The 72,089-nt window shown below is 37.3% G+C and overlaps 3 protein-coding genes and 1 long non-coding RNA gene across 4 annotated transcripts in view; 3 read left to right on the top strand and 1 right to left on the bottom strand.

Annotated features, from left to right (window-relative positions):
* Positions 1–26,034: 26,034 nt before the first annotated feature.
* Positions 26,035–36,384, top strand: LOC104228469 (uncharacterized). Its single transcript, XR_011402338.1, has 4 exons — positions 26,035–26,106; positions 29,764–29,857; positions 36,161–36,204; positions 36,353–36,384. It is a non-coding gene; the product is annotated as an uncharacterized lncRNA (long non-coding RNA).
* A 12,683-nt stretch (positions 36,385–49,067) lies between these two features.
* LOC138878260 (uncharacterized) lies at positions 49,068–50,996 on the top strand. The gene is made up of 2 exons (XM_070157928.1): positions 49,068–49,424; positions 50,751–50,996. The coding sequence occupies exons 1-2, from the start codon at positions 49,068–49,070 to the stop codon at positions 50,994–50,996; spliced, it is 603 nt and encodes a 200-aa protein (XP_070014029.1).
* A 6,166-nt stretch (positions 50,997–57,162) lies between these two features.
* LOC138878261 (uncharacterized) lies at positions 57,163–58,178 on the bottom strand. Its single transcript, XM_070157929.1, has 2 exons — positions 57,733–58,178; positions 57,163–57,559 (listed from the first exon to the last, which is right to left on the bottom strand). The coding sequence occupies exons 1-2, from the start codon at positions 58,176–58,178 to the stop codon at positions 57,163–57,165; spliced, it is 843 nt and encodes a 280-aa protein (XP_070014030.1).
* A 13,319-nt stretch (positions 58,179–71,497) lies between these two features.
* LOC138878262 (uncharacterized) overlaps positions 71,498–72,089 on the top strand; it is a 618-nt gene continuing 26 nt past the window's right edge. The window contains exon 1 of the mRNA XM_070157930.1: positions 71,498–72,089. This exon is cut by the window's right edge and continues 26 nt beyond it. Coding sequence (XP_070014031.1) covers positions 71,498–72,089 — 592 coding nt within the window.

The raw sequence follows: 72,089 nt of genomic DNA on the forward strand, positions 1-72,089 counted from the left end.
AATTGCCCCTGCCTACAACAAAAAAGTGTGGCCTAGGAACTTTGAGGTGGGGCAACTCATTTTGAGATACATTCTCCCTCACCACCAAGAAGCAAAAGGAAAGTTTGCTCCTAACGGGAAGGGCCCATACATTATCAGAAAATTGTTGCCAAAAGGGGCGTTATACCTGGGAGACATCGAAGGAAATGACCCCGAAACAGCTGTAAATGCAGACGCAGTCAAAAGGTATTATGTCTAATCTTTCTATAGCAACAACATTATCCGATTGGGATGACGAAAGATTTCATTCTCACTACCCCAAACACTCTACTCCTTTGATAACCCTTTGAGTCGATTACCTTTCTTTCATTACCCTCTTTGGAACTTGAAAAAAAAAAAGGGAAAACAACAAAACAAAATGTTTCCCTGAACTACGTTCGACTTGATTCCAAAAGGATACGTAGGCAGCCTCTCTCTGGGGTTCAGTCACACCAAAACAAAAATCCAATTTCCCCCAAAAGTGAAACTGGGGCAGATGTTATAATGGTTCGGCGATAATCCCGCCTGAATGATTCCAAAGTTGTAATTCGATCCAAATTCTTTTTACCTAAACCTTGTTCAAGTCCTTCCGATCAATCGGTGAAAGATATTCAAAATCGGAGAACGCAGTTGTTTGGATCCGATGCAATCAAGATGAAACAAATAAAATGAGAGAGTCTTATGGGTGAAAACCCACACGGGCACCATAAGGCAATGGTGAGTAGAGAAACTAAAAAATGAGAGAGTCTTATTAGTGAAAACTCACAAAGAGCACTATAAGGTGACGGTGAGAAGAGAAATGAGAGAGGTCAATTGGCGAAAACCCGCAAAGGGCGTTGTTGATCGAATAGAAGGACTCCCTTACAACCATTGGCACTGAAAAGAATCCTGGCAAGGTTTCCTGGTTTTAAAACACGGGTCATAATGGGTTTATGAGAAGTTGGATAGTGGCATAGATCGGGTATCCAGTCCAAGAAGCATGTCATGTCTATTGAAGTGTGTATGAACTCCAGATAAGTCCTTCTTTCCTTCCCCGAAAGGGACACTTCTCTTTAAATTCATTATCCTATCCTTTCTTTACTTTTCTTTGAATCCCTTTTGGTTTAATCCTCTTCCGAAACTAATCGAAAGAAAAGTTGGCAAGATTGATTTTACAGGTTTCTGTTCAACAAAAGATAAAATTCAAGGAAAAGCACCCAGCCTCAGCAGGTGCTTCAAGTCGATCTCAACTGGCCTTGAAGGTCGATGCTCCAGAGTCGAAAACTCTTGAAAAGGAAATAAACCCAAAGTCAGGTTACCATAAAGGCAAAATAAGAAAGGCCGAGGCCCCACACGGGTTAACCATCATGTGAAATCTTGTTAAAAGTCAAGATACCCAGTTCTGGAAGAGAAATCAGTCTCCAGAAAACCAGCAAGCGGTAAAGGATTTCAGCGAAAGAGTTAGACCGAGATCAAGTGATCAAAACAATCAAGGCCACAAGACCAACCACTGTTTCAAACTGATAAATTATTCTCTGATTTGAAACAGGTACAATCTAAGAAAACCTCGCAAGAAGCAGGTGCAATAAAAGCAAAGAGCGCAAAGACCAGAATGGTCCCGCATGCAAAAGTTAACCTGAAAAGGGAAGTCCCTTCCAAACTCTTCATGCATTATCTTGAATAAAGTATTAAAAGTGAAATGAAAATAAGAAGAAGAGAAATTCCAAAATCATGGTAGCCTAGGGTCTCCAATCTCTAGCTACGTCTTTCCCAACATAGGATCTCATTCCCTAATCGATACCAGCATAACCTGTTGATCTTTCCAACATAGGGCCCCACTCCTTAGTTGATTCCCGGCATAACCCGATGACCTTTTTCCTTTTCCGGAATAACCCGATGACTTTCCTGGCATAACCCATGGACCTCCCCGGCATAACCCGAGGACCTTTTCCTTTTCCAGCATAACCCGATGACCTTTCTCGGCATAACCCGTGGACCTCCCCGGCATAACCCGAGGACCTTTTCCTTTTCCGGCATAACCCGATGACTTTTCCGGCATAACCTGAGGACCTTTTCTTTTCCGGCATAACCCGGTCATCTTTCTAGTGTAACCTGGCGATCTTTCCAATTTAGGGCCCCAATCCCTAGTTGAAGTCATTATAGATATAGGGCTCCACTCTCTAATCTCTTTTCCTAAGGATACACAATCCTGATTTAACTGCTTTCAATAAATAAATAGTTTTAGATTTTGTTACAATAACTCACGAAATTTTCCTAGTAAAACTGGGGCAGAAAAATTTTGTTTGTTTGTTTGTTTTAGTGCCTGGACAGGTTTTTCACCGTGAGGTGCAAGGTTTGAAATGACCAAAAGAAGAAGTCTCAACCCAAATATAATAAAAGAAAAAGAAGTGAGCTCTAAGTGTAGAAGCGGAGAAAAGATGCGGACTGCTCAAGATATGATTGAAGTCACAAGCTTTGTATGTCCCGCCTTGATCCGAAAAGCTGAAGAAGAGTGAACCAGCGGTTACAGCTAATGAGCATCAAGATTCAGATCAGAGCCTGTAGGAAGAACCAGGGTTATAGATAGGAATCTTGTAACTCGTAGTTGATAGGCTTAGCTAGGTTAGCTTTTCATCTTCCATTTTGGTGTAATAAGGAGCTCGACAAGCAGAAACAGCAACAACAGCAGTGAAATCACAGTTTCCCGGTAGTCACAGCTACCAAAAAGCTTCCAGAACTACACTGACCTGATTCCTTTATAGCCAAGGATATGCAGGCAATCTCTGAAGCAAGGTTCGGCCAGGCCCTTTTCAAAAATGCTTCTCATGGACTTTCAAACGGGCAAACATCCCTTATAATTGCTCATTTTATCTTTGCCCGAAAATCCATCGTGTTTCCGAGCAAAGAGGGATAGCCGTAAGCATGTGATTTTTGCCTTATACGAAATACTCCAATAAAATTCCCAAAAATAGGTTTTCTGTTAATTATTTGCCATTTTTAGAAATTTTTCTAGAATTTTCTTAATTATTTGCATTTTTGTGCATCTTTAATTTATATTTAAATCATGAAAAATACCAAAACAAATATCATGCATTGCATTTAGGATTTATTTTTACTTTTTTAGAATTAATCAGTAATTATTTATTTTATAGAAATTTGAAAATCACAAAAATTGCTCATTTTTACATTTTTTGTCTTTTAATTTTTAGTTTATTTGATTTTCCTTTTTTAATTTAGAATTAAGTGATGTTTACAATTTTTATAATTAGTTAATTAGTTTAATTTCACATTTTAGGTAATTTAGGATTTTTAATTATTAGGATTTCTAATTAAAAAAAAGAAAGAAAAAGAAAAGAAAATGAAAATAAAAGAAAAGGAATATAAGGGTAGTAATTTCCGGAATTGGACCATTTTAATCCCCAAATCAGCCCAAATATTTGCCCAAAACCCAAGCCCAATTCCCGCCAAACCCGGTCCAGCCACGTCTAACACTAAACGACCCTGTTTGGTGGCAATTGATCACTGCCGTTGGATTTTTATCATCCAACGGCTCGGAACTCATATCTCATTTAACATATAACTGTCCTAAAGGACTACACCCCCCCCCCATCAGACCCCTCTCCTCACTTTATCTCTCCGCTCTCAAACAAGAAACCCTAGCCGCCTCAATACTCCACGCCGTCCCCACCGCAAACCACCGCCGAAAATCACCTCACGGCGGTTCCGGTGGTCCAATCGCCCCCAAAATGACACCATGAACTCCTCTTCACCTCCCCATTCCAAATCTCCACTCCCTTTCCTTCGACTCGTGCCCGGTTTGTTCGAATCTTGAATCAAAAAAATCCGGCCAAAACACTAAGTCGCCAAAAATGCCCCGAATTCACACAAGTTGATCCCCAGTCATCCCTCACCACTACCATACCCTCAATTTCCCAAAAAACCCAGCCAAATTCCACGAATTTCAAATCCCAGATTCTTTTAAACCCTAATTTTCCCCTTTTTTGATTTTTCGGTTAATTTTGGGTCAAGTGAACTTAAAACCCACATTAATCGATTGTTCTTGCTAAGAACAGTCGATTAATGTTGGTCAAGGTTCACTTACAAGTTCGAAGATTTGGGGATGAATTCGTGGTATGGACCAGTTTCAAAATTCCGGTAAATCCTTTCCTTTTTTTATTTTGTTTTGGTTTTGATTTTTGTTTCTTTTCTGCATGATTGATTTTTCTTATTTTTAGCAGCATGTTTTAGGTTTTAGTTTAGTTTCAGATTTCTTATTTTTCTTTTTTTACTTCATTCTTGGTCAAGCATGTTAAGCAATTGCATAAATTTAGATTTAATTAGGTTAATTATTTTATCCTATTTGTTTCTCTGTTTGTTCCCATTTATGTCATTAATTTCCGTTTGAATTCAGCTTTTATTTAGGTTTAATTAGACAATGCAGGTTCATTCATTCACTAGTTAATTTAGTTTTAGTCTTAAAATTGCATCAGCACTTCTCTTTTAGTCATTTCAATTTATATTTTTTCCCCTCTTTTTCTGCCTTTATTTACTTTGATGTGAACATCGGTAGGACTTTAGGAACCTAAGCGAACAAAAAAATTTTAGATAGAGGCTGTAATAAGTAGGTTTCAAAAGGATAATTTAGGATTTTTCTTAAATGAAAATATCAGAATACTCTAGAAAAGGGGCAGCTGGCCTCATTTGGTTAGTATAAAGTACTGAAACCAATGGGGGAAAACCAGTTGTCCCAATTCTGTTGGGAATATGCTGTTCAGGCTAAGGAAATATTCCTTCAGTATAAGGCATTATATATCCCTATATATAGTGCCTTTTCTCATAGAGAATGAGGATTTTTTTACACACGAAATTGATCAGCATTTTTACTGCAAAAAACTCCATTCTCCTTCTGAAAATTCAGAGTCCAAAATCTTCAAAAAACCTCTCATTTCTCTCTGATTCTTTACAATTTTAATAACATGCTCTGAAAAATAGAGAGTTTCTTCTTGGTCCACTAGCTGGGGATTTCTAGTTTCAGCTGTTTGGTTTTGGGGTCTGAAGTTTTTTGACTCATCTGGGGTTGCTGTTAGCTGTGTTGTTTGATGTTGTCCTTCTGTTCCTTTGAAGCTTTTCCAGCATTTTTTCTTTCCTGTTAGTTGCTTGTTTTCTAGTGTTGTTTTCAAGGTACATATGTTTCTCTCAGGTTTAAGTATTTTGTAAATAGAGTCTTTCTTTTCAAGATGAATACAAAGTGATTTTTGTTTGGCCAATGTTTAGATCTTTGTAGGTTCCTTGCTTTAAGTTGTCATCATGTTGAAATTATCTGTCTTAAGTACATGTTTTCCTTAGGCTCTTTGGTCCCTATCATGAGCATGTATACCTTTGCATGATGTCAGCTTTTTGTTGAATTTTGTTCATTTCAGTTTGTACACATTCTTATGGCTACTTTGATCATGTAGTTTATTAGATTCCCCTAATTCAAACTTGGTTTATTCATTGAGGCTAACCCTCATATGGTTAGACTCATAGATTAGATTCTTTTCCCCTCCCCTTGGGTCATATTTGTAGCATAGGTTTAATGCCTTTGTTGGTTCATTGAGTTTAACCATTGAAATATGTTTAAACCCATGAATCACTTTGTTTGGCATTAATTGAATTCTTTTCTTTTCTTTGAAAGTTGTATGGTATAAGATTGATTTTACAGCAAATCATCTTCTCCTCTCCTCATGTCATCAGTAAATGAAGTTATTTAGGATTATTTGCAAACTTTGAGCCAAACACCTACAGATTTGGTCACTAGTTGACCAAATCAGCAGGTTCAAAAGCCTAAAAATCCAGCATTCAGTTGCCTGAGCCTGCTGCACTTCAGTGTCATTCACACAAGAGGCACAGTTCTTTTTTGGATAAACAATATCCAAGAGGATCAGTGTTTCCTTGGTTATATGGGGTTTGTACTAGTTTAGTTAGTTTAGATTAGTATTAAATGTATTTAGTAGAATTACTATGTAATAATTTTATTTTTCTTGAGAAAACTGTATTCTAATGAGAAATTTGTAATAAGTGAGGCTTTTAATTTTGTTTAAGTTATTGATAGGGTTACCATGAGGTTCTCGTAGGTATAGTAGCACAATGGGCTAGTTTGTGAGCCCAACCCCGTAAGGGTAATGTTATTTTCGTTTGGAGTAGGGCTGATTTTAAAGCCCCCGAATGAATTTGATCACTGAAAGGAATTTGGACCTAGGCCATTGGGCCTGGGTCTTGAGCCCAAATCCAGACATTTTCCAGTTTTCTTTATAAATCATGTTTAAGTGTATGCTTTTTTCTTGCCTTGAAATCATGTGGTCAACTTGCAAACTGGATGGCTATTTGGTTTTTCATGTTCTGATTTTTTTTTTAAAATTAAGTAAACACAGTTTTTTGGTTGCTGTTAAATTCAAAGTTAGATAGGCCCAAACGTTAACTGAGGCCCGCCTGGGTAAGCCCAATGTGGGTGAATTTGTTCGAAATTCAGACTTGGGCAGAAACTTTAGGTTTTATTCTCCACTGGGCCAATTCGCGAGCCCAAATACAGTCTTTATAGCTGATTCGTCCAAGTGAGGAGCTATAGCTGGTCCATTCCTTTTGTCCAAAACAATTTAAAACCTTTCATAATCATTTAACCTTTGTTAAGCTTAAGTTAGTCTCAAATAGGAATATCCTAGATGACTTAAATTAAATAAGTTTCTTCTAAAACCATTTGAGGTGTGCCATGTTTAAAACCCATAACATATGGCCCTCATGAACTTAACTAAAACTTGTAAAATTGAGGTGTGCCGTGTTACATAAAACCCCTAAGCCCATGGCCCTCATAAAACTAGTTAGCTTTTATAGAAATTGTGAGGTGTGCCATATTCATTAAATAACTCATGGCCCTCATGTAATTAATTCAAACCTTTTGTAAAATCGAAGCGTGCCATTAATTAAATTTTCCATGGCCCTCGCAAACATTGTTTATAATTTGAACCTTCGTAGTTGTCACATTCTTTAAATTGATGTTTAATTACTAAATTCGGGTGCACATTTCATATGACCCAACTTCAACTCTCAACAATATTAAATAGAACGTGTCACGAACCGCGGGTGCATTTCATGTAGCGTGGTTCAAAGCATATGTTAAATAACGCTGAATCTTCCTAAAAGCGGTTTAAAATATTTAAAAGCGATTATGAAGTTAAAAATGCACCATAGGTTTAAACATGTAATAAATCAGATAATAGGCCAATTTTAATAGTTTAAGCGACCGTGCTAGAATCGCGAAACCCGGGAATGCCTAACACCTTCTCCCGGATTAACAGAATTCCTTATATAAAATTTCTGGTTCGCAAACTTTAAAATGAAAGTCGAATTTCCTTGATTTGGGATTTAAAATGAACCGGTGACTTGGGATACCATAAATATCCCAAGTGACGACTCTGATTAAATAAAATAATCGCATTTCGAATAATATCACTTTAATTGGAAAAACTCCCTTATATCCCCTCTCAGGTGGTAAAAAGGAGGTGTGACAACAGCCCTCTCTCTCCATTCATTGATTAGTTCTATGTCGGTCTTGTGTCACTCCATATGCTCAGCCTCGGACTCATGGACCCTTTTGCGCAGTTTGTTATATTTCACTTGTGCTTCGGTAACTTCGTCTATGACCCTGTTTCCTGGACCAACCCTTGGCTCGAATAGTCCCCATGTGTTATTATCATCCAACCATGAGGGGTAGAACTATACATGACCAGCATGATATTGATCTGTCTCGATGGTATCCTTTTCCACGATAATCTTCAAGTGCAACATGTGTTGTGCTTCATTTTTGTATGGAATGGCGTCACCTTGAAAATCAGCTATAAAGTGACTCATTTTAGCAACTCGCAGTATGATCTGCTTCCTGCCTGCCTGTCTCATAACCTTGAGGGGAGCATAAGGGTATATTCCCCATAACCCAACCAATACCAAGTGTGGAACATCCCTAGATCTGATGATGAACTCGTCGGTAGGGACCAATCGAACATCCATTGAACCTGATCCTCGGTCAAATTGTTGAAACACTGCACCCATCCTACAGCATCCTCTAGTTGAGAAAACCTGTCTAGGATATAGGTCATTTTCTTGGGATGATGGAAGGCTATGTGATCATTCCATGGCCTTCGCGGAAACTCTTGACGGTATTGACCCTTATGGAGATGTTCTAACAGCCAAACTTACAGCAAAAGATTGCAACATTTGAAGTATTTGTACCCCTTCTGGCAGAGCTCCAAGGCCCGGTATATGTCTACTATGATCATAAGGACAATAGTATATGTCTGTCCTTCAAACCCCCCTCCCCCCTCCCCCTCCCCCTCCGTCAAGGTTTTGGCTACCATGGCCAATCTGGTGTGGATTCTATCTCCTTGGATCGGGAACACTAACATATCGCGGGCCTGGGCCTAGACCACAATACAGCCTTAGGTTTAATAGACATGCTGAAAACAAGAAGCACATAGGTCTAAATTCATGGAACTAGGCATGTGGATTAAGAGTAATAAACATGAAGCACATAGGTCTAATTACAACATATTGAATGATGGCAGAAGTGGAGATATACCAGTTAAGAAATAGCAAACAGGAAGTTGAAAGTATGCAGGATCCAATGGTCTAGCCTTGGCTTTCAGCCGGCTAGACAGTGTAGCAAACACAAGTAACAGAAAGGTTTGAATGAGAGCAAGAGCTGGTGTGTGTGTGTGTGTGTGTGTGTGTGTTTCTTTCTGAGTGTTCGTGTGAGTGTCTAAGTCTATTTGAAAATCAGAACAAGAAGGGTTTTTATAGCATGCAATAGGGTAGGTCACATAAGGTAATGAATCAATCACATATACAAAAGGTATGAAAAATCAATTAGCAATCAGTCAGGAATCAATTAAGAGGACAAAATCAAATTAGTACCACTTAATTTAAGGAAAAATCTCAAATTCAATCCGTAATTAAGAGCAAGGTTAATAAGGTAAGAAACAGTTTCCGGAATCAATTAGGAATCAAGACACACAATCAAGCCAATAATACGGATACATAAATAGGGTAAGAACAAGTAAAACATAAATAAGGAAATATAGGTACTAAATTCAAACACTAATTTAGGTAAGTAAATCAATTAACAACTTAATTGATAGAGTTAAAGGTAACGGGCAAAAGACAACAGGATAAATAGTCAGAGAATCAAAACCCTAGAATATGTCAAATGCATAGAGACGAAACTCAGAAAGGATCGGTCGAAATAGTAAAGAAGAAAACCATAGTTGAAAGCATTTAAATGTCTAAGCATTTTCATAGAAAATTCGTTAGAGATCAAAACCCTAGGGTAAAGAACATAGCCATGAGAATCAGTCGAACAAACAAAGAAAATTAGGGTTAAACACTTTTAAAAAAATTAGTATTTTCATAAGCTTAAAGGGATGAAACCCTAGCTTTAGAGAAGACAAAAATCGGTTAATAATGAGAAAACACAGAAAGTTTTTAAAGAGAAATAACAAAATAGACTTAAAACTATCTCAGATCTACAAGGATTTGAACGGATTCGAGTAGCAAGAGGCTAGGGTTTTAAGAGAATGACAGAGATGAAAGAAAATCTAGTTTGGAACCATAGATTCGAGCTATAAATACGAAGATAATAGAACTCACAAACGGAGATGACTGTAGGTAGATTCATAAACGGTTTTGAACAAATCTGAGTTGGATCTCTTCGAGATTCTTTCATAAAGCAACAAAATCGAATAACCAGAAGAGGTAAAAGGCCGGCAGGGGCTTGAAATCACCGAGGAACCCTATAGAATGGGTAGTTTTCCTGGTGATGACGGTTAGGGTTTGAGAATGTCTGAGATATAAGAGAGGAGGAGAGGATTCAGAGGCGGTGCAAATGAGAGAGTGAGGTAGGGTTTTGGGGGGGTGGCTTAATTAAAAATCGAAAGAGGGTTTTGGACCATTGATCTTTGAGATCAACGGTCAAGATTCGTTCCGGGTTGGGGCGGGTTAGATAGGAAATTGGGCTAAGGTTTAATTTGAATTGGGCCGGGGGATCCGAATTTAAACATAATTAAAGGGGCTATTTGTAAAATACCCAATTTATTAATAAAATAATTTGTAAAAATAGCTAATAAAATGATAAAAATGATTTTTATGTATGAAGATGATTTAAAATAATTACTTAGGATAATAAAAATATAAAAGGTTATTTTCTGTATAGATAATGTAATTATGCATATACACAGGCTATTAATGCAAAATATACAGTTATAGTCTTAAAAATGTAATTGTAAAAAATACAATTAAAATATTTGAACACTTATATGAGTATAAATGATGAATTTAGATGATTAGATCATCATAAAGTAATATGAGAGATAATTATTTAATATTTATATAATTAAAAATGCAGAAATAAATTAATTTAAGGCCTTTAAAAATTATAGAAAAAATTGTAAAAACACTTTTGCGTGTTTGTAAATGCATGTAAAATATTTTGAAAGTATGTATGCATATTTAAAAATATATGAGGGAAAAATTGGGTATCAACACTCCAATCTCCTAGCAATCCCCACTACCTACTGCTATACGATGTCTATCTCCAGCTCTCGGGCCATGCTAAAGCTGATACTAGGGTTGAGCCCCTCAATAAATCGACGAACCCACTCTCGAACAGTAGCAACCAAGGCTGGTGCAAGCCTAGAAAAATCACTGAATTGGATTGCATACTCTGACACGATCATAGAATCCTAGCGCAACTGCTCAAACTCTGCGCGCCATGCATCTATGAGACTCTGGGGAACATACTCCCTCAAGAACATATCTGAGAACTGATTCCAAATGAGTGAAGCTGCCCCGGTCGTACTACCCAACTCATATGTTCGCCAACACTGATAGGTCGCTCCCCTAAGCTAGAACGTAGTGAAAGCAACCCCACTAAACTCCACAACACCCATAGTACGGAGTATACAGTGGCACTCCTTAAGAAAGCCTGGGCATCATCTAACGCCAAGCCACTGAAATTAGGAGGGTGGTACTTCTTGTACCTCTCGAGCCTGAGCTGCTCCTCCTCAGAAATATTTGCCCTAACCTCGGGCTAAACTGGGGCTACAGGCTGTACTGGTATGACCTCTGGAACCTGGTTGACCTGAACCCGCTGCTTTGGGACACAGGCAATGGGAGTTTGTGCTCATCCCCCGGCCTGAGATATGGCAGGAGCAAGTGGTATCAACCCTGCATGAGCCAAAGTACTGAACATGCTCAAAAACTACGCGAGGGTCTCCTAAAGAGTTGGTGCAATAACAGGCATCTCAGGTACTTGCCCTCTAACTAGAAATACTGGTAGCTCCTCTATAGCAGCATGTGCGGGTTCTCTGGTTGCACCACATGGACGTCCTCAACCTATACCCTGGCTTCGGCCTCTTGTAGCTCCAGCAGGAGGCGCGGGTGTCTGGTCATTTGATCTGGTTGTACGTGTCCTCACCATTTGTGAGATAATAGAAAGACATAAGTTTAGAGTCCTGAAGTCAACAATTTTCACACGATAAGGAATCAAAGAAGTGAACTTTTTCCTAACAGTCCCATAGCATCTTGAAGATAAGTGCAGACGTCTCCATATCGATCTGCGAGATTCTACCAAACATGTTTGTGACTCATAACACCTATGAATCTAGAGATTTGATACCAACTTGTCACGACCCTAGTTTCCCTCCGTAGGATGTCGTGACGGCACCTAGTCTCTAAGACTAGGTAAGCCTAACAAGTATGTAGAATAACTAAAATATTAAGCTAAAACTCAAAACATCCAAAATTGTAACAAATAAAATATGCAATTCAAAGTATAAACAACTCCCAAAACCCCATAAGTCACAAGCTTTAAATAAGAATACTAAATATCTCTATACATCAGAGTATAATAAGGATAAGAAAACAACATAATAAAGATAGAGGGGGACTCCGTGATCTGTGGACGCTGGCAGATATACCTTGAGGTCTCCATGTATGGACTAGCTCATTGATATCTACTTCGGTAAGAAAAAGTTAGATCTGCACAAAAAGATATGCAGAAGTGTAGTATAAGTAGACCACAACGGTACCTAGTAAATTCCAAGCCGAACCTCGGTAGAGTAGTAACAAGGTCAGGTCAGGGCCCTACTGAAAATAATATAAAACAAGGCAGGAGATATAATGATATAATAAAATGACATAGAAGTGTAACAATAGAAGTCCATAGAAGGTAACAACACGAAATCAAAGATGACAATTACAATACCTAAGGAAGCAAGAATCTTACAAGTTAAGGAACAACAACAACAAACAATACAACAAATAAAGGAATTCAGCAGGGGCACTCCCGAGGTACCGCCTTGTAGTCACAAAAGTAAATATCTCACAATCCTTCCTTATAATAACAACTGCATGGACGAAACATCGTGCCACAATAATAATCTGCAAGGTTCAAGCCTCGTGCAACAATAACTATCCGTACGGCAAAAACCTCATACCACAATAACTATCTGCATGCAAGAAACCTCGTGCCACAATAACAATCCGAACGGTAGAAATCTCGTGCCATAATAACAATCCATACGGCAGAAACCTCATGCCATAATAACAATCCGCACGGCAAAAACCTCGTGCTATAATAACAATCCACACAGTAGAAACTTCATGTCATAATAACAATCCGCATGGCGGAAACCTCATGCCACAACCAAACAACCACCTCAACAATAATCACGGAAAAACAAAACATACCAAATGAAATAATGATATTTCAAGCAAAGAATCCTACAGTTAAAGAATGAATACGAACTCAAGGAAACAGGTAATTCAACTAAGCATGTTGTACAAATTGCAAATAAGAGATAAGACACATAGGCATATGAAATTAGGCCAAACATGATGACTACAGCTGCTAGAGTAACTCAATTAAGGAAATAAAAGGAAACTACTTAACAAAAATCAGATTTTCAACATTTAGCCTGAGTACGCACTCATCACCTCACGTGCATGGCCTTCACATATTGCAAATTACCGTATCAGTACCAAATCTTAAGAGGAATTTCCCAAACACAAGTTAGACAAGTTCAAACCTCGCTCAATCAATCAATAAAAAGGCCTTTCCCTCGATTTTCCAACATTTGCCAAATAATGCCGAAGTGAACTACGGACCCCCAAATCAACATCTGGATAGCACCTAAGACCAAATCACCCTATAGAGATATTGGTACTTTCAAAACTCCATTCCGGAGTCGTCTTCACACAAATCAAACTACGATCGACTCATATGACTTAAACTTCTAATTTAGGGACTATGTATCTTAATTCTCTCCGAAACCAAAAACCAAACCTCCCGGAAAGTCACGTAGCCACAATATAACACAAAGAATGCAATAAATAGAGGGTTAGTACTAATTCACTCAAAACAACTAGCTAGGTCATTACAGTTGACTTTGTTGTTACCGGACTCAAACTTTTATTCCGGAAGTTGGAATAGGTCTGTTGTGTCATTTATGACTTGTGTGCAAAATTTTGAGGTCAATCGGAGTTGATTTGGTGTGTTTCAACATTTGGTTTTAGAAGTTGGAAGTTCAATAGTTCATTTGGCTTGAATTGGGGGTGCAATTTGTGTTTTTTGATGTTGTTTGATGGGAATTGAAGCTTTGACTAAGCTCTTATGATGTTTTAGGGTGTGTTGGTATGTTTGGATGGGGTCTCTGGGGCCTCGGGTGAGATTCGAATTGATTCGGATTGAGTTTTGGCCTTTTAAGGCTGCTAATCTGGTATATGCTAACCCGACAGGTCGTTTTAAGAATTAGTGCCCCATTCGGTGACTTAAGGTCTCAAGAAACTTCGTATCATGCATTATAACTTGCGTGTGTGGTCGAGTTTGGTTTCGGATAATTCAGAATTAGTTAGAAGAATGAATTTCATGCTTGAAACTTTAAGTTGGAAGAATTGACCAAGTTTGACTTTTGCATATTTTACCTTAGAACGGAGTTCTGATGGTTCCGTTAGGTCCGGGTGGTTATTTTGGACTTGTGCGTATGCCCAAATTTTCATTTGGGTATTCCTAGAAGGTTTTCGCACTAGTTGGCGAAAGTTAGAAATTTGAAGGTTTAAAATGTTCATAAGTTTGACCGAGTTGATACAAGTTGATTATGTTGTGATGATAGTACATGTGATTTTTTGTGTGATTGGGTTGTTGTTATGCGGAGTATAAGCACGACATTTCACCGTTGTTGTTATGCGGAGCATAAGGATGGAATTTCACCGTTGTTGTTATATGGAGCATAAGGGTGGCATCTCACTGTTGTTGAATGCACGGAGTAATATGGGTGGCTATTATGTTATTGTACAGGCGGAGTGATAAGAGTGGCTATTATACGGAGTGATACGGATGACTATAAGAGAGATAAGGGTGGCTAATGATATTGTCAGGTCAGAGAGATAAGGATAGCTATTACATGGAGTGATACGGGTGGATATTACACAGAGTGATACGGGTAGCTATAGGAGAGATAAGGGTTGCTAATGATATTGTCAGGGTGGATCGCTATATGTGGCTACTATAGAGATAAGGGTGGAAAATATCAGGGATGACGTGTCACATTTTGAAGGCATTGTGGTGCTGAATTTCGTGTGATGGTGCGATTTTTCTTGTATTTGTCATACACCTTACGTGACTTGTTTTGTTGCTTCGATAAGCTACTCGATGTCTTTGATATTACTTGTTGACTTGGGATACAATAGTACACTCGCACAAGCATACATCATAGCATTCCAGTTATACAAGTTCAGGAGTATGAAACTTGAAATTTATAGATTATGCCCATGTGCTCTTATATTATCCGTCTTCATGTTGCTTTGAGCCTGTGACCATGATGGGCGGATTGTGATTGTGAGCATGTGATCATACTGGACGGATTGTGATTTTGAGTTTGTGACCATGCTGGGCGGATTATGATTGTGAGCTTGTGACCATGTCGGACAGATAGTGATTGTGAGCCTGTGACTATGCCGGGCGGATTGTGGATGTGAGCATGTGATCATACCGGGCGGATTGTGATATTGGCACGTGAGTTTTCAGCGGTTGTGATTCGAGGTGTGGGTTAAGGAACACAAAGTACAACCAATGACTCTTGTATTAGAACAGCTTGATTAATTGGTTGTCCTTTGTGTTCCTTAATTGGTTTCAATGATACTTCACGGTGTTCTTATTGCTTTACTGTTTATATCACATGTTTATTTTGTTACCATTTAATGATTTCTGTTTTCCATTATTAGCTTTATATTTCTATACTGCATAGGTTATTTGTCTAGTGAGTGTCTTGACTTGTACCTCGTCACTACTCCACCGAGGTTAGTCTTGATACTTACTGGTACCGACCATGGTGTACTCATACTACACATCTGCACATTTTTGTGCAGAGCCAGGTATTGGAGATATTAGACTCGGATAGAGTTAGCTTGTTGATCACGGGGATTAGAGGTAGAGCTGCTAGGTCGTCGTAGTCCCTTTGGAGTCCTTCCCTTATATTGTACCGTCAGCCTGTCATTTGAACAGTATTATATTTCGTTCTTTGAGATCTTCCATGTACTTTGCTGGAGTTCATGACTCTGTATTACCAAATCTTGGGAGGTTGTTATGATTATTGTCGCGTAGGCTTATCCCGCTTTTATTTCGAGTATTTATTTTGAACTATGTTTCAATTTGTCATTGTTAAAACTACTCGATCGTGATTAGTAATCGGTTTACCTAATCTTAGAGACTAGGTGTCATCACGACACTTGCGGTAGATTTTTAGGTCATGACAAAATCTCCTAAATACGTGTTATGTGGTTGGCATTGAGGTGAAACACATGCTAGATCACGGGCATGTGGGCGTGCACCGTGGTAATTACGAATTAGTTGATTTTGTGGCACTATATAGTTATCAATCTTGTAGTTATTCATATAATTCCTACGTGTTAGAGTAATTGAGCTGTGATCCATCTTAGAAATTTTGTTTAGGCTATATTCTTATTCTGTTGGGATCCATTGAGTCATTTCTGTTGTTTAGTTAGTTGCTTAAATTGTAATTATGTACTCAGTCACAATCATTCATTTGCATATCATATCTCAGTCTCTATTATCATTTGTTGTTACATCATGTTATCATTATTTGGGCTGATTGGTATGAGATTTGTGAGCCCGAGAGATTGGAGAGATTGATGACTGAGTGGGGACTAAGAGTCGAATTGTGAGTGACATTTATGAGATTGGGTTGCATGCCGCAGCAGGTTTTATTGACACATTTATGGGATCGGGCTTCGTACCGCAGTATGCCTATTGGCTTATAATAGCACTTGGGCAGGATCCATCCCTCCGCATTTTGACATACCAACAGTGAGCGATGGTACCATACAGTGTTGAGTGATTGAGTGTGTTGAGCGATTGAGTGTGCTGAATGATTGTGTGTGCTTGGTGATACATTACGTGTGACATGCATATTGACATGTAGACATAGAGATACATGAGTTTACCATTGTGATGCATTACATGTGACATGCATATTGACATGCAGATATAGAGATGTAACATTCCTCATGCTAGTTATACTTGACATATTTGATCAGTATTGAGCTTAAATTATTAAACTTGAAAGCATGTCTACATTTTTGTACGAATTGATTATGGAATTTCTCTGAGTTATTACTGTGATTTCCCTGTTTCATTTGTACCGTCATTATCTAGATTTGGATTGTACCTTTCTGAGCTCATCACTGCTTTAAGCCCAAGGTTAGTTTTATTACTTATTGAGTACATTGGGTCGGTTGTACTCATACTATACTCTGCATTTCGTGAGCAAACTCGGGTAAATCTGGACACGGTGGTTGCTAGACTTGGTGCAGTATTTGCTTGGAGACTATTGAGGTAGCTGCTATGACGTCCGCAAACCTCGACTCTCCTTCCTTTCAGTTTTATTTTGTACTGTTCTATTTTTCAGACAGTTGTATTAGAGATTTAGACTGTGTTGGCACTTAGTAGCTCATGTACTCGGTAACACCAGGATTTTGGGGTTTGTTGTTATTGAGTTTTAGTTGTTTTATTAGTTATCTATGAGATATTTCTAATATTGAACCTGTTAAATCATGTTTTTAATTCAAATGCGTAATTATTATGTGATTGTCGGTTTGTCTAGTAATGTCATATGCACCATCATGACAGGTTGGGATTTGGACCGTAACAATTGATTCGAGAAGCGAGTAAAGAAGCTTGACGAACATTTCCTAAAATCTCATTATGGAAAAGCTAGAAATTTTATTTAGCTTTTGCTTGGTCTATAAATTTAGAATCAGTAGGAGTAAATTCAAAACTTGCAACACAATAGCATTTAATTATGGATTTCCGTTATAACTGCTGCAATTTGCTTCAAGAGGATCAATCCTTATATTCGAAATTTTGGTAAACCGTTTTGAGTATTATGTTTAGAAAAATAATGGAGTCTTTAGTAGTTCTTCAAAATTCTCACTCTTCTATTATCTTTGATCCTTATCCGATTCTTGGAACTCAGAACGAGAATTAAATATTCCAACAACGCTAACATCCTCGTTATTGTGAGAATTAGACTTTATACCAATATTTAGCTTCATCGAGCTTTTATTTCATTTTAGATTTGGGAATATTTTATTTTATACCCATTAAGCCCAAACTATTTACCCTGTAATACTCAACCCCAAAGAATTTACTTTTCCTACTTATACGGTCTAAACTATTTACCCGCCTACCCAATCCCCTTTCCTTTTTCAATTTCTCTAAACAAGCAGAGTCCCACACCCCAAACCTTCCTTTCTCCTTTCAAAAAAATATCCATAGCTTAGTCTTTATAGTGGATGATAAAAATCTAGTACAAACCCATGCATTTACCCAATTTTTTTTAAATATAATTTTCTATATAAATTTTAAAAGATAAGTTTTCATATTATTGTACATGAGTTTCACTCCAAAATCCTCTTTCTATATTAGTTTTTTTTTTGTGTGTGTATTTATTTGTATTTCTAAACCCATGTGTTACTGTGGTTATATATTAAGTTTCCCAGATCCGTTTTTTATGTGTGTATGAAGACCCACCATTGTTGAGTTTGAAGCTCCTGAATTTGAACTTTTATTTTGAAGATTTATTATTTGATTCGATATGGGTGCTATAAAATATTACTTGCAGTACCTTCAAGTAAGCTTCCCGGATATGAATTTTTATGTGTATTTGAATATCCACCATTGTTAGGCTTGAAGTTCTTAAATTTAAAATTTTTATTTTGAAGATTTCTTGTTTGATTCATAGTAGGTGCTATTAAATATTGCTTATAGTACCTTCTGGAAGTTCATACGAAAATTTGATCGCATTTGGAGCTGATTTGAGGTGATTGAGATTGAATTTTTCAGCTGAAAATCGAAGAAGAACATAGTCACCCAACAATATACCGCTACAATATATAATATGATGTGGATTATGTAGCTATACTGTAACAGTGTACTGTTATATTATACAATATACTACAACAATATACTGTAATCGAAGAAGAACACATTTATCTAATAGTATACCGCTATGGTATACAATATATTGTAAGAGTATATAGCAATACAATGACAATATACTCTTATAGTATACAATATATTATAATGGTATACCATAATAATATGCAATATACTGCAGCAATATGCGACAATAGTATACAATGTAACATAATAGTATTCTTCGACTCCTATTTGTTGAATCAACTAGGTGCTATTGTTCAAAGCGAAAGTCATGGTTATAGTAAGATTATACTGTTATAGTATACAACATAACAGTATACCGTAATAAATAAGTAATTTTTTATATTTTTAAAAATTTTCCAACTAGTTCCTTGCAAATAGTTTCTTAAATAAATTTTTTGATGGAGTTCCATGAAAATTATATTCATTGTATAAGAAGTAGATGTCGGAAGATATAAAATAGTAGTATACCTATTTGGTATATTTCTATGCAGTTTTGGTATACTATATATATTTCTCTTTTTTCTCTGTATTTTCTTTTCTTTTTTATTTTTTAAAATATGTGTAACTGTAAATACTAATATGTCATTTTATTATACTAATATGTCATTTTATTATAATGATATATAATTTTGGATCCTATGCGTTAGAAATATTTATAGCAATACACATATTTTTAAAAAATAAGGAAAGAAAAGAAAATATAATGAAAAAAAGAGAAGAGGAAACATGTATAATGTATAAGTTGTTCTAATAATTAATTTAAAGAAGAAGAAAAAAAGAAGAAAAAGAAAGACAAATAGTATATTATACTATCAGTTATATTAAATAAGGTGAATAAATATTTATTATACCAGTTATCTTTCATTATTTTATCAAAAAAACAATAAAGAAAAGGAGCAAAAAAAAGTAAATGTAATTGGGTTATGTAGAAAAAAAAGTAAAAGAAAAAAGAGCTAAATTAATTTAGAAAAGAAAGAAGAAATAAATAAAATGAACATAAGGAAAGAAAAAGAGAAAAAATAAAATAAAAGAAAGGAACCAAAATTGAATATGGAATCAGATTATTTGAAAATAATAAAATAAAGAATAATGTGATTTAGAAAAAGAACAAAAAAGAGAAAAATGGAAAATAAGAAAAAGAAGAAAAAAGATAAGGATAAAAAATAGCCAATTACCCACAAAAGCTACAATGGGTCGGAAAAGTAATTAATTTAATGGGTAAAAAAAATAAATGGATAGACAAAGGTAATTAGTTTGGTTTTTATGGATATAACTATAAAACTCCCTTTAGATTTCTGCCATTCATAAACGAGAATTGCTCGATGAGGATGGATGGGAGTGGCGCAAGAGCTACAAGAAGGATGGAGGAACTACTTCAAGAGTAAGTCCGAAGTACACTGGGTTCGAGGTCGATGGTAGAGCTCGAAGTTAGAAGATCAAAATGACCGACGGATGCCGAGGCCGAACATGACCGGTCTCGAGATAATACCGTTATGGATTTGTAACAGAATGAGCAAGATTCCTGTCATGTCCCCAAAATCGTGGCGTAAATCCCGGAATAGATTTGTACGAATCCGTAGTAGGCGGTTAGACAGCTGTCCCAATAAGATTCTTTACTGTAAATAGAAATGTACCTTATTTAGGGTTGCCCTATTATATAAAGGGGACCTCAATCATTTGTAACCATCATCAATCATTGACAAAGAATATACTCTCTTACTTTTTGGCACATACTTCATCAGAATTAGTCTCTTTACTTAATTGTTCTTGCTTTACTGTTCTTAATCAACCTCGAGGCCACCTTAGCTCGAGGTCGAGACTGTCTTGCACACTGGTTTGATTTTACTTATTTCCTTCACATATACGTTAGTTTTCTTGGTTATCTATATATTAGTAAAAGCCTAAAAAAAAGGCACCACATTAATCCAAGTGGTGGCCTAGAAAAAAGCCACATGGCATAATTAGTTAATAACAAAGAATTTATCTATTAAAAATTAATAAAAAAAATTAACTACCTATATTAACTACTCAAACATGGGTGAGGGGTGGTTTAGGTTAGTTAATTTCTTTATTTCCCTTTTTAAAATCATTTTCGTTTTTTTAAAATAAAAAGTGTATTTATTCATTAAAATTCAAACAATATTATTGAGAAAAATATAATAAAATTTAAAATAAAAAAATATATATTTTTTCAAGAGTAGTAAAATATATATCTTCTATTATATTACAAAAAAATAGCAGACAAAAATATTAAACAAGTAATATGCAAATAATCTATCTGTATATTATTAAAAACCAAAGAAAAAGGCACCACATTAATCCAAGTGGTAGCCTAAAAAAAGCCACATGGCATAATTAGTTAATAATAAAAAAGTTATTTATTGAAAATTAACAAAAAAAATTAACTATCTAAATTAACTACTCAAACAAGGGTGAGGGTTGGTTTAAGTTAGTTAATTTCTTTATTTTATTTTTTAAATTTTTTTTCGTTTTTTCTTTTTCACAATAAAAGTGTATTAATTCATTAAAATTCAAAAAATAAATATTATTGAGAATAATATAATAAAGTTTAAAATAAAAGAATATTTTCTAGAGTAATAAAATATATATCTTCTACTATATTACAAAAAAAAATTAGCAGACAAAAATGTTAAACAAGTACTATGCTAATAATTTCTATTAGCAATATAATTATACTAAACATTGGATAATATAATAAACAGAAATACATAACAAAAAAGTTATTTGATGACTATATAAGTCCCTTTAATTTAATAGAGATTTTATTCATTAAAATTCAGACAATAACTATTCTATTTATATAGAATAAGAGAAGCAAATTATTATGATAATTCCAAATATAACATCAAAAAATTAACAAAGTGACAAATTTTAGGGCAAAGCTCTAACAAATCTGGAGATTCAAAAATTATTAAAAAAATGATAAAAAAAACACAACGAAATTAACTATCTAAAATTAAATATTCAAACATGAGTGATATAATAAAAATAAGTACATTAAAAAATTTATTCGGTGACTACATAAGTCCCTTTAATTTAATCGGGAATTTGTTCATTAAAGTTCAAACAATATTATTGAGAACAATAAAGTAAAATTTAAAATAAAATTATTTTAAGAGTAATGAAATATATATCTTCTATTATATTATAAAAATAAAGTAGCAGCGAAAAATATTAAATAAAGTAATATGCTAATAAAAATTTCTATTAACAATGTAATAATACTAAATATTGGATGATATAATAAGGGAATATATATATCACAAAATGTTATTCGTTGTCTGTATAAGTCCCTTTAGTTTAATAGAGATTTTATTCATAAAAATTTAGATAATATCATTAAGAATAACAGAATAAAATTCAAAATAAAAAAAAAAATTCAACAGTAATAAATTACTTATATTACAAAAAGAAAGCGAGTACACAAAAATAGTAAACAAAGTAATACACTAATAAAATTTTCTATTAACAATGTAATAATAATAAACAATGGATAATGTAATAAAGAAAATATAGAACAAAAAAGTTATTTACTGAGTATATAAGTATCTTTAATTTAATAGAGATTTTATTATTGGGTATATCGTATCGACAAATAAGATGAAAATTTAAATTTATGAAAGCAATACGATCTAATAGAATCAAACAAGCCTGATCATAATTTAATTTAATTAATATTATTTTCATATTGACTGTGCATCACACGGGTACGACTACTAATTAATTAGTATTGAAGTAAATCACAGTTCTTTAAAACCATAAATCAAATTTAATTCGAGGTAAACATATCTGAAGCATTCTTGCATCACAAATGCGCCATAGATTTAATTTGTCAAGATTTGCGCTCGTTATAGAGAACAACTCTTATTTTAATTGCCAACTTAGTGGTTCGTGAAATGCTTTACATTCTACCGTTACCCAAAACTAATTTACTTCGCTAAGAGATTTAGGGGTCGTTTGGTAGGATGCATTAGATAAAATAATGCATGCATTAGCTTTGCGTATTAATAATACCCTATTTGGTAGATATTTTGAATCTATGCATTAGTTATGCAAGCATTAGTTATACATTTTATTTGGTATTATCTTATGCATAACTAATGCATAGAAAATCATGGTATTAACAATGCAATGGATTTTAATGCATGCATCAGCTTAGTTAAAGATAAAATTGTCCTTCAAAATTTATGATTTATTAAAATATGCTTGTAATTATATTAATGCAAGTTTAAATAATCCAAATTGTGAAAAATAAAATTATTCCCTAGTAAATAAATAAATACTTAGCATATTTCTTTTTTATAAATAAATATTTAGTTCTATATTACAATATAGGTAGACAAATCAAATAATTTTTTAAACTTTTTCATATAAAAATATTTCTCAACATATGTTTCTTTTAAAAAGTTAGAGTGATGGATTGGTTTTGAGGGCATTTTTGTAAACAAATAATTCTTTTAGAAATTGTGCAATGCTTTAATACATCAAACCAAACAATAGATAAGAAATATGTCAGCATAACTAATACCAGCATAACTAATGCAAGCATAACTAATACCATCATTATTAATACACCCTTACCAGCATTATTCTTATGCACCCTACCAAATGACCCATTATATTCTAATTGAAGAAACTAACCCATTAATAAAACAACAAAAAAGATATTAAGAGCCCGTTTGGCTTGGCTGATTTAGAGTAGCTGATAAGCATTAGGTGCTGAAAAGCACTTTTAAGTGCTAAGCTGATTTAAAAAATAAGCAGTTATGCGTTTGGATAAAAGTGCTTAAATTAATAATAAGCAGCTGAAGAACCGGATATACGAAGAATTTTGTTTTAAAAAGAAAGTATTTTAGGGATAGAATAGTAATGATCAAATTTAAAGTGCTTATAAGCTAAAATTTGATAAGTTGGGGGAGACCAACTTATTGCTTTTGGCTTATAAGCACTTTTAATTTTACCAAACGCGTAGATAAGCCAAAAAGTGCTTATAAGCAGTTAGCCAAAACACCCTCTAACTTGATTATTGAAACTAGATATCAAATCTCATCTTTCCTGCAGGTTCCTACTGTTCTCCTTCATTCACTCCGTTGATTCCCCCCCCCCCTTCCCGTCCTTTCAAAAAAGAAAAAAAAACTTATTCTCTCTCTAAAATGGGCTGGCCTTGCATATGAGGAATCTAGTGATATGGGTTGAATCTGTGAGGTTTTGAACACAAAAAGAAAGAGAAATTTTTGGAGAGGGTGTGTTGCTGGTTTGATGTCGGACGACTAACTAGTCAATTGTTTCTATTTTTTGAAGAGCTTGCTGGAAATTATTGAAATTAAAAAAATGAAGAAGAAGCAATGCACATGAGAAAAAGAAAGCTCCGTTAGAAAGTGATGGAAAAGTTAACGGAAGGATGTTCTCGGTTAAGTTCGAAAAACTTAAGGGATGTTTTCAATTAAGTGGGTTATTATGAGGATGTAGTGAAAGTTGAGGTGAAACAATAGGGATGGAAAAGGTCAAAAACTCCATTTGTGTCTTTCTCCCATAATTTTTTTTATATTTGACGAAAACGTTTCCAATTCAAAGTCCCAAACAAAATACCGTCTCGACATCAGAATTCTTTCTCCGGCAAAAGTATCTTTGATTCCTTTCTCCGTCTACTGTGCAATAATAGCTTTTCTTTCCCATGCCATAGAAATCCTATTCAGTTATAGTGAATTGGTTTGCAGTGCGCGGGTATGCTCCCACAGCTTAGAACATCATTCTTTTTATAGTATACGGTTTTTGATTTGTGAGTTTGTAGGATGTTTGAAGGGCTCATTAGGCAACTGATATTGGGCTATATATTAAGGACATCCAAAAGGAGCAACTGAAAATCACCTTATGGAATGGTAAGTACTCAACTGAACACTCCACTCTACCGTCTGCTTATTGTTATTCACCGCAATTTTTTTCCTTTTATATTGTTTATACTAATACAAAGTGCTAACCTGTCTTGGAGAAAAAAATTGAGAAAATTCAAAGAAATTATTATGTAGATGATAATGGAATCTAGTGAAAAGACCAATATAGTAGTGGTAATGCGTCAAGTGATAAAATTTAGTTGAAGGACTGTCATTCTTCCAGTATATGCATCTTTTACTAATTTCTTTTTTTCTTCTCTTTTATTTTTGCCATTATCATGTCTCTAGTAGATTTGGTTATAAGTGGTAGAAAGTGAGTTTTAATGTGTGTAATGCAGAAGAAATATTATTAGAAGATGTGGAACTTATTCTCGAGGCTTCCAATTATCTCCAGTTGCCACTTGATTTGAAGCAAGGTAAAAGTTCTGAACCTTGTAGTCCTGCTACTTCAAAGGGTCCAACATAATTTCCCTCTATTGGGGTTATGTTAATCAATGATAAAAAAACCGGCTTAATCTATTTGTAGCTTTATGTCTATGTTCGTACATTCAACATGAGATTCCAAACTTTTATTCCCACTTTGCGTTGAATAAAGTGTTTGACATCCTTCTATCTCTTCGCACAAAGGCAACAAATTAGTGTTACTTGTGCTTTTTCTGAATACCTTGTCCTATATTCATCCTTTTACCTTCATTCTTGACTTTTTATTAATGTCAAATGTTTAAACTTTATTCACTGTTGTAGCCTGCTCATCTGATATATTCCCCCATCAAGTACTATCCACTTCTTCTTAGTAACTTTTTACAGTTATTCAATGTAGCTCTTTGTAAGGTGTTCACTTGTCCGCCCTCACCAATTTTTGATATTAGTTGGTATTACTTAGTTATATTTAAGTCTTGTGAAGTAATATAGCAAACATTAGAAAAGTTTAACTTTGGCTGATATGGTTAGTGTGCTTACATATAATCTTAATTTTTTCTGGTAATGAAAAGAAACTAGATTGAGTTAAATTTCGGATTCAGGGCACCCGAGGGTGTGACCAAGTGGTCAATAAAACGGGGAATAACCATGAGGTCTCAGGTTCAAAACCCAATAGAGACAAAAAATACTAGGTTGTTTCTTCCCATCTAGGAAGAGTTACCCGATGCTTGTGCTGGTGGGAGATAGCAGGTAACCGGTAAAATTAATTGAGGTGCACGCGAGAAGGCCCTGACACCAAAAAGAGTCGGATTCAGGAATTCTTGTCATTATTCTGATTCCACTAAATGCATGCCGGATAGCTTTTGTTGAATTAATGGGATGTCAGCTAGATTTTAACAGAAATCGAAGTTTATTGTTCACAGAATTCGAAGTTTATTGTTCCTTTGACTTTGGTTTCTTTCTACTTTTCCCGTTTGCTTCCTTCGAGTTTGATGCTTCTTGATGACTTTGTAACATTATGGCCATTTTGTACTTATAAACAATCTATAAGCTTGTTTCTCAGACATTGTATATCTAAGTTTTCTTTTCTTGAGAAGATCCTATTTGTTTGCTTTTGTAGGTCATGTTGGTAAGTTGAGTATTAAAATTCCGTGGAAAAAGCTTGGATGGGATCCTGTCATAATCAGTTTAGAGGATATATTAGTGTGTGCATCTCAGCGGGACGAGAAAGAGGTATTATGCCATAATTCATTGTTACCAAATCTTTTTGTTTATCTTAAGAAAATTCAACATCAGTAATGATGAGTAAAAAAGAAAAAAAGGGCAGCCCGATGCACTAAGCTTCTGCTATGTGCGGGGAACATCGAGTATTCAATAATTATCAAAAAATAAAATTGAACCAGAAGATAGAATCAAGCTGGCTCGGAAGATCGACATGTAATTGGTTCGATTTGGTTTAGTATGAACTATAGAACGAACCAAACCAACATGACAATAGTGTGTGTGTGTGTGTATATATATATATATATATATATATATATATATATATATATATATATATTAAAAATTTATGTAATTTTTTCTTAAAAAGCTGTCTAGATGTATTCATAATCTTTACTCAGGATAACAACCAAAAAGTTCCCCTAAAGATTAGCCCCTCCGATTGCCCACGGGGTAACAACCTCTGATGCCTCATACCATTCTGACAGGATGGGGCTTGCTCATCGACATACTTTATTATGAGGTTGTAGAATTGCGACAACCTTAGACTGAATCTACATAAACAACCTAAAGGCATGGTCTAATATGAAAGTAGAATAATGATTAATATAATTATATAAAAAGGCTACGAAAAAGGCGAAGCTAGCTGTTACGACGGCAAAGACCAGAACATTTGAACGCCTGTATGCAGAACTTGGGGGCAAAGGCAGTGACAAAAGATTGTTCAAGTTAGCCAAGGTTCGAGAGAGAAGGCTCGGGACCTAGACCAAGTGAGTTGCATCAAAGACGAGGATGGCATTGTACTGGTGGAAGAGGCATGCATTAGGTCTATGTGGCAGTCATACTTCAACAAACTCTTGAACGAGGATAAAGATAGGAACATTGTGCTTGGCGAGTTGGAAAAATCAGAGAAACAACGAGATTTTAGGTTTTGTAGGCATTTAAGGTTGAGAAGGTAATGCGAAAGATGAGTAGAGGCAAGGCGACTGGGCCAGACGAGATCCCGGTAGAATTTTGGAAGGCCGTGGAATGGGTAGGCTTGGAGTGGCTTACTGGATTGTTCAAAGTCTTAAAGGCCCCTTCTTGTTCTTTTTCCCATATAAAACCCTTATCTTTTTTAATCACCTCAATCAAATGATCAGTCGTTGTGTTAAATCCCTTCACAAATCTCCTGTCAAAACTTGCTAAACTCAGAAAGCTCCTAACCTCTTAAACATTCTTAGGGGTTGACCAATTTATTATAACCTTCACCTTAGTTAGCTTCTATGCCTATCCCACTTACTACAAACCTTAACACAACCCTTGAAAGCCTTAGTACTTCATTCTCATCTTGAAAGAATTTAAAGCCCCTAAATCTGCATCCTTCCCTCCGATGCATTAAAAGGGATAGGATTCATATAGACAATCATTTATTAACATAAATTGATAAGCTTGGCGCAAAAGCCGAAAAAGAAATAATAGTAACTTTGTCTGGGGCATCTAACATTTAATCGTCGGGTCATGCTAATTCCATACTGAGAAGCATGTGCCCATCACTCCAACAATGGCATCGAAGATGACCTACAATAATTAGATCTCTTCAAATCTGCTTGAATTAGGATCTACAGATCAATTTATATAGAATGTCCATAAAATTGGGAGTTGAATTAGTTAATAGAATGTACCAACTTCTGTATCTCAAAGTTAATAACTAATGGAAGAGATAAGTTGGTAAAGAAAGAAACTGTAACAATACCTTCTGCATATATCTTGTTGTAGTGTTCTGATAGTGCTGATTATTGCTGAGTATTTGTGAAAGTGAAATCTTGGAGCTCCAAGTGCATAACACTTATTCTATTGGTAAGCTCCTATGGAGGCTGTTGAGTTGTCCCACATCGGTCCTTGCTCTCCTTATATGGTCTTGGGCAATCCTCACCTCATTAGCTAGCTTTTGGGGTTGTTAGGTCCAAGGTCTTCAATGAGAAAATTATCATTGATGACTCAAGATTGATTTGTGTTATCTTCTCAGTGGTAAGTGTTGTGCAAAAACCAACTCTACCATCTTGTTTAGAAAAGTACGACGACAAAACCCTAGTGAATTGCTATGATAGAAAGTCGCGCGCCTCCACGTGCTGCCAGATTCTCACATGGTATCAGAGCCAGACCTATCCCAATTATTATTACCGATGTTGGGTCCCCATTTATGTTATCCACGCTCCAATTTGCATGCTTGGGCGTGGGGGGGGGGTGTTGAGTTGTCCCACATCGGTTCTTGGTCTCCTTATATGGTCTTGGGCAATCCTCACCTCATAAGCTAGCTTTAGGGGTTGAGTTAGGCCTAATGTCCATTTATCAAAGGCTATTTGTTCAGGGGGCTGCTTTTGACGTTATTCTGATTGGGAATAACTTTCATACAGGAAAGAAGTCTATGTCAATTGGTTTGTCGTGATTGGAGGCTGATTGTTGAGAATAACCTCTTATTGCGTTGTGATCTAACACATGATTTGTTGCAGTTCTGACATTGACCGTCTTTAGTTACTCATTAGCTATATTGGTGAAATATATATTTTTTAGCTAATGTTTTTGAGAGTTTTTGTTGTGCTTGAAGGCTGATTGTTGAGGAATCACCTCATTGCATTGTGATTAGATAGGGGATTTGTTGTATTGACCGACACCAATTGGTTAATATCATACATAGTTCAGCTCACATTTGTGCAAAAAATTGCTTGAAGAACAATGGCATCTGATTTCCACCTACTTATTTTGGTGCTTTTGATGGAAATGAATCTCACAGCCTTTTAAAGGAATTTAACTCTCATTTGCAGTCCATATTTTGCATGCTTTGTTCTGGTGGGGTAGAAATCTAGACCAGATCAGGAGAAGATATCATTGTACGATGTTGGAGCCTCTTGATACGGTTTTTGTTAGCTATTAATGAAAGATGGCGTGCTTTCATCTTAGGCCTCTTTATCCCTAAGCCGGCGTATATTAAACTATTTCCATGGAATTGTCTAGAGATTTCAGAAAATTCTGACAAAGCTAGCTTTATAAGTGAGATGATATGTGTATTAGTGTGCTAATATTCATATATTGTTGTTAGATTTACACGCTTTTACAGATATGTTATTTTTCTCATTTGACTGAGAACATGCTTTATGGAAGGCCGATAAACTTGATACTCTTTCCACTTCAATTTATGTGAACTAGTTTGGCTCGATATGGAGTTTATGAAATAAGGAAGACATTTGAAGTTTGTGGAGGTAAAACATTAAAGGGTAAAAGCTTTGTATGGCTTTCAATTTGTGTCTATAAAAACTTCTCATTAAGGGTAAAATGTGCAAAGAGGAAAATTTAAAGTTAAATTGTTTGCAGATATAGAAAGATGTCTTTTTTTTAAATGGATTAATAAGGAAAGTGTGTCACATAAATGAAAATGGAAGGAGTATTTTATTAATTTTGATTGCTTGAATAAATTGATAATTATTCACTCTATCTTAATCAGCCAACACGAAAGTAGTTGAGATAATTTCTTGGAGGTGCACTTTCTTTTGTTTAACCATCTTGCTAAAATAGCCTGACATATACATAAATATGCATGTACATGAAAAGTTACAACTTTAGTTCCCTATCTCTCTTCTCTTTTTTTTTTCTGAAAGTATTGATGCAATTTTCTGCTCATGCTTATGACAGTGGAGGATGGATGAAGTAGAAAGAAGAGAATTCGCTGGGAAAAAGGCCAAACTTGCTGCTGCAGAACTTGCAAAATTATCAAGACGAGTATGTGGTGAGTTCTTTACATCTTATATTTGAAAGACTTTGACTGATTACTTTCGTTGAAATGTATATCGAAGCAAAGAGACTTTTGAGACTAGAATATTCTGACAGTGCCATTCTACTGGAATGTATAAACATAAAAGAGAAGAGGTCTTGATTAACTGTTGGTAAGTTCACAAGGAAAAACTCCACAATAATGCAATAACTAAAACCGTTCGACTAGAATGTATAAACATAAAAGAGAAGAGGTCTCGATCAACTGTTGGTAAGTTATTCACAAGGAAAAACTCCACAATCATACAATAACTAAAACCGTTCGACCACATTGCTCATGGTATGATATGTACGAAGTGATGAAAATGGTCAGCATGACTACTTATTATCTAGATTTAAGAATTGAAATTCTCTACATTGACGAGAAAGGCATTTGAATCAATTTCTTTTCACTTTTTTAAATGGAGGATCTAAAAGAATTGATCTTTCTTTTCATTATCTCCGAACAACTAACTGAAATAAGTTTTTTTTTCACGTAAAAGAATGAGAGGAGAACAATTAAAAAGAGTTGAGCTCTCATTGACTCCACATTCAAGTGATCAAGTCCTTGCTTCTCGGGTCCGTAGCATTAGCAGGAGCTACTGGCCATTTTATCTCCATGATCATTAATATCATGTCCTCTCTTAGGCTCAACAACTTCATAACTATCATAGTAGCCATCAAGATTATCACAATCACCAATTTCATCAATCATCGTAGGCATCACTAAGAGCAGTATGAATGAGATTGTGGAGTATTACTTTCCTGCACCTTTCCATGGTGTGATCCATTTCTCAACTTTCTACTAGTTTTCCTCCTCAAGTATGATTCATTAGGATGAGCAAACAAGTCATAAGTTGATATTTTTTTCTCCTCCACAAAGATCTACTACTATGTATGACATATTTTACAATTCCACTCATTACTTTTCTTGAACCTGCAAAAAGCAATTTGGAACAAAAAAAAGTAGATCAGTGGATAAAAGGACCTCACAAGCACTCTCTTTACTTGTATCACTCAAATTGTAGTACTCAACCCTCGTGTATACTTTGTATCAAGGATTTTTACATGTCACACACTCATGCCTTCTACGAATCAAGGGATGGTCCTTAGTCTTTTCCAGGAACCAACAACTCAAATGCTCAAAGCACGTTCGAAGTATTGGGTCCAGAATGGAGTTTAGGTTAAAAGAACAAAAAGGACAATAAAACTATTGCCTCTGTCGCAATTTTAGTGGCATACTTTCCTTCTGCCATGTGAAGCGGAACCTTGGCGCAGTTGGTAAAGTTGTTGTATTGTCACCGGGAGGTCAGGGGTTCGAGCCATGGAAACAGCCTCTTGCACAAATGTAGGGTAAGGCTGTGTACAATAGATGTTGTGGTCAGGCCCTTTTCCGGACCCCGCGCATAGCCGGAGCTTAGTGCACTGGATTGCCCTTAACCTTCCTTCTTACATTTTCCCCAAAAGGATGTCATGCTTCCTTTTTTTGAAATAAATTAACTTTAAACTTTTCATTTTATCCTTGATGATAAGAATTATAGCCACTCAAATGTCTATGCCTTTTTTTAGGCCACAAATTTCAAAAGTCATTTTTTTTAAACCCTTGCCCGTTCAAACACCGCCACATAAATTCAGATGGAGCATGTAATCTGGGTAGGTAGGTAACATACAATTAGTCAATAAAAAGAGAAGGTAAAAGGCGCACAAGGAATAGACTTAAATAAGTATGAACGAATACTTATTGTATCTAGCAAGAAGTATAAGATCCATTGTTTGGAATTGATTAAAAAAGCTATAACATTCAGAAACAATCCCAAACTAATTCTAACTCAAAAACACACACAAAATCAACTTGCGGTTGCAGGGTAAAAGAAAAATACATTTGCATTTATTAGTGATGCATTCATACCCCAAGTAGACTTTTGAAATTTGAGGACTTAGGATAAATATGCTTTTGCATCATACATAGATTCAGTCACATTTAATATAAAATTTGCAGAAAAAACTTTTCCTCAAAATATTTTCTGCATTATTCTTCAACCCCAAATTTGATTTTGATTACTTCCATTTAAAAACTAGGTTTACCACCACCATATTTCAACGACCAACATATGAATGAAATTCATGGTTTTTTGGGCCCTACATTGATCTTGGTTTTTCATAATAAAGAAAAAAAGACAAAGGGTGTGATATAGACAGTCCTAATGCTTAGTGGTTGCTTCCATAGCTTGAACCTATGACCTATAGGTCATACGAAGAGAACTTCACCGTTGCTCCAAGGCTCCTTCCGGTTTTTTCATAATTATGAGAAAGCACAGGAGAAAAAATATATTATTAATATTAGTTACTTAATATAACACATTATATGGCTTTTTGGTACTGTCCCTTCTTGTCTATATTTTCATTAATATGGTGCTTATGCTTTACTGAGCCGAGGGTCTATTGGAAACAACCTCTCTATCCTAACAAGGTAGGGGTAAGGTCTGCGTACACACTACCCTCCCCAGACTCTACAGTGTGGGATATTACCGGTTATGTTGTTGTTGTAGTTACTCAATATAACACAAGAGGTCCTATTTATAGCTATAGTCTACAAAGTATATATTACTCCCATTCCAATGTGGGACTACACAAAACTAACACTCCCCCTCAAGCCGGTGCATGCACATCATATGGATAGAGCTTGTTACACATGTAACTAATACCAGAACCAGTAAGAGACTTAGTAAAAATATTTGCTAGTTGATCATTCGACTTTACAAACTTTGTAACAATATCTCCTGAAAATATTTTTTCTTTGACAAAGTGACAGTCGATCTCAATGTGTTTAGGCCTCTCATGGAACACCAGATTTGACGCAATATGAAGAGCAACTTGGTTATCACACATCAGTTCTATCTTGCTGATTTCTCCAAACTTTAACTCCTTGAGCAACTACTTGACCCAAACTAACTCACACGTTGCCATAGCCATGGCCCGATATTCGGTTTCGGCGCTAGATCGAGCAACTACATTCTGTTTTTTTCTCTTCCACGAGACCAAATTACCTCCTACTAGAACATAATATCCGGACGTAGAACGTCTATTCGAAGGTAATCTTGCCCAATCAGCATCTGTGTACCCAACAATCTGCTTGTGGCCTCGATCCTCGAATAGTAATCCTTTGCCTGGAGCTGACTTTATATACCGAAGAATGCGAACAACTGCGTCTACAGTGACTATCATAGGGAGAATCCATAAATTGACTTACAACACTCACTAGAAAAAGAAATGTTCGGTCTAATCACGGTGAGGTAATTCAATTTGCCAACCAACCTCCTATATCTCGTAGGATCTCTAAGAGGCTTCCCCTGTCCAGGCAGAAGGTTAGCATTCGAATCCATAGGAGAGTCAATAGGTCTGCAACCCATCATTCCAGTCTCCTCAAGAATGTCTAAAGCATACTTCCGCTGTGAAATAACAATACCTGAGCTAGACAGAGTGACCTCAATACCTAGAAAATACTTCAATCTGCCCAAATCTTTAGTTTGGAAGTGCTGAAAGAGATGCTGCTTCAGATTAGTAATACCATCCTGATCATTGCCATTAATAACAATATCATCAACATAAACTACTAGATAAATACACAGATTAGGAGCAAAATGTCAATAAAACACAGATTGATCAGCCTCACTACGAGTCATGCTAAACTCCTGAATAATTATGTTGAACTTACCAAACCAAGCTCGAGGGGACTGTTTCAAAACCTGCACAATCTGCATACACAACCACTAAACTCCCCTTAAACAACAAAATTAGGTGGTTGCTCCATATAAATTTCCTCCTCAAGATCACTGTGGATAAAAGCATTCTTAACGTCTAATTGATAAAGAGGCCAATGACTTACAATAACCATGGACAAAAAGAGACGAACATATGCTATTTTAGACACAAAAGAGAAAGTATCACTATAATCAAGCCCAAAAATCTGAGTATATCCTTTTGCAACAAGACGAGCCTTAAGCCAATCAACCCGGCCATTCGGGCTGACTTTGATCGCATAAACCCAACGACAACCAACAATAGACTTACCTGCAGGAAGAGGAACAAGCTCCCAAGTGCCACTCGCATGTAAAGCAGACATCTCGTCAATCATAGCCTATCGCCATCCTGGATTAGATAGTGCCTCACTTGTAGACTTAGGGATAGAAATAGTGGACAAAGAAGATATAAAAGTATAATGAGGTGACAACAGATGATGATAACTTAAATCGACATAGTGGGGATTAGGATTAAGTGTGGATCGTACACCTTGCGGAGTGCAATTTGTTGACTAAGAGGAGACAAGTCCGCAGTAGGTGTAGAATCTGATGCAGGACGTGAATCACCTAGGCCTGATGTTGGATGTGGACGACGATGGTAAGTCAAGAGTGACGAAGCTGCAGAAGGTTGAACCAGATTTTGTGGAGGAAAGAGCTGTAGGTGGTGGAGGAATATGAATGGGAGATAGTGACTGAATCTCCAAAAGATGAAACTGGTAGTATTTTAAAAATATCTAAGTGATTAACTGGACCTGTGAAGTAAGATTGGGTTTCAAAGAAGGTAACATCAGCAGACATAAGGTACCGTTGTAGGTCAGGAGAATAGTATCGATACCCCTTTTGTGTTCTCAAGTAACCCAGAAATACGCACTTAAGAGCACGATGAGCTAACTTATCTGTTCCTGGAGTATGGTTGTGAACAAAACAAGTGCTTCCAAAGATACACTTGGTTCTGGATAGCTAAAGAGAGAACAAAAGGTAAGTGGGGAAACATGACAGAGAATGGAACTTGGTTCTGGATTGCTGAAGATTTTATATGATTAATAAGATAGCAAGATGTAAGAACTGCATCCCCCAAAAATGCAACAGAGCATGAGATTGTATGAGTAAGGTACGAGCAGTTTCAATAAGATGTCCATTTTTTCTTTCAGCTACCCCATAAGATATAGGTTATCGTGTATCGACTAATCGGTTATTGATCATTATCGGTTCAGTTATCGATTTACCCAATAAGATAACTCAATCTATAGTTAAGCAAAAAAGAGAAGACAATTCACTAGAGTTAAGCAAAAAAGAGAGGAATTCACATATAATTCTAAAAGATTTCAATAAACACCCAAATGCTCGTATATAAAAAGAATTAAACCCAAAAACAGTGACCCAAAAAATCAATGGATAAATACTTATCAAATTGTAGCAATTCCCACAAAATATTCTAAGGCATTAGTTGCCTCCTCCGATATGATAACAAACAAGAGTTTTTATAATTTTTATTTCACATAATACCTGCACTTCCACAAGAGTTGAAGCCCTCAAACAATCCAAGATAAACTGGATGTTGTTTGTCAAATGCCTAACCTGGAAAAAGAAACTGGTAGTAGGTATAAGTTTCACAACGTGAGCTCACAATATTAAGAAACGAAAATAAAAAATAAAAATCTTTAACAATCAAAAATCCCTATATGAAGATGAATTTTGTTATAGAAATTAAAAGCCTAATATATAAGACTAAAGATTTACACTAGAAGTAACTAGTAATGTTTATGAAGAATGAAGATGAAGCAATTGAAGACGGGAGAATGCGGCTGAGAAAGAATTGGAAAGAATGAAGTGAAGCCCTAGCATATGTATATACTTAATGGTAAAGTAGTAATTTTATTAATTCTTATTGGGTTATCGGTTAACCCATTAACAAAATTGGCAAATCGAGGTCCGACCGATAACCCAATAGTGAAAAATTCTAAACCGTTATCGAACCGTTAACCCAATAACTTGATACCGATAACCCAATAAATAATTAACGGTTTGGGTTATTGGTTTTACCCGATATATGCCCAGCCCTAATGTCCAGGACTAGCTTAGTATGTGGCTATTTCTATTATTAAAAGCTTAATTTACTGATCAAAAGGAAAGATGGTGGCATCTGAGTGTAGTATTCAGTTTGCTGCAGCAAAATAACCATAAGCTTGGTAAGTCCTCTTAGGACTAGGGGCCACTTAGATTTTTTTTAACTTTACGGTTAGATGATTGAGGACAAAACTTTGGCTACTTTCTTTTTCCTAATTTTATCTCACTGCAGAATGTCTATTATGTTCATATTTAGTGCAGTTGTTTTTGGTTTAATGTTTCATGTTAAGCTTGTATTTCCTACACTGACCTTAGTTTGTTTTCTCATAGTAAAGGTTAACACTTTGATTGTCTGTACGTTTAATTTCTATCTTCTTTTGTGGACTTCTTAAAGAATCTTTTGGTTTTTGCAGATAGTCGGGCTGGAAACTCATTTACGTCATACATTACTGCAAAGGTTGTATTATATATTTGTTGAATGCGCTGACTGGACCAGCTGGGATCTTTCTTTTTTCCAAATTTCTTTGGCTTCATTGTGATATTTAGTTGTGTACCCATTGGCTTTTATTCTTCCTCTAATACTTTTTCTTGATTTCCTTCTTCAGGTCCTTGACAACATCCAGTTGTCCATCAGAAAAGTTCATATTCTTTATCGTGACATGCTGACCTCTTCGGTATAGTTCTACCCAATTGTATTTGAGATTGTTTATTTTCCTTGTGTACTCATTTTGCTTTCTGTTCGAAGTCGTGAGCTGGGCTATTCTTTTGGTCTTTAACTTTCAGAATTTTGCAATCCTTTAGTACTAGTTTTTTCTCCGGGCTCCTCCCTTATCTTATTGTCCTTCATGTCCCTTGTTTGTCAAATGCACCTAATATCTGGGATGAAGAACATAAATTTGGCCACAAAAGGAGTTACTAGAAATAAAAGAGTTGGGAAGACACATCTATGAGTTTCTCAAGGAAAGAAGCCTTTTATGTGCTTTCAATGTGAGGTCGACTTTAATTAAGGGAGATGGTTTACAGCTTATGTTAAAGAACTAGCTAGATTTTGTAGGCAGATGTGCGATATGAATTCCAACCTTATATTTTCTTAGGGAATTCTTTTTGCATGTTATAATGTTTATTGATCCCTTTTGTCTGTTTTTAACATTGCAAAATTCCAGTTCAGAGTTATAGATCTCTTCTTTGCATGTCATTCTGCCTACTAGTTCTCTTATCTCTACAACTCTTGCCCTGAACAAATGTGGTCTTTCGAGGCTTTTAAGTAAGTCATTGAAGGAACTGAGTCATAATCGATAAATGGTGGGTTTTAAATAAGTTATTTAAAAGAAGTCATTTCTTGATGAGTTAAGTTGATTACTGCTCAATAAAAAAGAGTCAGATCCTATAGTTTCTTCTCTCCTTGCTATAGAGCTTTTGCTTTGTCAATTTCTTCTCAGTATATGACCCAAAATTGGAGGGAAGCTTTTCTCGATCCTAAACGGAAGGAAGCTATAATTAAAGAAATGAAGGCCGCGCCAAAAATGAGACTTGGGAACTTGTCACTTCACCACCAGATGAGAAGTTGGTTTGCTGCAAATGAGTCTTCACTGTGAAACACAAAGCTAGTGGCTAGATTCAAAGATTCAAAGCAAGAATTGTGGCTAAAGATCCATTCGGAATTATAAATTGGACTATCAAGAAACATTTCCTTATTGCTAAAATGAACACAATTAGAATTCTTTTGTCTTGTGCAGCTAATATTGATTAGGACTTACAATAGTTTGATGTGAAGAATGCATTTTTTCATACAGACTTAGAAGAAGAGGTGTGTATGGAAATTCTTTCTGGATTTGATACTGAACAGAATTATGGAAAGTATATAGACCGAAGAAAGCCTTATACGAATTGAAGCAAAACCCTAAAACTTGGCTTGACAGACTTTGCAAAGAAATGATATCCTTTGGACACCCACAAAGCAATGGTAATCGTACTCTCTTTATAAGACAATCAAAGCGGTAAAGTCACTCTTCTCATATTTTATATTGATGACATTGTAATTATGGGAGATGACAAAGATGAGATTATTTGCTTGAAGAAGTTGTATGCACAGAAGTTAAAGATCAAATATCTTTGAAAATTGCAGTACTTTTTGGGAATTGAGGTTGTCAGATAAAAAAATGAATCTTTATTTCTTAAAGAAAGTATATTGTAGATCAACTGAAAGAAATTGATATGACAGGTTGCAAACCAGTAGAATCAACTATTAAAAGCAATTACAAGTTACAAACAAGAGTTGAAGAGTGTTGAAAAGGAGAGATATAAGAGGTTAGATTTTTGTTTTTTGTTTTTTTGAGAAGGTAACATAGTTGTGTATTAATACTAACAACACAAAGGGTGTGTAGTCCTCCTTGTTTACAAGGAAGAAGAGAGGGAAAGGAACTCTTTATCCTTTGTCTTATAATAAGGATTCTAGCACATCAAAAATAGATTCAGGATCTTCTCCATATTCTTGCTTACACAAAAAATAAAACACCAAACATTTCATTTTCAGTTTCTGAATGTTAGTGGACTTATATTCAAAGCATGTTTGATTTTTTGCATCCCAGATTGTACCAAATGCAAGCAGGGACAATCCTTCATCTATCTTTATAACTAGAAGAGATACCCCCTCTATTCCAACAAGCTAGAACCTCAAGTGTTCTCCTCAGCATAGCCCACCTGATACCCCTCAAGTTGATGAATATCCTTCATCACTGAGTAGTCCAGTTGCAATGTCAGTTTCCATCGCCAGCACCCAATTTAGTTGTTTAAAAGGTTGAACTCCTTGTAGGCAACCAGGATAATTTAACTGAGAACTCTTCCTTGCCTATGCCATTGCCACATTATACAGTCTTTACTAGTTGAGGTCCCTTTGAACTATTCCAGCTCATTATAGAATTCTATTACTCTGTCAATCTCTCAGTCATTAAATAGTATTCCAACTTTGATTTGCCCAAGCCTCCCCAACCTTTGCTACTTGCGATTTATTTAGAGAATGTATGTCTAAAAAAAGTTAATCCAAAGATCCTTGACCTAGCCAATTGTCTTGCCAGAAAGATATCTTCATTCCATCTCCAACTCTAAATTTGCACTTGTGCACTAGTTTGGGCTACAAATTCCTGATAGATTTCCATAAGCTGACCCTATAAAGATTATTAACTGCTTTGGTTGTCCATTCTCCTTCAATCCCATATTTTTCCTTATAACATCTCTCCATAGTGACTAGCCTTTTGCTACAAATGTCAATAAGCATATCATTATCAAGCTCTGATTCTGAGCTTTCAAATTCTTGATTTCAAGACCCCCTTCCTTCTTGCAAGCTAAGTTAGATTCTCATTTAACCAGATGAATTTTTTTTATATCACTATTACCTAGCCAAAAAAAGTTTTCTTTTAAAGCATCCGTCCTTTTCATTGCATTAACAGGAATGGAAAATAAAGACATCATAAAGTAGGCATAGTATCTAGAACCGAATTAATCTATCCCCATGGATAGATACTGATTTTACCAGTTAGATAGCTTCTTCTCTTATTTTTCTAGCACCTCATTTCATATCCCCTTTGATTTATTCTTGACCCCCAAAGGCATCTACCTCTTATGAAGGCCATCTACTGTGAATCCACTAGTTTATTCACCACTTTCTCGAGTCTTTTTGTTAAAAGTTTTGAGAAGATTTTGTATACACTACCAATTAGACTGATAGGCATAAAATCTCTCAAACTCCTCTGCTCCCACCTTCTTAGGTATCAATGCCACAAAGGTAGCATTGCAACCTTTTTTTCAAAGACTCCTTGTGCATGGAAATTCTGCACAACAGCTACTACATCAGTGCGTACCACATCCCAACAATGGCTAAAGAAAGCCATAGAATATCCATCAGGTCCATCCTTGCACATGCCTTAACACTATTCCATATCTCTGTTCTTCAAATGGACTTTGCAATATTTGATTTTCCTTTGGAGTAATAATAGGACAGGTCCTAACATTAACATGTAGCCTCCACCCCTCTACTTCTATATATAGTTACTGGTAGAAAGTGAGTATTTCTCTCGTGATGTCTATAGTGTTGACCAAAGTTGGTCCTTCAACTATTAGCTAGTCAAAGTTGTTTTCTCTTCTGCGAGCATTGGCCATTTTATGAAAGAATTTTGTTTTCCTGTCATCTTGTTTCAACCAAAGAACCCTAGATCTTTGTTTCCAAACCACCTTTTCATGTTTTGCAATTTCCTAAAATTCCATAGACAAGACAACTCTTGTACATATTCTTCTTCATTCAGACTGCTTTAATTTTGTATTTCCTCCAATTCTACAAGTGGATTAAGGATACTCGCTTTCTCTAATTTCAAGTTTCCTTGAGTAGATTTACTCAATTCCTTAAGCTTCTCCTTCAAAGCTTTCAGTTTAAAGGCTAGAATAAAGTCGGGTCTTCCTTCACTGATAAAAGAATACCATCATCCTCTTATTCTATCTTCGAAACCACTAGTATATAGCTATGAATTTTAAAATTTAAAATAAGACTTAACAGGTTCCCTATTTCCATATTAGATCATCAGAGGAGTATGATCATATTGTGAGTCTGTGGAGTTTTGATTGTTTGATGTTTCTGAAACTTCATTCCAATCCACTGAAACCAAAAACTTGTCAATCTAGCTGCAATACCATGCCTATCACCTTTTCTCTAAGTGAATGTTCCTCCTGAAAGATGATGATCCACCAATTCCATGTCCCCAACAAAGTCTGAGAACTCAGTCATTGACTTGTTAGTTCTGTTGCAGTTTTTCTTTTTCAATGGGAATCTAATTGTATTGAATATCCACATACCGCCCATGGCCTAGAAAAACAAAACCCTAGCTCCAGCCACTCCTGATCAGACTTTTTCACTTTCTTTTCATTTATCTCTCCCACACTAGACCAGATATAGCTTGTTCAATCAGTTTGGTAAGTCCATGATCCCCGAAATTCTCATATGCAAGTTGTCTTTCACATTTTCCATATCTGAAGTCTTTGCTAGGAAAAATTCTCCTTTTCACCAAACATGGTCACTTCCAGGTAGAAGCCTATACAGATGCGGTTTGGGCTGGATGTACAAATGACAGAAGATTTACGTTTGGTTACTGTACACTTATAAGAGGGCAAAATTAGTTATTTGGAGAAATAAAAAACAAAGTGTATTTGCTAGACTAAGTTCCGAGGTAGAATATAGAGCTATGTCTCGGTGTGTTAGTAAACTTCTGTGGCTTCTAAAGCTATTATAGGAATTGAGATTGTCTGGAAAAGGAAAACTTTCCTTGTATTGTGATAGCAAGGCTGCAATCAGTATAGTTCATAATCCTGCTCAGCATGACCAGTGTTCTAAAAGGTGGAGGCGCGAGACACAGTTTCTTACTTAGTACGAGGCCACGCGTAAGCTCCTAGACATGGGGCGTAAGCCTCGGGACATGGGGCATAAGCCCCATGGATCTTTAAATTTTTTAATTTATAAATCAACAAAATAACTTAATAACACGAGAACTATAGAAATCATTAAATTTTTAAGAAAATTAAAAAGGATTAAAGAAACTCATAAAAAATAAAATATCTAGCATGTTTTTACAAGTATAAACAATGCAATAGTGTTTAAGTTATTCTGAGATACAAATCAACTATAATGTCTTAATTGTTGAACATTTTAAAAACTACAATTTCGTAATTTTTTTATCAAACTATACATTATACCTCCCTAAAAGTAAATAATCAATAAACTGAATCAATATTATAATTTAAAACATCACTCTTTCATGAATAAATACAAAATTGCTTTCAAATAGCAAAACAATAAAAGAATGATAATCTTGAGAGATATAAGACTGAGACATGAAAATTAATAGCAAGTGAAAATATAAACCAACTATCTATTCTTAAAATAGGTTCAATGATATTCACCTTGACGATACTCTCAATTAGTAAATCTGCAATACCATGACTCGTTATTTAAATTACTCTCAATCTTCATGCTTCTATAGATGAAAATAGAACATTTATCACTTATTTGTTGAAGAATTTTGATGGTCAACAAAACTAATTACATAATTCGACACATGATTTGCATAGGAACTATTAGGCGAGCCTTAGGCGTTGGGTGTTTGGTGTGTGTAAGCACAGTCGGGCGCTTGAGGCGTAAGCATCACAAAACTAAGCTCCACATGTGAGCCTCAGGGCGTTTTGCTAATCTTGAGTCCCAAGAAAGCCTTTTAAAATATTGAGCATGACAAAATGAAACATATTGAAATTGATCGACACTTCATCAAAGAAAAGATTACAACGGTTTCTTGACTTTGCTTCATGTGTCATAAGAGAAACAACTAGTTGTGCTTACTAAAGGTCTCAACAAACGATCCTTTCACACACTAGTTTTTAAGTTGGGGATGTGTGACATCTTTGCACAAACTTGAGGGAGAGCATTGATTGTAGGAGGAATTTTAGGCTTGATAATATGAATATTGTTTCCCGAATCAACGTAACAATTTTGATTTGATTTAATTAGACTTTATTCTCTTTCCTTAATTAGTCATAAGAACCTTGTATAAGTAGCATGTTCTTGGGATGTAAATATACACACAGAAAAACAAGTCTTTTCTTCTTCTTGAGATCTTCAGTTAGCTCATCTATAAGTTGGATAAACAAGTAGGGGCTCAAAATCGATCTCTGGTATAAACACACGATTATAGGAACTCTTTGTATCTCTTACTACTAGATTCTCATCATAGTGATGGCTCATTCATATATATATATATATATATATATATGCATTCAGTATATGAATTCCTTTCTTCTCCATTTATATATATTTATATATACTGAAATCTTTTCTATATCTTGGAACATTTGAATGCTTAATGATTCATGGAAGAATTAAATGAAACAAGAAGTGCTCGTTTCATCTAAATCTAAGATCATGTCTAATAATGTGTGGAAAATACAAATGGAGATTCAAATCAAGTAACCTTTCATGCTTTTTAGGTTAGTCTAACCGACATGTACAAGAGTAAAGCCGATTCGTCATTGCATAAGAACCCATACAAGTCAAAGGAAACGGGAGGTCAGAAAAGGGGGGAAAAAAGGATACTATGGCAATCAAAATAACCAGATCAGTCAGAAGTTGCAAATTTTAGCAAAATTAAACTCCTAAGATCCTTAAGAAAATGTATATTAGCCTTTATGTGTCGGTAGAAAATATAATGAATTTCTAGTACATTTCTTTTTTTTTTCTATGATTTTTTTTTCTGGATTATATTGGCCTGAGATGAGTTTAAATGGAGTAACATAGTTAGTGAGGATTCATATAGCCGATTCCAACCTGTTTGGGATTGGGATTGAGACACAGTTGTTGTCGTTGTTATGTATATTAACCTTAATGTTCCAAGCAATTACTTGTTTCCTTTTTTGTCAGGCAGTAACTGTGTTTGGTATGAAGCTGTCAAGTTTAACAATTATGAGGCAGCTAGTTAGGTATGACTCTTATTGGTGTTGTATCTTTTCCATGTTCTCTTCATGTAGTCACTTACATTGATGAATTTGCTATGCTTGAAAAATATATTGTTCTTTCTTTAACAGTGTAAACTCATATTTCTCATGCATGAGATAGTCTATTTAATGGAAGGAGAATTTTGTGTTCCTCCTTGGAACTGGAATTCTTTAATAATGCTTAAAAGGCGGGTATGATATTATAGGAGTATTACTGTATTAGGCCCTTCATACAATGCCAACAATTATTTGGTCAATGTTTCTATCAGTCTGCGCATATCTAGAGTCAGGCTTCAGTGTGCTAGAGTAGTTTTATAAATTTGCTTCCAGATTGCAATGGGTTGGGAAATTCTGTACGGTTCTGTATTTGACATGTACTAAAAGGAGAATTTGTCATTATCTAATATACTAGTCAATCTTATTAGAAGCTAAACAAATTATTTTTATGATGGTATACTTTGAAGTCGCGGAGATAATTTTTTTTTTCCTTTTCCAAAAACATTTTTTGTCTGTCTAACAAATGGCAGTTACGGGTGTTTCTCAATCAATAAAAATCACAATATGTGCTTCATTTGTCTACCCTAATAGGCTTACATCACACCCCCAAGGGTGCAATCCTTCCCCGGATCCTGTGTGAACGTGGGCTGCTTTGTGCACCGGGCTGCCCTTTTACAATATGTGCTTCATTTGTGCAAGAGTTATTTCCGCAAATATAGGCTGCAAATACTTCTGCAAAGCATTCTTTGGTTTTTAAGAATCAACACCTGCACCATTTGTGTCGTTTACCTTACTTGTCCTTTGCCCATTTAGTGGGAAAATGAGAGATGGGCGTGTCAACAAACTTGTTGAAATAAAAGGATTGGAACTCTACTGTAGTACCTACCAAAGTACTGATGAGGTGATGAGAGACTATGCAGTGGATTCTAACAGTAAGGGCAGAGAATTGGAAGCAAATGATGACAAATATATGTTGGTCCCACTAGATGTATCTTTGTCTCTTTCGGTATGTGAACCTGATACTCAACCTTTGTTCTGTTGTTAGTTGTCTATTGCTTTTGTGTTTTAAATTAAAACAAAAAAAGAGAGGTCATACTTGGGTCTTTAATAATCACCACTTTCTAAAATGAGTTACTTTATTGCTTTCTTTGTTATATAGGTTAAAAGTAAACGGGAGTCCGGAACCAAAATGTGGTTCTTTTGAATTCAAAGTACACAAATAGGTGGTAAAAAAAAATTACATTTTTATGTATAGTGCCACAATACCTGACGCTATATATTAACGGTAACGGCACCACTAATGTATAGCGCCAGATATTGTGGTGCTATACTGTAAAAGCTGACATGGCGCAGGTATAGCGCCATAATAACTGGCGTTATACCCCTTTTTTAAAATTCCATCCGTCTTCTTCATCGTTTCTTCCTCCATTATTTAACCCTTCTCTTCTCTTCTTGCCCCCCTACCCGTTGCTGCCCTCCATTTAAAAAAAAAAAATTCTGGGTCCCCCGGCACATAAAACTTGAAGAACGTAGGTCCCACATTCGAGTAAAGCTTCGTGTTATTGTTGATTCACACTTTCGGGGTCAAAATTTTAATTTTTTTGCTTTTCGAAAATTCTAAATCGAGGTATTTCGATTTATTTTAAGTTGAAACATTTATAATAATGCATATTATTTGATTTGTATGTGTTCTATTTCGATTTGTGTTTTTTTTTCGAAACTAGCATGTTAAATTTATCCGGATTTAATATTAGTGTTTTCTAAAAAAAATAAATTTGTAAAATAAATTTGTCTGTTAATATCCTGATTTATATATGTGTGTTTTCATGCCGTTTTGTGTTTTATTTGCAATTAATTTATTTGTTGTTTATGTTTAGTTTAGATTATTTTTTAGCGTAGTAAAATCTAGACCTTTTTAGCGCAGTTAAACATAGACCCTTTTAGAGTAGTAAAATTTAGAGCCTTGTAGCGTAGTAATGTGTAGTATTTTAGCTTAGAATTCCTTTTGTTTATGTATCTTATACTGGTTGTTGAAAATGCAAACTTTGTACAATTAAGTTAATAATTGTATCAACACACATAATTAGTAATTTGTACAATTAAGTTATTAAAAATATGAATTTAAACTATAAAAAGACACATAATTATTAATGATAGTTTGGTGCCATCGGGCCTCAAAATATTGAGCCCGGAACCTATATATATATATATATATATATAATTTATACAATTAAGTTATTAAGAATATGATTTAAATTATAAAAAAATACATAATTATTAATGATAGTTTGGTGCCATTGAGCCTCAAAATATCGAGCCCGATATATATATATATATATATATATATATATATATATATATATATATATATATATATATATATATATGTATGTATATATATAATTTGTACAATTAAGTTATTAAAAAATATGAATTTAAATTATAATAAAAATACATAATTATTAATGATAGTTTGGTGTCACTGGTCCTCAAAATATTGAGCCCTGAACCCATATATATATATATATATATATATATATATATATATATATATAATTTGTACAATTAAGTTATTAAAAAATATGAATTTAAATTATAATAAGAACACATAATTATTAATGATAGTTTGGTGTCACTAATCCTCAAAATATCGAGCTCGGAACCCATATATTATTATATATATTATATATATATAATTTGTACAATTAAGTTATTAAAAAATATCAATTTACAGTTGACGACATGGACGCGACTATACATCCTGGCCCTCGGACGTCGGATCTATTAGCCCTACACCCCCAACATAGATCCGAGTATATATGGGACGGACAGTTGCTTACGCAGACTTTCCGGGATAGGAGAGTGGATCTATTGTGGGATTTTTTGAGTCCTCCCCGCATTCTACATCCCCGCGTGGTCCATTACCTGGAGGAGATGGGATTATATAGGATTATTAGGATTGGCCGGATACAACTCGACTATGCTTTGATCACGACCTTGATTGAGCAGTGGCGACCGGAGACGCACACTTTCCATTTGCCCATCGGCGAGGCCACCATCACACTCCAGGAAGCTGAGATTTTATATGGCCTGTCCACTGATAGCTTGCCAGGTTTACTGCCTGCGACCATGAGATATTATTCGCGACAGGCATATTGGGATATGCTGCACATGCTCACGGGTTTCATGTCGGAGGAAGAGGAGGTAGCGTCTGGGTCCAGTCGTATACAGTTGGTCCCCGTTTTCTGCATCATATTGCCCGGTTCGAGGATACAACCATCTACAACTGGGGTGGTGTTGTCATCTCATATCTGTACTGGCAGATGTGCCGGGCTTACATCGGCACACAGCGAGACGTTAGTGGCTTTCTGCCGCTTCTACAGGTGACAACATATTCAAATAATATGTCCATTAGTTACAATTCTACCTAGTTATAGTTAATCTTATACTTTACATCAACTTTGTATGTTAGGTTTGGGTCTGGGAGCAATTTCTGCAGTTTCAGCCACCTCTACCACAGCTACCGGCTAATGTAGAAATTCTGCAACTCCCTCTAGCCTGTAGGTGGGTTATGCGTCATACTCTTACACAAGAGTATAATGCCCATCATAATCTCCCCCTCTGCAGGGATGTGTTGGATCTGGTGGAGGACGCACAGGTAAATATCTAACTAAACTTACCTATTATAGATTAACTTAGTGTTGCACATACTAACGGTTTGTGTTCTTATTTGATAGTTCATCTGGACGCCGTACATCGATGAGGTGATAGGTACCCTACCAGCGTATTGCACGTTCGGCCGACATATTTGGAGGGCTTCTGTCCCGCTCATATGCCTCGATATTGTTGATCATCATCCCTTCGAGCGGGTATTTCATCAAATTGGCCTGCCATAGCCTATACCGACTCCGCCTGCATGGCATGCTTTACATTATGAGAGGGATGATAGGTCCAAGGCGGACGACACATTTATGTCATGGCTTAACGAGCAGTTGGGTACTTGGGACATGCGAGGGGACTTGACCCCACCTCCGCAGCACTTTCCTATTCAACGTTATATGGCATGGTACCGCACTGTTTCCCAACTTTTTATCGGGAACCCAGTTCATCAGGCACACGGTCGGTACGTCCCATACGCCGAGAGACACGAGGCCTTGGTATATTTTCTGTTATTATTAATTATATACCTGTAATTTAGTGCCAAATATGTAGTTTATATTTTTTACTTTGTGCAGGCGATTGGATTGCATACCGTCTATCATATGGGGCAGCAGATGCAGAGTTATGTCCACGATCTTATGTCTATGCAGGAGTATAGTCGTTGATTCATGGATGTGGCTGCCCAGACACTGCAGCGAGCCCGATTAGATCAACGTTTGGCACACGAGGCTAATTATATGGACCCAGCGCAGTACTATCGAGGTCGTGGTATCCCACGAGCTGGTGGTGCCGGACGCCGTGGTCATGGGCGGAGAGGAGGTGGTCCCCAGCAAGGGGGTGTTGAGGCTCCTATTGATGATGTTGTTGCTGATATGGTAGGTGGCATGCATGAGACGGACATGCCGTCTTACAGCCTTGGAATTTATCGCACTCCAGTGCCATCGTAGATGACCCCATCAGGTTAATTATTAATCACGGGCTCGGATATTCAAGGAGTGGATTGGGGTAGATACTTCCCAGGCCCATCTACCACTGTTAAGGATCGACCGACCCTAGATTTTTATAGTGGGCGCCAACTGAGTTACGGCTCCACATCACATGCGCATGTATGAGTTTATTAGTATTGAATTTGAATTTGTTTTAACTGTAACTTATTTATTTTCTTTAACTTTATCAATTTTCTTTTTAAGGCTTCATGCGATGCAGCGACAAACTACATTCAGGATCTAGACACGATGATGGTAAGACAATATAAATTGTTGTGAATTGTTATGTAGTTTTCTATACTAAGTTTCATATTATTATGTAGCCTTCTACTGGAGCTGACAGCACCATCGATACATGTCATCCTGCGCCGCATCCGGCTATAATGAGACGACTTGATGATGATGATCCTGATAGTGTACCCGGGCGGGAGAGGATGCGCCTCAGGCCAGCGGCTGCATTGAGACACACCGGATGCGGGACACATTGACATGGTGTAATAATATTTTTGTATACATTAATATGCCCATTACTTTTTTTAGTTCTCCATTCGTTTGATAGTTTCATAAAATAAAATTTAGAACAAGACAAGCACTTAAACTTAACTTTCACTTCAATTAAAATAAAATTTAGTACAACACAAGCACTTAAACTTAACTTCTACTTCAATTAAAATAAAATTTAGTACAACAAACAAGGAAAACATTACTACAGTACAAACATAAGCACAAACACAAACATAGCAGGCCAACATAATAAAAATACCTGAAATATGAAAAATACACTAAACAAATACATGCCAATGTTTAGCCCCGGTTGCTATTTATTCTCTGCTCCAACCACTTAAATCGCTCTTCCAGTTGTTCTTTTTCTTCTTCTACCTCTTTCAGTTTCGCCTTCACCTCTGCAAGTTCCGGTTTATATTTTTTTATGTTCCTTTTATGCTTCACAATTCCATTGTGTTTTCCATTTTTCTTCTCCCACCTCCTTCAGTTTCGCCCTCAAGTCTGCAATAATTCTATTGCTTTCTTTTTGGTGATGGACATTGGTATTAGGATAAGGAGGAAGAAAAGGTCAGTACGAGGCTATCCGAGGATTAGGTGGGGCACCTAGACTAAGGACAAAGCTCAGGAGTTGGAAGGAAGGTTATCAGCAATGGGAGCATGGAGAAGTAGTAGGGACGCAAACACTATGTGGTCGATGATGGCTGATTGTATAAGGAAGGCGGCGAGAGAGGTGTTAGGTATATCTTCGGGCCGCACCGGTGGCCATAACGGAGACTGGTGGTGGAATGCAGTTGTCCAAGATAAAGTGGAAGCGAAGAAAGCGGCGTACCTGCGGTTCGTAGGGAGCTCTGGAGAGCAGGAGAAGAGAGCGAACAGTGAGAGATATAAGGTATCTAGGAAGGAGGCGAAGATGGCAGTAATGGAGGCTAAGACGGCAGCTTTTGCTCGTATGTATGAGGAACTAGGGAACAAAGGAAGGGAGAAGAAGTTATTCCGACTCGCTAAGGTAAGAGAGATGACGGCTCGGGATCTGGACCAAGTGAGGTGCATAAAAGATGATGACGGCAAAGTTTTGATGGGGGATGACCAGATTAAGAGGAGATGGCAGACCTACTTTCATAAACTTCTAAATGAAGAAGGGGATCAGGATATTGTGCTAGGTGAATTGAGGAATGCCAACAGCCCCCATGAATTAAGTTATTGTAGGGACATTGAGGTCGATGAGGTCATGGAGGCAATGCGTAAGATGAGAAGGGGCAGAGCTACCGGGCCAGACGAAATTTCGGTTGAACTTTGGAGGTGTGTGGGTAGAGCAGGCTTGGAATGGCTTACTAGGTTGTTTAATATTATGTTCAAGACTAATAAGATGCTTGAAGAGTGGAGGTGGAGTACAATGGTTCCGTTGTATAAGAACAAAGGCGATGTTCAGAGCTGTAACAACTATAGAGGTATCAAATTACTGAGTCATACCATGAAAGTCTGGGAGAGAGTGGTAGAAATGAGAGTGCGAAGGACGGTGTCTATTTCAGATAACCAGTTCGGGTTCATGCCGGGGCGATCTACCACAGAAGCTATCCATCTTATTAGGAGGATGATGGAACAATATGGGGATAAGAAGAAGGATCTCCACATGGTGTTTATTGATCTAGAGAAAGCGTACGACAGGGTTCCTAGGGAGGTCCTATGGAGATGCCTAGAGGTTAAAAGGGTCCCGGTTGACTACATTAGGGTGATTAAAGACATGTATGATGGAGCTAAGACTCGGGTTAGGACAGTAGGAGGCGACTCCAACCATTTTTCGGTTATTACGGGGTTGCACCAAGGGTCTACGTTCAGCCCTTTCCTATTTGCCCTGGTGATGGATGCCATAACACATCATATTCAAGGGGAGGTGCCATAGTACATGCTATTTGCTGATGACATAGTCCTAATTGACGAGACACGACGTGGCGTCAACGAGAGGCTAAAGGTTTGGAGACATGCCCTTGAGTCTAAAGGTTTCAGGCTGAGCAGGACGAAGACAAAATACCTCGAGTGCAAATTTGGGGCCGAGCCGACGGAAGCAGGAGTGGAAGTGAGGCTCGACTCTCAAGTCATCCCTAAGAGGGGTAGTTTCAAGTACCTTGGGTCAGTTATTCAAGGGATCGGGAAGATCGACGAGGATGTCACACATCGTATAGGGGTGGGGTGGATGAAGTGGAGGTTAGCAACGGGAGTCTTGTGTGACAAGAAAGTGCCACCGTTACTAAAAGGTAAGTTTTATAGAGCAGTGGTTAGGCCTGCTATGTTGTATGGGGCCGAGTGTTGGCTGGTTAAAAATTCACACATCTAGATGATGAAAGTAGCAGAGATGAGGATGATGAGGTGGATGTGCGGGCATACAAGGATGGACAAGATTAGGAATGAAGATATTCGAGAAAAGGTGGGTGTGGCCCCCATGGAGGACAAGATGCGGGAAGCAAGACTTAGATGGTTTGAGCACATTCAGAGGAGGAGCATTGATGCACCAGTGAGGAGGTGTGAGCAACTGGCTATGGTGGGCACGAGGAGAGGTAGAGGGAGACCTAAAAATTATTGAGGGGAGGTGATCAGGCAGGACATGGCACGACTTAGGATTTTTGAGGACATGGCCCTTGACAGGGATTTGTGGAGGTCGAGCATTAAGGTTGTAGGTTAGAGGGTAGTTTGTGAATACTACTACAGCGCATTAGAGTGAGACTAGCCATTTAGGAGTTAGTCTTAGGATGCTACTGATCAGCTACTGATGCAGGGCTGTATCTGTTGGATATTAGTATACCTTACATCCTTTTCTCCATCCTTTTCGTATTTCCTATATTTCTTATATTGTTGTTATTTTTTTATTTTATGTTATGTATTTTATGTTATTTATTATGAGTCTATTGATAGTACTAATATATTGTTTCTTGTTGCTCTCTTGAGTCGAGGGTCTCCTGGAAACAACTTCTCTGTCCCTCGGGGTAGGGGTAAGGTCTGCGTACATATTACCCTCCCCAGACCCCACTTGTGGGATTACACTGGGATGTTGTTGTTGTTGTTGTTGTTGTTTTCTTTTTCATGTTCCCGTTGTCTTAAACACATATTATGAAGAAACTGCAGTTGTTCTCTGTAACATTCCTGATAACATGGTTCATCAACCCATTCCTCAAAATCACAAATAGGTTCGCCGGGAACCTTGTAAAACTGGTTCATACAGTGCCACTAACGGCGTTCAACTTCACCACCATCCCAATAATTTTGCATCAAGCATGCTTTTCCACAGTTGCATTTTGGTAGACGAAGAGGTTGAGCCATTTGTGAAATATTTGCTTTTAGTAAAAAAAACCTTACTTTTAATAAAATATTTGCTTTTAGTAAATTTTGAGCACACAAAATAACTACAATGAGCCCGTTATTTATAGGCGAGATAACACACACATAACGTACTATCTAATGGTGCTATATTTTGCGTGTTAAATATCATGATGTTGACAAGACAATTTTATGTCAGCTGGTCAGATTTTTCAGTTCGACAGGACAACACACACATCGCGTACTATCTAATGGCGCTATATTTTGCGTGTTAAATATCATGATGTTGACAAGACAACTTTATGTCAGCTGGTCAGCTTTTTGTGTTCGATAAGACAACACGCACATAATAAATATACATATAATTTTATTAAATTATTATTTAAATAAGTAAACTGGGAAAGTACAAATCATAATTAACAAGCATAATTTTATTTCATAAATCTTGCAACATAGACATAACAACTAATTATTACAACATCAACTCATGGGTAGTTAGGTACACTAGAAGAACACCCACCACGAGCTTGATTAGTTTTGCCACCCAAACCAGCTGAATGACATTTACGACAATCGTGTCCTGTTTGCAAGCATATACCACATTTGCGCGCATAAACGGTGTCACTAACATCCATTTGGTTCCGTATATGCGTTCTCTTCTGCACTTGTCTTTTATGCAAATAGGACTTGTTCCAAACCATTTTAAATAGTTCTGGAGGCCAATAATGCTCAGCACCCACTGGCTGCAACTGACCACTATATGTGTTTAGGTACTTGGAAACACTATATTGTTGATCAACATAGTTGGTCTCCGCATAACCAACACGTTGAAAACACTTGATGGCATATGAGCAAGGCATGTGGTAGATGGACCATTTCCCACAGGAGCATAACTTTGCAGATTCATTTAGGGTATGTACATTATTACCTCGATTATTATGGATAGCAGTGCGAACTTCAAAAACACCTCTTTCGTTATCATACTGCAAAAATGAATGTCAATGTGCTCGCCGTCTGTATTTCTCAAATCTCTTCTTAGGCACTGGCATAAATTCAACACCCCTCTCCATCAATTCTGTTGCAGCTGCAGACCGTTCAACAAACTTCTTCGCCATCTGCTTGAACGACATCCGCACCATGGATGTGACGGGCAATCCTCTTGCCGACTTCAATAACCAGTTGAAGGACTCTGACACGTTTGTAGTAAGAATTCCACATCGTCTGCCACCATCTGCATGCAACGTCCACTTTTCAGGGTCATGTCGCATTAACCAATGATAGGCTGCCTCATCTTCTTGCCTGATAGAATCCATATGCCTCCAGAATTTATGTTGTTGGTGATCTGTTGCTGCCATCCACATCAAATCATGTAGATCATTGTTGGGATGTGCCTTCTGGAAATTGGCCTTAAAGTGCCTCACACAGTAACGGTGGTATGCATAAGGTTCTTGCCATGCAGGCAAGTTCTCCACAGAACTTAATATACCACCGTGCCGATCAGATATTAGACAAATACCTGAACGCTATTTGACAACGTGCTCTTTCAGGTGGTTCAAAAATAGCGTCCATATCTCTGTGCTTCATTGGCACAAACAACAAAAGCTAGAGGAAATATTTGTCCATTAGCATCCACTGCCACGACTATCAATAACTTGATATCGTACTTTCCATAGACATGAGTTCTGTCTATGGATATTACGGGCCGGTAATGTGAAAAACCATCAATTGATGGCTTAAACGCCCATAACACGTAATTGAATATGTATTCTGGTGTTTCTGGACTCTGCTCAAGCTTCCATTCAATAATTGTCCTGAGGTTAAAGTGCTACAGTGCAGCCATGTACTTTGGCAGGGATGCAAATGACTTATCCCAATTACCGCAGACAATTTCAAACGCTCGTTTGCGCCCGAGAAATGCCTTTCTTTTCGTAATGGTATGGCCATATTCCTGGTGGACTGATGTAATGCACTCTTTGACTGTATACCTTATGGACGCTTCGAGGTGCGGAATAAGTATAAGAGAAATCAAGTCAATATCCAAGTTGAAGTGATTCCCGTTGAATGTGTCCATTTCGCATGTGTGGGTGGGAATGTATTTACCCACTTTCCACATACCTGTCTTCTTCTTGGTCGCACGCAACATCCAATTACATGGCCAAAACCACCTGCGACAAACAACCTTGTATACCATCGGACATGACTCTCATACCTGCATCTCACGACACTCTTTTACATTGTGCATTTTACAAGCCCTGCTTAAGCGCGCTTTATCAAGAAAAAGCATCCCCTTTGCATGCACTATTGGTCTAGACTCATCCCACATTGCTGTTCAGATTTCATCAAAATCCCTTGTGAGAGCTTCCACATCCAGCACGGTTGGCAAGTTATCAATGTAAGGAATCTCCCTTGAATGAAATGGCACTTCGGACTCGTACACTCTTCGTCTAGGAGGGTCTCTCTTCAAATCAGGTCTTTCCTCCTCATCCTGCTCATCACCATCCCCACGAAAAAAGGGTGTCTCGTCTCCGGATTCATCGGCATTGTTATCGTAATCACTGTTCTATTCCTCACTCTATGCATCTGCTAGATCCCGATGTAATACGTCGTTTTCGGTCAATTGAGTGAGTACGGGTGGTTCAACTTACTCGTTTTCACTACACAACCAACAAAAATATAAGCTCCTGAATTAATAAATGCTTTCCATATCGCTATATCACTTCACTTACAAGTCGTAATGTGATGAAATTCCATGATGGACGTTTTCAATTAGGTGATGACTACCGGATGTGCCACTTATAAAATTCATATCCGGTCGGTACCCCCTATTAAATATATGAGCGTTAATACAAATTCAATATGCCAAAAATATACATAATTAATACAAATGAAAATTGAAGTTTACCACTCGTCTTGTGAATTATGGAAAGCAGGGTATAAATTATTTTCTCGCTGCTCATTCGCCGGCGGTGATAAGTTTAAATTAAGGAAAACTCTTTCATCCGGAATCTGTCCGGCAAAAACTGCTCCAGAATAACCACCCGATGACTGGGGGTTATCTCTACTACGCACAACCTCGTTTCTTGGAACGTCTTCGACCTTCACGTACATCTCCAACGATTACAAGAAATTTCCGGCATTCGTCTGGAGTCCTCAGAAAATCACTCAAAGTTTTATCATCGTCGATGTTAAATTCCAAGTAAAAAGCAACCTCTTGCGGAGTGACAGAATACAGATATCTTCCGGTTACTTTAAGTATCACTGAACGTTTCCTCACACTCATTTTTTTGCATAACAACGATATCAATTTATCGTACTCTATTGTAAGTGGCAATTTAACATGACATTGAGTAGGTAAACTGTAGCCCACAGAGTTATTCTCCATCACAACCTCACCCCCCTAATATAATGAAACTCTTATTCTATGCTCTTCAGACATAATGAAAAAATGTTGGAGAATTTAACACCAATAAATGTTTCAACAAGAGTTAAATTTTTTTTTGAATGAATTTCTATACAATCCTAACCTCTTTATATAAGAAATGGCTAGCCGAATTTTTTTTTTTTATATATATATAGCGCCCAAAAAGTTGGCACTATACGCTTTTGAATTATTGAAGTTAGGAATTGTTGGTGGGGCCAGGAAAAAGGAGTATAGCGCCAAAATACCAAGCGCTATATATAAAACTTATGTATAACACCAGGTATTGTGGCGCTATACCTGGGCGTGTCAGCTTTTCAGTACAACGCCACAATACTTGGCGCTATACAGTAACGACACAGTTAACGTTACTGTATAGCGCCAAGTATTATAGCGCTATACATAAAAATATCACTTTTTTCCCACCTATTTATGTATTTTGAGTCCAAAAGAATAACAATTGGGTTCCGGACTCAAGTAAACGGACCACTTGTGAACTTCCCAATAATTGACATCTAATAAGTGGTTCCATGCCTTTCTTTCCGGGCAATAGGTAGCAGCTTTTTGTCCAACATCACTTAACCATCAACTATACCTCAATTCCAATTACTCGGGATTAGCTATATGAATTGTTATATCTATTTAAGGTGCATTTTATTTGTTAACAGTGTCCCTAAAATGGCAGTTTTTCATCTCCAAAATGTAACTATGATGTAAGGCTGCTTCTGTTTTGATGGATATCTTTTCATCAACTTCTCCTCTTGTATTTGAACTGTTAAATGTGAGCAGTAGAAATCCTTTGAAGCTTTTATTATTACCGTGCTAAGTCTAAATCGTTCTATAAAAATTGGACAATAGCATCAATAGCACTCTCAAGTCTTAACTTATTTTCCATCTAAAGTCGAGCCATACTTTTATTTGATATGTTTTATGTGATGTGCAGATGAAATATGTTTTATTTGCGGCAAAACTGGATTCAATTCCAATTAAAGAAAATGAAAAACCTGCACAGACGACCCTCCCCTCCAAATCCCCCCCCCCTTTCCTACTAAAAAGTAAAACCAATGGTTCAACATGATTGTGTGCTCTATATAGTTATTTAAAAAATTCTTATTTAGTTTTAGTTTTCTTTTCCACTTGGGAAATTTGCCTTTGACTTAGATCTGTATTAGATTTTGGAAGAGTTAGCCAGCCCTTTTAATGGGCTCATACACACTTATTTATATTACAAGGTCAAATCAATGTGGCGTTCTGATTGTATACTTTATGCTTCATTTGTTTATGTTTTCTAATGAGAATGTCACCAATACTGATATAGGTGAACCGTTCAAGAAGGCTTGAGAAAGATGTTCCGCAATACTTCATAAGTATAGAGTTGAATAATGTGGTTTGTACAGGATATTTCCTATCATTTTAAAGAATTTCATTTGTAATTCAGTATCACAGTAACATAGTTGTTGATCTCCTTTTTCATTGCGCATTAGGTTGTTTCTCTGGATGAGATTCAAATACAACAAATCTTGAGCATTTGTGACTATTTGGTGACATGTCAATTGAGAGAGAAGTAAGATGTCACCATTCGCCTCGTATATTTTTTAGTTAATATCTGTTCATTGAAGAGCTCAATAATTTTATCTTGAACTATTTCATTTTCACTCTTTGAATTGAGACATTTACTTTATTTTTGTTATGTGAGAAAGCACGGGAGAAAATATTATTATTAATATATTGACAATGATACAATGAGTCATATATATATATAATACATGTTCTACTCCTACTACATATGAGATTAGGGTTATTTACATGTAACTATTTAACTACCAAACTAACACCCCCCCAAGCCGATGTATATAAATCATATGTACCGAGCTTGTTACATATATAACTAATATGAGGACCAGTAAGGAACTTGGTGAAAATATCAGCAAACTTATCATTCGACTTCACAAATTTTGTAGCAATATCTCCTGAGAGTATCTTTCCTCTAATGAAGTGACAATCAATCTCAATGTGTTTAGTCCTCTGGACCTCTCTGAAACACCGGATTTGACGCAATATGAAGGGCAGCTTGATTATCACACACAAGTTCTATATGGCTGATGTCACCAAATTTCAACTCCTTGAGCAATTGTTTGATCCAAATTAGCTCACATGTTACCATAGCCATTGCTTGATATTCTGCTTCTGCACTAGACCGAGCAACTACATTCTGTTTCTTTCTCTTCCAAGACACCAAATTGCCTCCTATTAAAACACAATATCCAGAAGTAGAACGTCTATCAGAAGGTGATCCTACCCAATTAACATTTGAGTATCCAACGATCTGCTCATGGCCTCGATCCTCAAAAAATAACCCTTTGCCTAGAGCCGATTTTATATACCGAAGAATGCGGACAACTGCATCCCAATGACTATCATAGGGAGAATCTATAAACTGACTTACAAGGAAATGTCAAGTCTAGTCACTGTGAGATAATTTAATTTACCAATCAACTGCATATATCTTGCAAGATCGCTAAGCGGCTCCCCCTGTCCTAGTAGAAGTTAGAATTTGCATCCATCGGAGTGTCAATCGGTCTACAACCTATCATTCATGTCTCCTCCTCCTTGTATATTCTCCATAGTTTGAGATGCCCGATTTTTCACTATTTGAGATGCAAAAACAGATGAGTCAAGTGTCTTGGATGAGATCATTGGGTGACTTGGTGCTGCAGCAAAGCGAAGTAATCGAGAGAATAATTCATCAACCGTGTGGACCGTCTGATTTTTCACTGTTTGGGATGCAAAAACAGAGGAGTCAAGTGTCTTGGATGAGATCATTGTGTGACTTGGTGCTGCAACAAAGCGAAGTAATCGAGAGAATAATTCATCAACTGTGGGGACCGTCTGACTAGCCAAAATCTGGTCACATACTGAATCTAGGTCATTAAGGAGTCCAACAAGTGTAAGAACTAGAAACATCTTTTGTCGTTGCTCTTGTTGCTTTTCAATACTAGCAGAAACTGGCATCAACTTCTCAAATTCTTCCATGTCTGCTTGTACTTATCCCAAGTAAGTAGACATATCCAATTCCCGTTTCTTCAAGCTTGTCATTCGCGATATTACATCGTAAAAACGAGATATGTCATTAGTGTATAAAGTACGAGCCTTTTCCCAAACTAAATAACATATCCGGAAATGGATGGAACAAGGGCATCAACTTGGAATCAATAGATCGCCACATGATACTACATACCTGAGCATCGACCTTTTCCCAAAGTGTTTTGGCCTTTTTATCACCGTCGCTAGCCCTTTTTGTTAAATGATCTTGAACTCCTTGGCTTTTACACCACAACTCGACAGATCAAGTCCAAGCTACGTTTGAACTTCCCATTAAAGGATTTGAGGTAATCATAATACCATAACTTCCAAAACCGTGCTTTTAGACCCAAATACATCAGCACCCAAAGATATTGTTGGATTGAAAAGAGGTCTAGCAAATTAGCACCAAATAAAATAAAGAAAACTCTAGTTGCCGGAGAGCTGTCGGAAAAAATACTGTAATTGTCGGAAAATTTTCAAAGTGCTCGGAATCAAAAAAGAAAATTACAGGTAGGCTCGGAATTATTGGGCGATCCAACTGTTCTAAAGAAGGGTTTTGAAAAGATGGCCGGAAAGAGCTCCACGGGCCTGCGCGTAGGGTAGATCTTGCCGAAAAAAATGTCTCCGATTGGCGTGTGGCAGTGCGTGAGTCGTCGGCTGACGGAGGTGTTTGCTGGGTTTTGGTGGCCGGAAGTTTCTAACCATTACATCAATAGAGTCCTGTTGTGCTTTCTCAGGTTTCTCATTCCCTAGCCCCCTTCCTTTTCATTGCATGTGAGTCACTTGACTATCTATGGTAGCATCTCTACTCCTTATTACCTTGCCAAATGAAATTCCTCCTCAGTGCATCAATTCTCATTGGCATGCCACAAAGAGACGTTATATATGTAGGAAGAGCATTCAGACCACTATTAACCAGGACAACACCCCCCCGCAAAAAAAAATATTATATAGAATTGCCTTTCCACCTAATCTTTTTACTATTTGAGTAAACATCCATCAGAAAATCGTTTACCCTTTCTAAATTTTTTGATGTTCGGTTTTGTTGTCCTTACATTGTAGGTACGGACGGTTTCGTCCTTGGTGGAGTCCTTTAGGTAAAAAGCTTAAAGGCTGGCAAATAGCATGGTGGCAGTATGCACAGCAATCTGTTTTACTGGACGTTCAACAGAGGTTGATGAGAACTTCTTGGAAGTACCTTGGAGAGAGGCTGTAACTTCCCCCCCAACCAATATGGGAAAATCATTAGGAGCTCTTTCTTTGTTGTTTTGTTCATTAGATATCAGTCTAGTACAGTCAACTATTTGGCATTTCAATTCTTCATACTCGTTTAAGTTTCATGTTCATTTGCACTTCGTCAATGTTGAAATTCAAATTCTCACGCTACTGATTATTAAAAAAGAAAACTTATTTACCAGCTTATGGAATTTTGATGATATTTGATAACTTGGCCCGTCTTTTCGTCTTGGCATACCATGTGCTACCCGTGTTGGATGGACTAGGGTATATCATCTATTTTCCAAATGACATACATTATCCAGAAATTAAATATGCTAATGTATGATAGAAAATCCACAACCAATGATACACCCTCGTCTGTGAGAATGATGTAGCATTCTAAGAGTTCTCTTGTTATTTAGCAGTAACGATTCTACCTAGTGGTTAATCCTTTAGGCAGTTCCCTAAACTTTGATATTCATCTCTGTTCCATTTTTCCTTTCTATTTGTGGTTCTATGGTTGGGGGAAATGAGATAGAATCATAGTATAACGTGTCTTTACCCATATCTAGTACTTGAGCCCTTTTTATCTCCATTCTCCTTGTTGTTGTAATGTATTATCCACTATTTTATTTGTGTAATACTCCCTCCGGTCCACAATAAGTGACCAATTTGCTTTTTCATTTTGGTCCAAAATAAGTGTCCATTTATATAATCAAGAAAGAGTTCAATTTGTTTTTACAAAATTACCCTTATGTACATATCGCTATAAAGTTTTCTTACTCCTCACATTAAATATTTAATTAAGAGTAGTTTAGTCATACTAGGTATTTTTTGTATAAAATTTAGTATTTTCTTAATGGGCGTGTCAAAAATAAATTGGTCACTTATTGTGGACCGGAGGGAGTATTCATCAATGCTTTCTATGGACAAAAGAATATGTTTTAGAAATTCTTTGATACCTGTTGAGTCCCAAATCGGCTCAAGATGGGTAACTTGGACTCCTTATATGGTCTCGGGCAATTCTCAGCTCATGAGTTAGCTTTTGGGGTTGACTTAAGCCTAATGTCCATTCATCATGGTATCAGAGGCAGACCCATCTTATTATTTACCCGATGTTGGGCTCCCATCTTATATTATCCACGCTCCAAATGTCCAGTCCTAGGCATGCGGGAGGGGGTGGTGGTGGTTAAGTCCCACATCGGCTCAAGATGAGCAACTTGGACTCCTTATATGGTCTTGGGCAATCATCACCTCATGAGCTAGTTTTTGGGGTTGAGTTAGGTCCAATGTCTATTCATCAATACCTCGAAGGTTGTTCGTTTTTTTGGGAAGTCTTGCTATGTGATCCCTGAGGATGCATATACCGCTACTAGTATGTTTTTGGAATTATTGTTGTCTGATCCCTAAGAATGCATATACTATGACTACGATGACTATGACTTTTTTTTTGCGGGGGGGGGGGGGGGGGTTTCTTTCTGTGCATGAGCGTGGAGCATGGCCAACGAGAGGAGGGGGTGGGAGTTGGGATTAAGAAGGCACGTTTACTCCTTTTCCCTTTTCGTCACCCTTTAGAAGTGGATTATGGTTTGGTAGACTAACAATTATTTCACTCCTTAACCCCTTATGCTGTTACTACCACTGCTGCTTATAATATTGTTTCATCTTCTTATTCCCTTATTTCTAGTTTAACACTATATTTAGATAGATTTTTGCTCCGAGTGTTGTTTTTATTTCGAATTTGGGGTGGGAGAGGGGGTTAAAAATAATAAAACGTTCGATTGGTTTCTACCTATGAGAGGATTGTGGAGGGGATCTGAATTCCCCATTCACGGGATAGTTCTATCCCACGGGTTTTTTTTTTGGGGGGGGGGGGGGGGGCGTGTTTACCCCTTCACCCGTTCCCCATTCGTGGGATAGTTCTGCTTGAAAGTGCTGCCAAAAGTTGGATATTAATCCACTTGGTCTGTCACATTTTAGGATCAAAACTTCTTGTTTCTAAAGTCGAATCACATCATCGACTTGTTCTTTTTATTCAGGTTACGGAAGTGCATATATTTCTACTTTGTAATATGTGACTTTTGATTATATGATGCATGAAGAAAGGGAACAACAAGTTACTTCTCAACGTGTTATACATCTAACAGTAAAATCTGACTCTTTTGTCAACTTTTTCGTTCAGATTTCATTAATGCAAATTCTTATTGCTATTGTCTGTTTAATTTTGTCAGTTAAAGTAATAGTTGTATCAATCACGATATAGGATATACAAGTGGTAAACAAAAGATTAGAGAACCTACACAAAATATGATTCTCCCATAATAGCACTCAATAGTCTACGCTAGCAGGTGAAATATGGCTTGTTGACTGCTTAGTGCTGATAAGTAATCAAGAAATGTGGCAAAGGGGAATGATGTTGTAAAATTTGGAAAAAACCGAAACAAAATATTATCAAAGAATCCAGGGAAGAAGGAAACATTAACTGTGCATGGTCGTGGCTTTACTGCAGGCACAAATGGTGTAACTTCAACTTTTTCACATATTCTTTTGCAGTGATGGTATCTTTCTCTTTCTGATGTGGAAGTGAAGCATTTGATGTTTCTTTAGTTGATTCTGCTGGTATTTCAAGCAGTGCCTTGATTACTTATAAATTTGTGACATGTTATATGTAACCATAACAAAGTTCAGCGTATTCATATTTTGATAGGAATTTTTTAATGAAAATTGTAATCTTACCATCTAGACTCTTTGGCTCTTGTTAGGTGCATGATATGTATCTTCTACAGTTTGGCATGGAATGCTGGAGAAATTAAAAAAATAAAAATCGTTTAGCTCGAGTAGACAATATTTTTTGGCAGGAGTTAGAGTGATTCTTATAAATTCCTACCTTTAATGTGTCTTTTAATTGAGTAAAAGTTAAAATGAAACTGGATAGAATTAAAAGGGTCTGCTATAGAGTCAATCTTGACAGGGAACTTGTGGGATGGAATTGGACAAGGTTATAAAGGAAGAAGGCCATGTTTGTATAATAGATTATTATTCAAGTAGTTGTGGAAGCCATAATACAGGTGAAATATGGCATGCCTGCTACTTGGTGCACTGACCATTTCCTTTATCTTCTTTCGCCCAGTATCCTCTTATCTTCTGTGACTGATATGGACACAGTTAAAGAAAATAATTCGTAGTAAAGGCAATATACACCTGGACCATAAAAACCCGTGCTCAAAATATTTTGATTTTCGAGCACAGGTTTGTGGGTAAAAAAAATTAAATGGATTCAAGTAGAGTTTCAGCATCATTATGAATGAACACGCGGTAGAAAAATTACATCAATCCATTGAAATATGATATGCTACAAGTGAATATTTGCGACAAGAAATGAATCCTAATTTTAAGATGACTGACCTTTTTAATCCAGTTCGTATAATGTCTTTCTCGGGAGCTAGAGGAAATGTGTCTCGGGTACATCAATTAGTAGGTATATTTTGGTGTTTTTCATAAGAAGTTTTAAAGTGGGTAGAGGATGGGGTGTCTTTCATAGAGATATATATATTTGTAGTTTCTCTACTTTTTGGTATACCACTTGTATAGGGGATTTTCCTCCCTTTATTCAGTGAAATTATGTTTTACTTGATAAAAAAGGATGAAGTTTTGAAGTGGAAAATGGTAGAAAGGTAATAATTTTATGATATGCTCTTCAATGTAAAACTGGTGGATGGGAGATAACTTTTAGGAGGGATTACCTAGATTTGGAGATGGATAGTATGGTTCAGCTCTTCAGCAAACTGGAAGGGAGCAGACTGTATAAATCCTACATACATCTGATTAGTAATCTTTGGCTTTCAAAGATCATTGGAAAAGAGTGCCTAAGAAGGTGGCACATACGAGGGATTACCAAGATTTGGAGATTGATAGTATGGTTCAGCTCCTCAGCAAATCTGGAAGGGAGCTATCTGTACAAAATTCTACCTACATCTGACAGCCCTAGTACTCTTTGGCCGAAGATCATTGGAAAAGAGTGCCTGAGAAGGTGGCATATTTTACCATGATTTCAACTTCGAGATATATCTTTACATAACACGATTTAAGTGCTTCGTGTGTTAAAAGGAAAGGAAGCAGTTTTGATGCAGCTGTACCAATGTACAGCTTAAAATATACATGTTCATATTTTTTGGCGTTATGGAGTAACATGATAGATGTATATGGATTGACATTTTTAGAGTTATTAGCTCACTACAGGATTTCAGGGGAATCCTTATACGGTCTTGGGCAATCCTCACCTCATGAGCTAGCTTTTGGGGTTGGGTTAGACGCAAGGTACATTTCTTTATCATGGTATTAGAGCCACCCCACCCAATTCTTGTTTCACCCGATGTTGGGCCCCCATCTTATATTGTCCACGCTCCAGATGTCCAGTCCCGGGCTTGCGCGGGGGGGGGGGGGGGGGTTGAGTCCAACATCAGCCGCCCAAGGTCCATTTCTTTATCATGTACATACTCAGTATTCTCTTGGTGCGCTTTATCTTGTGAAAGGATAAGAAAAGAGGGAACTTCTTTTTTCCAGTCCGGGAGCTGATGTAGTGCAGAGGGAGGGAAAAGTTACTGTTGAATGTGTTACTGTTTATGCTGCACTCTGATCTTTAGCTACTTTCTTTTACTTGGTAATTTTAGAGCCTTATTGCTGTTATCTGATTAGTTTCTTAGTTCTTAGGGTTTGTTTCTTAGTTGTTTTGACTTATCTTATTTTGTTTTAATAAGCTTTTGATTGAGAAAATTGGGGATCTTACCTTGTTTAGGGCTATAGCTCTAGATTCTTCTCTTATGGATACAATTTTGGAGCATGCAACCTTTATTATTGAAGATATTTTGCTTTTAGGCTTTCATGTTTTTTTCCTCAATAAGCATTAGGTTAGCTTAAAAGGATTTTCCATGATTTCCCTTTAAAGAGCTAGTTGCTTTGAAGTGATTTGGCGTAAAACTGCTTCCTGCCATGCCTTTGCTTCATCAATATAGCAGTCCCATTTACTAATGTAGTGTGCCGACTATAAAGAAAATGGATTGTCCTTAACTCAACCCAAAAGTTAGATCATGAAATGAGAATTGTCTTAAATCATACAAGAAGACAACAACTCATTCCCTTACTAACGTGGGACACTCAACAGCAATTATTCATAAATGATGAGACATTTGCCTTTTCCCTTTTAACCATATGTTAAAATTTGATACAATTTTGGAAGTAATTGTACTTAATTTGTCATGCTAGAAATCGCCGCCGGAAGTATGTGAACTTTGTATGCCTTCGACAAGATCAGGTTAGTGACTTCCAATCTAGTTGCCTATCAGTTTCTTTTTTTGTTTTTTCTCTTTTGATATACCCGTGTTATGCTAATTTCTTTAGTGTTTAAACTTCTCGCATTAAAGGGGAAATTCATTAGGAGAGAGATTAAGAAATCCCGAGAATTCTATGAGTGAAAAGAGTTGAAGAACAAGGAATATCTCATATACTCCCATGGAAATGTGCCCAAAGAATTGTATGTCTGATTGCTTGTGGTGTTTGTATCCCACATATTCCATGTTCTGCTTTTTCAGCCTTTTCTGAATGCATTTGCACTTCTTCATCACGATAAAAACTGGCATTGTTTTCCCTGCAATTATAGACCAACACTTGACATAAGAATCTCATTCTTCTACTATTCAGGATTAACATGAGCTTAGCTGTGAACCTTGTGTCCCCTAATGGCAAGAATAATACAACAATACTTGAGAATGTCTGGAAAAAGGATACTGGAGAAATTTTTCAAGATGGGAAATGTATCTTAACTCTCTCATGACGACGAGGAAACGGTTAGCATGGACATAGAAAGCTCTCCTGGATCCTCCATACTAAGTAGGCGTTTTTTTAAGCAATCCACTAGGCAAGTAAGTGCCTAGGGCTAGTTTTTATATATATCAAAATAATGAAACAAATGTCATGTAGTGTTACAAAGTGTAAATAATAGCTAATGAAAATTACATATACCCTAATATCAAACTTGAATAGGGTATTCAACAATGATAGTACACCTTGTGAAACTAAATATATTATGGAAATCCATACAAAACCTAGCCCATGAAGTATTTCTCCTTTGTAGCATATAGGCCTCCTCCGCAAAATGCAAGTTTGGCCACTTTTCTGTTGCAAATATGTGCACTGCCTTGGTGAAATAGCCTTTGGTGAATCAGCTCTTGTAATCCTTTTGACTCCATTAGTACATTGTCCAGTCCATTCCCAAGTTGCTCCACAAGATGTCATTCCAGTAGTTCTCGCATTTAAAAAATTACCTGAAGCTCGCAAAATTTTAATCAAGTGCACTGCCCAGAAAATTGCAAGTACACTGTTTTTTCGATCGATTTTGCGTGTCTTCCCTCTGCTATGAGCTATCTGTTGAAGTCTTTGCATGCCTTCCATCTTGTGTTGTCCTTGTACCATGCTGCATCAAGGTTTTAGCCCATGTTCTACCCACTGTGCCCGAAATGTTATGCCAAATGAGCCTTACCGCACGTACTTTCCAGCATTGTTCAACTGCCCTGATTTTGCATCCATGTTCGTGTGCCTGCCTTGTGAATCCTGTTGAGATCTTTGCATGTTTTGGCTTCTGAGCTGTTCTATTAGGGTGCTGCATTGAGATTTTCATCCACAACGGATCCATTTTGTCCAGAAATCTTTGCCAAAGCCCGCGTCTTGAATTGCCTAACCACTGTTTTTTCCAATTGTCTTTCCTTTCCATGCTTGTGCTTGCCATCACTCCTCCTTCAAGGGAATGAGCACATAGTGTTAATACCACCGATAGAATTCGTAGTAATTGGCAAGGCATGTGTACACTAACGTTTCCTGCAAAAAAAAAACCATGTTAGTAAAAAACAGCATCACCATGCCCGCGCCCATAAGGATTTGCGCATGGCAATTGGCTGAGTGATTTCCTTTAGAAACAAGGTCTTCTGCCTTGATCTTTGCCTGACTCCCTGTATGTGCTGTTGGTCTACACGAGTGCATTGGATTTTTGATGTACGACCCATTACTTCCACACGTCTGCTTACTGATTTTTGCTACGCACCAGTGTTGTACATTGTTGAACCAGTACATTTTGGTGATGTGTGCGTGTGATTTCCTTTGTTGCTCTGATTGAAAACTTATATGCCTCCTTTCCTGTGCCTTAGAGGTGTTGATCTTCATTTGTGTATCTTCCCATAACACCTCATTTGTTCCTGAATTTGTTAGCCAAAAGTATCTGCTTAACACAAAAAATCTGGGCAGTATCATACCCCTTCTCGCTTCTATGCTTATGCCTATCTTGAATTCCCTTCCAGTGGAATGAGTACCAAGTACTAATACCACCAACTGGAAGTTCCTCAAAGGATAGGGCATAGAGACAGTACCTTCTCCTGCAAAAAAGAAAACAGTGTTAGTGAAAAGTATCATCACCATGCTCTCTTCCATAAGGATTTGAGCATGGTGATATGTCATATGAGCTCCAGAGATCTCCTTCCCATTGACCCCCTTTCTGTCCTTAATTCTTTGCTACCTTTACTCGTATATATGGGCATTGCATCTTATCTTCATTCACCAATCTCCTGCCCTGTGAATCTAGCTGCCAAAAGTCATGGAATTCGATTGTCCCAACATCAATAGCATAATTTGCAAGGTGATCAACCAGTTTGTTCCCTTCTCTATAGATGTGTGTCACCTTGGTTATACACCCTTCCATCAGTTGCCTAATCTCCTCCACTTGTTCAACTATACACCAGGGTGGCTTCCATGAACCCTCTATTATGTTCTTCAACAGCATTGAATCTGTTTCCAGCCATATATGCGAGTAGTTTTGCAACCTGCAGTATCTCATTGATTCCACAATTGCTAGTGCTTCTGCTTCTGTATTCGTGCCTTCAGTGATCTCCCTTCCCATTGCATATCTGATCTCTCCTTCTTCATCCCTAACACAAAATCCAATTGCACTCCTTCAAGGATTTCCTTTCGATGCACCATCAGTATTTACCTTAATCCAGCCCTCTATTGGTTGTTCCCAGATCACCTTTTGATACTTCAGTTTTGGAGTATAATTTTCCATCATAGTTAGCAGGTCCTGCCACTTGTGAGGAACATTTAGACCAGGTTTTCTGATTTGGACAAGGCATTGCAATGCTGTGGACACCTGGTATATCACTCTGCTAACAGATACTGGCTCTCCATATTTTAAGCTATTCCTTCTCTTCCACAATTCCCATACAATACAAGAAGGCAAGGCTTGCATGATTGGTTTAATTCTAGTAATTACCTGGGCATTCCAGCACTTGGTAATAGCTTGATGCATGGACAGTCCATTCAATGCTATACCAGCCCTCGATAAAAAATACTTCCACACTGTAACAACAACATTAGAAGTAAAAAACAGATGCACCAGAGACTCCTGCTTAGGTTCAGCACAACACCAACACCTAGATGGCATAAAATACCCCAACCTTCGCATGAAATCATCAAGAGGTAATTTAGCTTTCCACACCTTCCACGTAAAGAAAGCTATTTTGAATGGTAATCCTTTTACCCAAATCATCTTATAAGCAATCCTAGGATCATCTCTTCTTCTTAAGTATTCCCATGCTGATTTTATACTAAAATGGCCCCTGGTTTCAAGCATCCAGTAGGGAGTACAATGACATTATAGATCACTGGTGGTCGAATTTTCTTCACTATGTGCAGTGCAAACTCCTCAGGCAGTACCTCCAATAACCTGTCAACATTCCAAACACCTTCCTCCACCATATCATACACATTATGAATGTTTTCATCTATTCCAAAATCGAGAGGAACAAGGAAATACAAAGCTCCTAAACCAGTCCAGTTGTCGAACCAAAAAAGTGAGGATCCCATCTTTGGATGCCAAGTGATGTGATGCTCGATTATATCTCTACACTCCAACATTTTCCTCCACACGTGTGATCCATTTCTCCATGGAACTACTACTGCATTGAGCTTCTTGCAGTACTTTTGACTCATAAAAGAGCTCCAAAGACTTGGTTTTGTTCTGAAATTCCAGCATAATTTGCAGAAAAGTGCCTTAGTCACATCATGCAAAGATCCGAATCCAATTCCCCCTTCATCACATGGCATACATAGGGTGTTCCATGAAGCCCAATGCCTACTGTTACCTCCCACAGAGTTGCTCCAAAAGAATACACAGTTGGGTATGATCGGATTATGTGGTGCTGTCACGAAGCAAGCTATCCAACCTACCGAGAATGGCAATCAGTACGTGGATCTCACCATCAACAACAAGCCCGCTCGTGCAATGGTGGATACTGGAGCAACTCATAATTTCGTAACTGAGGCTGCCGCAAAGAGATTAGAATTGAAGCTTGCTCCAACCAACTCTCGCGTCAAGACCGTGAATACCGAGATACAGAATGCTCGTGGGGTAGCTAATGGAGTTGGTGTCAAATTGGGAACTTGGAAAGGTATGACAAACTTTACCGTAACCGCTATGGATATCTTTGACATTATACTGGGGAAAGAGTTCTTTAGACATTGTCATAATTTAATCGACCCCTACCTCCAACGTCTCTTGGTTATGGAGCGAGAAGGAGCTTGCATGGTACCTACAGTGACTATGCCACACAGACAGATCCAAGCACAACTCTCAGCTATGCAGGTTGTCAAGGGGATCAAGAAGGGGGAGCCGACGTTCGTGGAAACCATTGCAAGTCTAGAGGAAGACAAAAATTTTCAAGAAACAGTGCCGCCTTGCATAGAGAAGTTGCTTAAGGAAAACAAAGATGTCATGCCCGAGGAGTTGCCTAAGCACTTGCCGCCCAGGCGAGAGGTGGATCACAAGATTGAGTTGGAGCCGGGGCTAAGCCACCCGCATTTGCCCCATATCGTATGGCACCTCCCGAGCTAGAGGAGCTCAGGAAACAATTGAAGGAGCTGCTAGATGCTGGTCACATTCGCCCATCAAAGGCACCTTTTGGCGCACCAGTATTGTTCTAGAAGAAGAAGGATGGATCGTTGCGTTTATGCATAGACTACCGAGCACTTAATAAGGTCACCGTGAAGAATAAGTACCCGATCCCGCTCATTGCTGACTTGTTCGATAGACTTGGGCAAGCCAAGTACTTTACCAAGGTGGATCTTCGAAAGGGCTACTACCAGGTTCGCATTGCGGAAGGGGATGAGCCAAAGACAGCATGTGTGGAGAGATATGGAGCCTTTGAGTGGTTGGTGATGCCCTTCGGCTTAACCAATGCATCGACCACATTTTGCACCCTTATGAACAAGATTTTTCATCCCTACCTTGATCATTTCGTGGTAGTCTACCTAGATGACATAGTCATCTACAACAATAACTTGGAGGAACACATGGAGCACTTAAGGAAGGTTTTCCAAGTCTTGCGGGAGAACGAGCTATACATCAAGAGAGAGAAGTGCGAGTTTACACAATCAAAGGTGCACTTCTTGGGCCATGTCATTAGCAATGGCGAGCTACGCATGGACGATGCTAAGGTACGTGCTATCCAGGAGTGGGAGGCACCCATAAAGGTAACTGAGTTGAGATCCTTCCTTGGACTTGTTAACTACTATCGTCAGTTCATCAGTGGATACTCAGCAAAGGCCGCACCATTGACTGAGTTGCTAAAGAAGAACAAGCCATGGGTTTGGACGGAGCATTGTCAAAAGGCGTTTGAAGGCCTTAAGGCAGCTGTAATAGAGGAGCCAGTCTTGGCATTACCTGACTTTGCCAAGACTTTTGAGGTGCACACAGATGCCTTAGACTTTGCCATTGGGGGTGTCCTGATGCAGGATAAGCATCCCATAGCATTTGAGAGCCGCAAGTTAAATGAGACGGAGCGGCGTTACATGGTACAAGAGAAGGAAATGACTGCCATTGTGCATTGCCTTCGTAGACATTATCTGCTCGGGTCGAGGTTCGTGGTCAAGACTGATAATGTGGCTACTAGCTACTTTCAGACATAGAAGAAGCTCACACCAAAGCAGGCTAGGTGGCAGGATTTCTTGGCCGAGTTTGATTATGCGTTGGTGTATAAGCCGGGCAAAGGTAACGTTATATCTGATGCCTTGAGCCGGAAAGCCGAGCTTGCTGCAATCACTTCAGCGAGATGGGATATTCGGGAGGCTATAAAAGAAGGCATGCAACATGATCCAGTAGCCAAACAACTTATCGAGTTAGCCAACCAGGGCAAGACGAGACGTTTTTGTGTAGAAGACGGCATATTGCTTACAACGGGTCGGCGGGTCTACGTGCCTAAGTTTGTAGACATTAGACGGCGAATCATAAGGGAAAGTCATGATACAATGTGGGCTGGTCATCTAGGCCAACGTCGCACCAGGGCCTTGGTTAAGTCAGTCTACTATTGGCCACGCATGCGAGATGATATAGAATGTTATGTGCAGACTTGTCTTGTATGTCAGCAGGACAAGGTTGAGCAACAACAGCCCGGAGGACTTTTGGATCCATTACCAGTTGCAAAGCGTCCATGGGAGAGCGTGACTATGGACTTTATCACTTGCCTACCAAAGTCCGACGGTTATGGTACTATTATGGTGGTCGTGGATAGATTTTCCAAATATGCCACCTTCATGCCCGCCTCACCAGGATGCACAGCCAAGGAAGCCACCAAGTTATTCTTTAAGAACGTGGTGAAGTATTGGGGCTTACCAAGGCATATAATCAGTGATCGAGACCCCGCTTTACTGGAAACTTTTGGAGAGAGTTGTTTGATATACTTGGTACGGAGCTGCACTTTTCTACTAGTTTCCACCCACAGACGGATGGACAAACGGAACGAGTCAATGCCTTACTAGAATGCTACTTGAGGCATTATGTAAGCGCGCATCAGAAAGATTGGGCAAGGCTCATAGATATCGCCCAATTCTCTTATAACTTGCAGCGGAGTGAGTCCACGGGACGGACACCATTTGAGCTAGCCACAGACCAACAACCACAAACTCCACATTCCTTACCATCCGCGTTCGAGGGAAAGAGTTTGGGCGCTTATCATATGGCCAAAGGATGGGAGAAGCAGCTCGACACTGCTAAATCCTACTTGGATAAGGCAGCTAAGAAGATGAAGAAGTTTGCGGACCGTAAGCGGCGTTCCACATACTTTAGAGTTGGGGACATGTTCATGATGAAGTTTAACCCAAGACAGTTCAAGGCACTACGGGGCATGCATCAGAATCTGATTCGCAAGTATGAGGGGCCATTTAAGATCGTCGCCAAGGTAGGCAAGATCTCATACAAGCTTGACATGCCATCGTATCTTAAGATCTACCATGTCTTCCATGCCAGCATGCTTAAGCCATATCATGAAGATAAGGATGATCCGAGTAGGGGCCAATCAAGTCGGGCGCCAATGACTATCACCGCCTCGCATGATCGGGAGATTGGGGCTATCATAGATTATCAAGCCAGGCGAAAACAAGGGCAAAAAGCCACCGCTATGTTCCTTGTCCATTGGAAAGGGCAATCATCGGAGGAGGCCCCGTGGGAACGATATGAAGACTTGTGGCAATTCAAAGATAAGATCCGAGAGTTTATGCAGCAGCATTGCGCCGCGGTCGTCGCTATATTGGGTGGGGGAGAGTGTGATG

Source organism: Nicotiana sylvestris, chromosome 9 (assembly GCF_000393655.2).
Source record: "Nicotiana sylvestris chromosome 9, ASM39365v2, whole genome shotgun sequence".
Lineage (NCBI taxonomy): Eukaryota > Viridiplantae > Streptophyta > Magnoliopsida > Solanales > Solanaceae > Nicotiana > Nicotiana sylvestris.

Bases quoted from the DNA above. Each gene is read 5' to 3' on its own strand.
- LOC138878260 (XM_070157928.1), top strand. From the start codon at position 49,068: ATGGGAGCATGGAGAAGTAGTAGGGACGCAAACACTATGTGGTCGATG. The intron at 49,425-50,750 runs GTAAGAGAGATG...TCACACATCTAG, and splicing joins AGTTATTCCGACTCGCTAAG to ATGATGAAAGTAGCAGAGAT.
- LOC138878261 (XM_070157929.1), bottom strand. From the start codon at position 58,178: ATGGAAGAATTTGAGAAGTTGATGCCAGTTTCTGCTAGTATTGAAAAG. The intron at 57,560-57,732 runs GTTGTAGACCGA...TCCCTATGATAG, and splicing joins GGAGGAGACATGAATGATAG to TCATTGGGATGCAGTTGTCC.